The sequence below is a fragment of the Primulina tabacum genome, chromosome 8 (genome assembly GCF_025594145.1).
Source record: "Primulina tabacum isolate GXHZ01 chromosome 8, ASM2559414v2, whole genome shotgun sequence".
NCBI classification, from domain to species: Eukaryota; Viridiplantae; Streptophyta; class Magnoliopsida; order Lamiales; family Gesneriaceae; genus Primulina; species Primulina tabacum.
Window position 1 is genome coordinate 34,742,675 of NC_134557.1, and position 72,089 is coordinate 34,814,763.

Sequence of the window (72,089 nt, forward strand, 5' to 3'; positions counted from 1 at the left end):
GGGTTCGAATGGTCTAAGGAATAGGTAAGTGGCTTGAATGATGGCTTCACGGGGGTCGAATCATGGCTCACGAGGGTATTTTAAGGATGAAAAGTTTAAGTTCCAATTTGGGTAGAAAATATCAAGTTTTGAAGTAATTTGGGATTAAAACGCTTTACGATTTAGTAATTAAGGAAATAAATCGAAAGACTAGAGTCTATGTTAAATAAAAATATTAAAGTCAAATTTAAGCTTATATATTTATTTGGGATAGACTCGAGTCAATAATAGGAATAAAAAGTCAAAATCGAGGATTTTTGGTCCAAGGTAAAACAGTTATTTTACACCGGGTAGTACAAAAAGGGTTGGAAGTGTCCCGAGGAATCATAATATATGCTAAATGATATTTTAAAACATTTATGATGAAAATATTGGATTTTATGATTTATGATAAAGCTGTACAATTTTTACCGTTAAAATGCTATTTTACGAATTTGGAAAGAACACGATATTTTATAATTAAAAAGAGGAAAGAAAATATTTTGAAGGATGTGAATTGATTGTGACAAATATGATATGATATGTTTGGGAATATCGTGAGGGGGAAGACCTCAGAGGGAGTAATTTATGGGAGAAGGCTCCAGAGGGAGCCGAAGATCGTATTTCCATTTTACGGCGGTGCCTAGTGCCTGTCCTCATGCGCAATGGTGAGATAAGACTGATCAGTCGACCACATGATACAGCTAGTTACTTTCAAAGATAAAACTTCACCTAAAACAATATATGATGATGGAAAGCTTTATGATTAAATGATTAATGATTTATTTATGATTACAAACTTATTTTAAATAAAAGTAAGATTTTTAATGCATATGCCTGCATATGTATTATATTAGAACGTGCTGAGTCGTTAGACTCGCTAAGTTTGGATGGTTGCTGGTGAGGATGATATCGACGGAGGCGCTGGCGCTTGAGTGGATCAAGTCGGGCAATACATTCCCGAGGGATATTTATTTTCCACATTAGCTTGATAGTTGAAGTTTTGAATAAAAATTTTGAGAATGATTTATTTAGAGATTTTTATTCTTAATTTGGAAGTTTAGTTTTGATTATGTTAATGGTTGACATATGATTTTTTTGCTAATTGAAGAATTAGTGATTTTTATGCACTTGAGATTTTAAATGTTAAATTAATATTTAGATTTTGGAAATATTGGGTTTTTGATATTGCAAGTTACGAAAAAAAATTAGTAGGATTTTAAAGATAAAAAGTAGCAGACGTTTCACCTACCCATAGAGCAATGGCCAAGTAGAAGTTACCAATAGATCAATTGTGCAAGCACTTACCGTTAGGCTTGGGTCGGCTAAAAGCAAGTGGTTAGATGAACTCCCGAGTGTCTTATGGTCATATCGCACAAATGAGCGAACCGGCATGAGAGAAACTTCCTATAGCATGGTTATGGTTCAAAAGTCGTCCTGCCCACGGAGATCAACCAAGACAATGTTTGGGTAATAAATTATGGATCAAACAATGACGACTTGCGAGTCGTGGATTTGGATTTAACAGAAGAGAAAAAGAGCCGAGCAACAGGTCGTCTCAACGCTTATAAAAAAATAAAGGAACGTGCTTATAAAAAAGGGTCCGAGCTTGTGCATTTGAAGTAGGAGACTTGGTTTTGAAGAAAATTTAGTGGCAAAGATAAAAAAGAATGTTGGATCCTAAAAATGAAGGACCCTTCAAGGTTGCGGAAAAAGATGAAATAGCAACATATTATTTGGAGGATGCGGAAGAAAGAAAGACTAAGCGTATTATTTGGAAGATGCTTGTCATCTCAACAAATATTATTCATAGAAGACTCCGGGTCAGGTCAGTGACATTGACCCTCCTTTTAATAATATTTATGCTTTTCTGAATTAGATTTTGTTTTGAAACTTAACACTATTTGGATTTTTATGAATGAGAATTTTGAATACATCTCCTGAATGTAAAATAAGTGTAAGTCTAACGATGATTATCCATCTCACAAGAATACCTCCAAGCAGAAACTTTTAAAGCCCGACCAGCTCGACGCCTCAAAGCCTGGCACAACCTGACACATTTCGTAAGTCCAACATGGCTTGACCGAGCCAAAAGCCCGACTAGCTCGACACCTCAAAGCCCAGCATAGCCTGGCACATTACGTAATTCCAACATAGCTTGACTGACCAAAAAACCCGACCAGCTCTGCATCTCAAAACCCAGCACAGCTTGACATGCTTCGTAAGTCCAACATAGCTTGGCTGATCAGAAAGTCCGACCAACTCGGCACTTCAAAGTTCAGCATAACAGGGCACAATTCCTAAGTCCAACATATCTTGGCCGACCAAAAAACCGATCAGCTCCGTACCTCAATGCCAAGCGTAGCTTGGCACATTCAGTAAGACAGACATAGCTTGGTCGACCAAAAAGCCCAACCAACTTAGCACCTCAAAGCATAGCACAGCCTGACACATTTAGTAAGTCCAACATAGCTTGGCCGACCAAAAAGTCCAACCTGATTGGCACCTCAAAGCCCGGCAAGACTAACACATTTCGTAAGTCTAACATATCTTCGCCCACCAAAGAGCCTGACCAGTTTGGCCCTTCATGGCCTCACACAGTCTGGCACATTTCTTAAGAACCATGGAGCTGGGCAAATTATATAAATACTACAAAGCTGGGCACGATCTGAACCAACAATTTAAAATATTTATTTGTTCCTCGGGTAAAGATCATGTTATTTGTTCCACGGGCAAAGATCCTGTTCGGGAGTATAATTTTCTGTACTAGGTAAATTTTTAAATTTTACTTATATCCTCCTAGGGCAAAGATCCTGTTCGGGTCGATAATTTTTTTGTACTTGGTAAATTTTTAAATTTTATTTCTCCTCGGGAAATGATCCTGTTCGGGTCGATAATTTTCTGTACTTGGTAAAATTTTTAAATTTTACTTGATTTGTTCCACTGGAAAAGAACCTGTTCGGGTCGATAATATTATGTACTTGGTAAATTTTTTAAATTTTACTTGAATTGTCCTCGGGCAAAGGTTCTGTTCGGTTTGATAAATTTATGTACTTGGTAAAATTTCTGATTGGATAAGTGAAATTATACTTGACCAAATTTCCTTGTACTATGCCTCGAGTAGAGGTCCTGCTCGGTTGAGAGATTCAATACTTAGCCAAAATAATTTCATTAATAAAATCGAGCCCTGCTAGTGACAACTACAAAAACAAAAACAAAAAAAACTTAAGGCTCCTTCGGCACGGACTCCTCAATCTCCTCCTCTTTGGCCTCCTTTTCGCCAGACAGCTCACCATCTCCAGGAAGGTCATCTAGGGCCATCTCCCAGCTCAGAAAGGGCACAGGGTGCTCGTCCTCTGAATAACTATTGGCTCGGAGTTGAGTATGCAGCCCTTGAATCCAAGCTTGAAGAACTACATGGCCTTGTTAGTGTACAGATTCTCGAACTCGGATGACTTCACAAACTCCTCCTTCTTGCTCGCCCAGAGTGCATCAGCTTGTTCCCTCTGGATGCTCAGCCGGTCCTCTAGGGTTTGGATTTCATTGCTCAACTGAGCCCGCCATTCATGGCCCCTCGGCCCTCTCCCGAGCCTCCTCCAGTTTGGCCAAAAAAGTATACTTCTTGGAAGCAGCTTGAGTCTCGGTGGCCCGAAGTTGATTCATTAGCTCGACGTGCTGAGCCCAAACATCATCTATGTCCCATTGATGGGACTAAAATCGTACATGAAATGCAGCAGCTCTATAGAATCGTTCCCGGCGTGGATCAAGCTCTTTACAAGAAAAACAAGGTAAAAAAGGAGAAAAAAAAACAATACAATTATAAGGGGAAGTAGGCTTTGTATGAATTAGGGCTACCTGGAAGAAACTGAGAGCTATCTGCTTGTCCAACTCCTAGTCGAACACATCCCGCACCAATTGTAGGTCGGTGTCCGAAACCAGGTGTCGCATCAGGTTGAGGGCTAGGGGGCCGGAGGAAGCCCCGAGCAAAGAGGCGTAACGCCCATATGAAGAAGGCTGGGCTCAAGATGGAGAATTGGGTGGTGAGTCCCTGACATCAATAACCAGACTCTTCTCGACTGCCCGAGATTTTCTTGAAGACTTCTCGAGCTCTTCAAGCTCATCCATGAAGGGCTTTTCAATTAGGATAGCCTTTGTCTTGGGCTGCTCAATTGACTTATGTTTCTTCCAAACCAGCTCTTCCGGGGACTCGAGAAAAGCTTGGTCGGACTTTTCGGAAATCGGGGTTTTCTTCCTCTTCAAAGGCTTGATAATTTCAACGTTAAACATTATGTCAGCTGCACGAGAAGAGAAAACAGTTAAAAAAATAAATGAATAAATTTCAGCAAACAATTGTATGTATTTTCCTGAGCCGTACCTATATCCTTCTCCAACTCGACCTTTTTTTGGAAAAAGCCGAAGTGACACAAGACATCATCTTGCATCAGACTTAGTGTTCGAAAACATTTAAACTGACATATTGGCCAAAAAATTTTGGAGGTCGGGATCAGGCTCAGAATCGTAGGGATCCCAAAGCCATTATCTCGTCTTCCCAGGTCATGGGGCAAGAGTACATGGTAATCCTCGATGTGGGAAACATAAAAGAATCTGTACGACTAATTTTTGTGAGAAGAGGGGTCGCAGCCATAAATCTGGTTCTTGATTTTCATGTTAATATAAAAGCGGCACATGCCTACCCTTTTTATGTGTACGAATTTGAGCAGAAGAGCCATGGTAATTTTAATATCAAGAAATTTGAGGAGGACACCTATAGATAGAAGGGTGGAACAACAGTTAGGGGCAAGTTGGCTCGGAGAAACGCCATAGCATGTTCACACCCCTTGGATCATTCGAGGCACGGGAAATCTTAGGCCTATGTCTAACTGGTCATTATAAAATATATGATAGCCTGGGGTGGCTTGTGGGCTCGGTCACTTACTTCGAGCATGGCCAAATCGAAACCAACTGGCATGCTAGATTTTTCCCTAAGTCGGTCGGCTAAGATGTGGTTGAGGTGGTAACCTTCTACCTCATACCATTTCAGCCCAGCGTCTCTTAATTAGGCTTCTATGACCTTGAATTTTTTAAGGCGAATCTCGTGCTCACTCGGGTGTTCGGGGCTTGGGGAGGGGGTCAAAATTAGAGGTGTGGGAATCGAAAAAGTTAGCCACCTCATCAATGGCTCGGGGACCCAGAATGGACACTTTATTTTGATAAAATAAATATTAGTAAACTTACTAGGGGAATGTACACAGTCTGATCACAATAAATTTTCTAAGTTGGGAGCAAGGTAGCAATTCGGCAGAGTACCAACAAGAAAATGATGTCGGAAATGAAAAAAATGAACGCTTATTTATAGGCGATGACCATCACCGAACGGTGTAGAATCACATGGGAAACAAATGTGATATCTAGGTAGTCCACGTGTGTATCGAATGGCTATAATTGAAAGTGGCTCAGACATGTTTTATTTTTCTCAGATCATAATCTCAATCGTCCATCACTTTGCGATTTAATAGCTCGGATGGACTCGAACCAACTCAAAAGTGAGAAGCACAATGTTAGACACAATCCACTTTATTCAGGTCGGGTAAGGGGAGCATACACTTGGTTTAAACTTCATACTTATTTTAGACTAAAAAGGGGATGTACTATTGATAGTGTGGCGCCCCAAACCTCGCCACGTAATCATACAACATGTGACGTCATATGCATAAAATTTTTCTTTTCGACGACGTAATAATATAATGCATATACGACAAAATAATGCCATCACCACACTATCTACGTCAGTGTAGCAGAAACAGTTTAATAAATACACACATACAACTCAAATAAGACAATGAACCATATTGTTTCTATTTACTAATAACTACAGGACTGTTTGACTAGACACACCTAGTCCTTCACCACTATCCTGTTTCACGCATAGTCCTGTAACCTGCCCAACAGCAACAGCCCTCAAAGGGTGAGCATATACAACAATCATCATCGTAATACATAACAGTTATATTAACAACATAAAATATAACTGAAATCATAATAGAAATACCCCTTTTGCCGTTTCTGGACAATCGGCCAACAACAACCTCAACAACATCACAATGCAACAACATCGACGATACGTCGCACCCCAACACCGGCGACAGCAATATCGTCGAACGAATAACAACATCAACGATACGTCGCACCCCAACACCGGCGACATCAATATCGTTGAACGAACAACATCAACGTGACAATATCAACGAGACGTCTCCCAACAACGATAGTCAACAATATCAACAATAATAAACAACAACAAATATAATACCAAATCACCCAATTCCGGTGATTTATCATCGTTCACCACAATAGTATTCATCAATACTAAACAATAACAACATATGCTCGTACGTCAACACGTACCTGATAATCGAGTATATATACAATCTGGCTATTTCTTTGATCCTGAGGCTTGTGATGTATCTAAATAATTCAACAATAATTATCAGATCATTGTCACCGTATCAACACAGTTATAACAGCCTCAATATATAACATCAAATAGCCGAACAACAATTAATTCAACAAAATATAAAACTCGATTATAAATTCGTATTGTTCAACAATTTAATAATCTGGTGTATTTAATTCACAATACTACCATCAAATACACCCTAATTAATTAACTTCAAATAATAGGCTATTTTACAACATCCGTCAAATTACGAAAACTTTATATCAACGTGTAGCCTATACTTCGTAGACTCCGAATATATAATCAGAATTAATAACAACTGACAAACAACTCTTCAATCTCAGCCCAACGATTAAAAATCCCTAATTAAAACAAATTAGGAATAATTCAAAACAACAACACAATAATCTTCTCTACTTCGTTAAAATCATACACTACTCAACAATCTTCAATTTCTGTATGATTTCACAATTTATCGGATTTATTCCAGAAATCGACGAATTTCAAATATCACCAAAACTATAAAATTTATACCTCAAATCGAAGACCTCGTGTCAACGATCCCAAAATTGAAGTTGGTTCGTCGATTGGATAAACCGATAAGTCGCACGATTGAAAAGAAAATTCAAAACTGTATTATTTCTTTCCTCTCTTTCTCTGTTCTCGTTGAAACTTTCTGATAATTGCAACTTCTCACGTAAGTGCATCTTTATCCATTTTTTTATTTTATTTTATATTATATTATATTATATTAATTTATTAATATAATATAATATAATATATAATATTTAACATTTTAACACCAGTATATTCCTTTGGACCAGTCAAACGATCAAAATTTTCAAAACTCAAAACATGAAACTTCTATATCTTTGAGTTCTCTACGTTATATCCAAATTTCAAATCATTTGGACTTCATATGGCCAACATATATCATATTTCATTCTTTAAAAATCATTAATTATTTAGTAATCTCATATTACTAAATCAACAACTTGTGATATTACTTCAGGCATTACATTTCTACCCACCTTAAATGAATTTCGACCCCGAAATTAAATAACAACAGTAATAACATGCATAAATAAAAGATACGTCATACCATCAGAATAAGTAGGGGTAGAGCTCTCTCATATGCCGCTCTGTCTCCCAAGTGGCCTTTTCGACACCTCTATGTTCCCACTGAACCTTCACCATCGGTATAAGCTTACTACGAAGCTTCCGTTCAGATCGATCCAAAATACAAACTGGTCTCTCAACATAAGACACGTCAGGATCTAACTGAACCTCAGAAATATCCAACACATGTGAAGGATCCGGCTCATACTTCCGCAACATCGATATATGAAACACATCATGAATACCAGATAAAGATGGAGGTAGAGCCAATCGGTAAGCCAAAGTGCCTATCCGCTGCAATATCTCATACGGGCCAACATGCCTCGGTGCCAACTTTCCTTTCATGCCAAATCGCACTGTGCCACGAAAAGGAGAAACTTTCAAAAATACTTGATCGCCCTGCTGAAACTCTAAAGGTCTTCGTCTTTTATTGGCATAGGCGGCCTGTCTATCTTGAGCTGCTTTCAATCGTTGCTGTATCAACTTTACTTTCTGTTCCATCTCATGAATCATATCAGGACCGGTAACTGCAGCTCGATCAACATCATCCCAATATAACGGAGATCTACAACGTCTCCCGTACAATGCCTCAAATGGAGCCATCTGAATACTACTCTGATAACTATTGTTATACGCAAACTCTACCAATGGAATAGATGACTGCCAAACAGATATAAAATCCATAACATAAGCACGCAACATATCCTCCAGCGTCTGAATAGTACGCTTAGTCTGACCATCTGTCTGGGGATGATAAGACGTACTCAATCTCAACTCTCTCCCCATCGCAGTCTGCAAGCCTTCCCAAAAATGAGAAGTAAATCGAGGATCTCTATCAGAAATAATAGACACTGGAATCTCATGCAACTGTACAATCTCTCGTATATACAACTGTGCCATCGTCAAGTATGTACTACTCATGCTATAGGGTATAAAATGTGCAACTTTCGTCAATCGATCAAAAATCACCGAAATAGCATCAATAGTTCCAGTGCTTCTTGGCAAATGAGTCACAAAATCCATCGATATGTGCTCCCATTTCCAAGTCGGCACTTCTAAACTCCTCAATTCACCTCCCGGCCTTCTCCTCTCAGCTTTGATCTGTTGACAATTCAGACATCGACGTACAAACTCAATCACATCACGTTTCATTCCCTTCCACCAAAACTGAGAGCGTAGATCCTTATACATCTTCTTGCCACCAGGGTGGATAGAATATCGACTACAATGTGCACGCCGCAACAGGCCCTGGCGCAACTCAGATATATCAGGAACTACCCATCTATCATTCATCCTCAAACTGCCATCATCAGCCACTCTAAAACGAGTATCTTGTTTCTGAGAAACTAACTCCCTCCATCGCTGGACTCTCTCGTCTGTCATCTGTGCATCACGAATACAACCATATATATCAGGTTCAGCTAATAAGGTAGATACCTGGATAGAAGTCGTCGAGATATCAAAATCATATCCCAAGGAACAACAAGACATCATCATAGCTGATAAACGACTCACATCCTCTGCAGTACAACTCACTTTACGGCTCAATGCATCAGCTGTAAGATTGGCTCGACCAGGATGATATTCAATCTCACAATCATAATCCTTCAGCAAATCTAACCATCGTCTCTGTCTCATATTCAACTCTGTATGGGTAAACAAAAATCTCAAGCTCTTATGATCAGTATAAATCGTAAACGAGGTACCATATAAATAGTGTCGCCATATCTTCAAGGCAAATATAATGGCTGCCAACTCCAAGTCATGCACAGGGTACCTTGTTTCATGTGGTTTCAGCTGTCTCGAGGTATATGCCACAACATGTCGATCCTGCATCAAAACACATCCCAAACCATGGAATGATGCATCAGTATAAACAACAAACCTCTCATTTTCTGTAGGAATTGATAACACCGGTGCAGTCGTCAGTCGGTGCTTCAACTCCTGAAAACTCCTCTCACATGCTTCAGACCACTGAAATCGCACACCTTTCTGAGTCAACTGTGTCAAAGGCCTAGCAATCTTTGAAAATCTCTCGATAAATCGACGATAATAACCTGCTAAACCCAAGAAACTACGAATCTCAGGTACAGATGTAGGTGCAGACCACTGTAACACGGCTTCGACCTTCGTTGGATCAACAGAAATCCCATCTCTCGATATAACATGACCCAAGAAGACCACTCGATCCAACCAAAACTCACACTTACTGAGTTTGGCATACAACTGTCTATCTCGCAACACCTGTAACACTGAACTCAAGTGCCCTGCATGCTCAGCCTCACTCCTGGAATATATCAATATATCATCAATAAACACAATAACAAATCGATCGAGATAAGGCTGAAATACCCTATTCATCAAACTCATGAACACAGCTGGAGCATTCGTCAACCCAAACGGCATAACTAAAAACTCGTAATGCCCATATCTGGTCCTGAATGCTGTCTTCTGAATATCCTCCTCTCTAACTCGTATATGATGATATCCTGACCTCAAATCAATCTTCGAATATACTGAGGTTCCCTGTAACTGATCAAACAAATCATCAATACGAGGGAGGGGATATTTATTCTTAATCGTTACCTTATCCAGCTGTCGATAGTCGATACAAAGCCGCATAGTTCCATCTTTCTTTCTCACAAATAAGACTGGTGCACCCCAAGGCGATACACTAGGGCGAATGTATCCCTTGTCCAGCAAGTCCTGCAACTGGGCTTTCAACTCTCTCAACTCTGCTGGTGCCATTCTGTAAGGAGTACGAGAAATAGGGGAAGTATCTGGCATCAACTCGATCCCAAACTCCACCTCACGGGCTGGTGGGAAGCCTGAAATCTCATCAGGAAATACATCGGCAAACTTAGCAACTATAGGTATCTCCTCTATTCCCACCTCCTTCTTCTTTTCTGTCACATCTACAGCATAAATAAGATAACCCTCATGCCCATGCTCCAATAACCGAGACATCCGGATGGCAGATACCAACGGAACACGGGGACGAGAACCCTTCCCATAAAATGTCCAACGCTCTTTCTCATCTGTATAAAAATATACCACCCGCTGATAACAATCAACTGTCGCACAATATCTCCTCAGCACATTAATTCCCACAATACAATCAAAATCAGTCATCTCTAGAATAATCATATCAGATCTCAGCTCATAGCCCTCATAAGAAATAATACCATCTGATATCATAGATACAACTGATATATCAACTCCAGAAGGTGTCGAAACAGAAAGAGGCATAGACAATGGAGACGAGCGCATATGATGCTCAACCACAAACCTCTTCGATATAAAAGTATGCGAGGCACCAGTATCAACAAGAATATAAGCAGGATAAGAACATAAATAACACTTACCTGCTATCATCTCCTCTCGTGCCTCCTCTGCCTGCTCTCGTGTCAAAGCATACACCTGTGCCTGAGGCGGACCAGCTCCCTGCATACGTGGCTGTCCTCCAGAAGGTCGTGGTGTAAACTGCTGAGGCTGTCGTCCTCCTCTCTCTGAGGATCTACCTCTAGCACTCCTAGGCTCTCGCTGTCCCTCACGACTAGGACACTGTCTCGCCAGATGACCAACACCGCCACACTCAAAACAGGTGATCTCGGTCTGTGTACACTCTCTGATCAGATGAGGTCCCCCACAACGATAACATCTCACTGCTCTGGACTCTCCTCTCTGCCCCTGAACAGACTGAGAACTGCCCCCACGACTCTCAACACGTCGTGAATCAAATCGACGCTTCCCAGATGATGCTGAAGAAGAAGATGAACCCTTCTGATATTTAAAAGACTGTCCCTGAGGTCCCAATGACTCCCTAGTCGGCTCTGATAATCGTCCCTGAGCCCCATACTCCTGCATAACTAACTCAGCCATCTCAGCCCTCGTCACTGCATCCTCAAATGATACCGGGTTGTTTGATTGCACACGATCAAATAACTCTAACTTCAACCCTTTCAAGAAATGCCTCATCTTAGCATGAACATTCGTAGCAATATGTGGCACATATTTCAACAATGCAGAATATCGAGTCTCATACTCAGCAACAGACATACTACCATGTCTCAAATCCTCAAATTCTTTCTCTTTCTTTTGTCTGGCTGCTATAGAAAAATATTTATAAAGAAAACGAGACCGAAACACATCCCAATCAACAGTACGGCCCTGAGCTCTCAACCCGGCCTCAGTCGTCTGCCACCACAATAGTACATTCCGCAAAAGCTGAAATGTAGCCAATCGTAACCAAGCAGACCTAGCACACGGTGCAGTCACAAATATCTGCTCTATCCTCTCAATCCACTCCTCTGCTCGCTCACCGGTCTCAGAACTATCAAATCTCGGCGGAAGATAACTGCTGAACTGTGCCAAAGTCAACTCACCAGGCAATAAAGGCTGATCTGCTGGTGCCTGTCCCATAGGAGGAGGTGGCAATGGATTTATCTGTCCAAATCCACTGTCAACCTCGTCTGTTTCCTCGTGTGGATGTACCTGTTCTCTAGCTGCCATCACTAGAAATCAAATTGTTAATCATAACATTTAACAATTACAATCCAGTAATCATCATCACACCTTTCGCACGAAAGTACACGCAACTAAAGAACAATCAATCATATCGAGAAATCATCAATAACAAGTCAAATGCACAGACACACACAGTTAATATCGTCACCCAACTCCCTCATCACAAACCCAACTCTTAACCATTCCAGACATCTAACATATGCTCTGATACCACCAAATGTGGCGCCGCAAACCTCGCCACGTAATCATACAACATGTGACGTCATATGCATAAAAATTTTCTTTTCGACGACGTAATAATATAATGCATATACGACAAAATAATGCCATCACCACACTATCTACGTCAGTGTAGCAGAAACAGTTTAATAAATACACACATAAAACTCAAATAAGACAATGAATCATATTGTTTCTATTTACTAATAACTACAGGAATGTTTGACTAGACACACCTAGTCCTTCACCACTATCATGTTTCACGCATAGTCCTGTAACCTGCCCAACAGAAACAGCCCTCAAAGGGTGAGCATATACAACAATCATCATCGTAATACATAACAGTTATATTAACAACATAAAATATAACTGAAATCATAATAGAAATACCCCCTTTGCCGTTTCTGGACAATCGGCCAATAACAACCTCAACAACATCACAATGCAACAACATCGACGATACGTCGCACCCCAACACCGGCGACAGCAATATCGTCGAACGAACAACAACATCGACGATACGTCGCACCCCAACACCGGCGACAGCAATATCGTCGAACGAATAACAACATCAACGATACGTCGCACCCCAACACCGGCGACAGCAATATCGTTGAACGAACAACATCAACGAGACGTCTCCCAACAACGATAGTCAACAATATCAACAATAATAAACAGCAACAAATATAATACCAAATCACCCAATTCCGGTGATTTATCATCGTTCACCACAATAGTATTCATCAATACTAAACAATAACAACATATGCTCGTACGTCAACACGTACCTGATAATCGAGTATATATACAATCTGGCTATTTCTTTGATCCTGAGGCTTGTGATGTATCTAAATAATTCAACGATAATTATCAGATCATTGTCACCGTATCAACACAGTTATAACAGCCTCAATATATAACATCAAATAGCCCAACAACAATTAATTCAACAAAATATAAAACTCGATTATAAATTCGTATTGTTCAACAATTTAATAATCTGGTGTATTTAATTCACAATACTACCATCAAATACACCCTAATTAATTAACTTTAAATAATAGGCTATTTTACAACATCCGTCAAATTACGAAAACTTTATATCAATGTGTAGCCTATACTTCGTAGACTCCGAATATATAATCAGAATTAATAACAACTGACAAACAACTCTTCAATCTCAGCCTAACGATTAAAAATCCCTAATTAAAACAAATTAGGAATAATTCAAAACAACAACACAATAATCTTCTCTACTTCGTTAAAATCATACACTACTCAACAATCTTCAATTTCTGTATGATTTCACAATTTATCGGATTTATTCCAGAAATCGACGAATTTCAAATATCACCAAAACTATAAAATTTATACCTCAAATCGAAGACCTCGTGTCAACGATCCCAAAATTGAAGTTGGTTCGTCGATTGGATAAACCGATAAGTCCCACGATTGAAAAGAAAATTCAAAACTGTATTATTTCTTTCCTCTCTTTCTCTGTTCTCGTTGAAACTTTCTGATAATTGCAACTTCTCACGTAAGTGCATCTTTATCCATTTTTTTATTTTATATTATATTATATTATATTATATTATTTTATAATATTTAACATTTTAACACCAGTATATTCCTTTGGACCAGTCAAACGATCAAATTTTTCAAAACTCAAAACATGAAACTTCTATATCTTTGAGTTCTCTACGTTATATCCAAATTTCAAATCATTTGGACTTCATATGACCAACATATATCATATTTCATTTTTTAAAAATCATTAATTATTTAGTAATCTCATATTACTAAATCAACAACTTGTGATATTACTTCAGGCATTACAGATAGCCTCATGATTCCCATCCGACCCGGACTTTAGATGATCCGACCCAATGGGCATTGTGTTCCATGAGTTAAAACAAATGGTCTATATTAAATCCGTTTGACACTAGGATAGGATCCCAATAACCCATTAAGTGTCAGTCTTGCGACCCACTTCTCAGGTATAGACAAAGCAGAATGTCCCAACCTACTGAGCATGTTTTGGTGGGTCAGCCAAGTTATGTGAGTATCTACTCGAAGGTTAACCTGCTCAGATTACCCATACTCGACCCGACCCGACCACTTTGGATCGAGAGTATTTCCTCGATAAAGGGCGGGTCAAGAAGTTAGTTCGAGATTAGCTGCCAACCGACCCGATCTCAAACAAGAATGATGGTGAATAAAATCCTATCCATTCAAAACTCTGGATTAAATATTCTGTGATAAATAAAGAATCCTGAATAAGATGAGATATACCATTATAATCCATGAATTACCAAAGATATTATAAGATACAAATCAGATATTCAAGGTAACTTGCTATACTAAAATCCTTACCATACACGGTACTGAGAACCAGCTCTATAAATACTAGGTATCCTCGATGGTATGGAGCATTCACGGATTACTTTACACATGCACTAGTATATTTGCACTCTTAAGTTCGCTCTCCAGACAGACATAAGCGAAGGAGAGGATACACCGGAAACACTTCCGCTGCTACTTATGTTTGTTCATCCATGCATGATTTAGGTCAGTTACACTCATCTTGTCTATATCCAGGCCGATGATCTCTTGATCTATACATCTCGGCTTGGATAACAATAAATTGAAAGGAACATAGAAATATTTGACCAACCAAACCGAATCGAGAATTTTCGACTTCATCAGAGTTCATACTTACTCATGGAAGGGAATTTTAGTAATTTAAAATAATATAAAGTTAATACAATCGATTTCTTATTTAATTATATTATATTATGGGTTTTTATACAGTACTGCATCTTAATAAAAGATACTATATTGTGATAACTAGAAGAGAAAATAAATAATTTGTTTGTTAGTTGATGTATCTCTAAATAATTAAATTTGGTCTCAGTCTATTAAATTTGTTGTTTTTTTTAAGTATTATATTCATCGGGCTACCATCGTGAAAATAAAATCGCTGATAAAATATCAGATATTACTAATATGTCATTTCACATTGTTCATGTGTCCGACGTATCATCTTCCCAGAAAAATAGGACAACAAGGCAAAGTAAAACCCAAGTAATCTCAAATCCTTAAATTTCTCAAAGAGAAAATATTTGTGTGGCATAAAACATTGTGAACGCAATAGGAACATGGCAAAAACTTGTGTAAAACGGTCTCACGTGTCGTATTTTATCAGACGGATCTCTTATTTGGGTCATCCATGAAAAAATATTACTTTTTATGCTAAGAGTATTACATTTTATTGTGAATATCGGTAGGGTTGATCAATCTCACATATAAAAATTCATGAGACCGTCTCACAAAAACATACTCTAAGAACAGCTTTGCCCTTATGTGAAGGCAACCAACTTTAATAAATGCTATTTGGATATTTTTGAGACCAAATACTTGTCAATGATAATGATGATAATATACTACAACAAATTATAACAATGAAAGTTAGCAGATTTTTTGCCATCCACCTATGGCACTCAATGGAAATATGAGTTCGATTAGCTTAACTTTTTGGTGTAACGTTATTATCCATAAGACCATGAGTTGTATTGAGGTCAACTGGCTAGACAAAATTTGAAGAAATACGACAATGACAGAAATAGAAGGCTTGACCTGGTTATGATTTCGGTCAACTGAATAGAAAAAATTTGATTTTAGTTAAATGAATTTGATTTATAAATATATATATGTATACTGAGTCTTGATACAAGATTTTTATGGGAATTTCTTTTAAAACGTAATATAAGTCGTATCCTTACACACTGTTGCATTAAATGATTCGATGATGTTTTATGTTCGTCTTTTTTTTTTTACATTCGAGAAAATGTTCACGCAAATGTCGTCGAAACATTTGACGAAGCATTATGTGAGAGAACAGCTGATGTGATATTCTGTATGATTGCGCTCATAGATGGGCAAAGCGGAAAGAATCTAAGGAATATATGGTGAGAAGAGGGTAATGTGCATGCTCCGGTATCAATCACTGAAAATTCAATTAGCCCGCAAACGTAAACAAAACGCGCACAACCACACCATCTAACTTCCGTAGTCAGTATCATTATTATTATTATTATCATTATCATTATTATTATTATTATCATTATTATTATTATTATTATTATTATTATTATATCATAATATGTGAGTGCACATTCTCTACCCATTTGCACATGCAGCTCAAGACTAGTGGAGATTTTTATTTATTAGTTATTTAATGCACTGTGATTACTGTTTCCTCTGAAAATGACATCGGAAGTTAATTTCAAGAGAATGATATTTTGCATAATTTTATGGGTTCTTTTTAAATGTGGCCAACTTTGTGAAAGTTGTATCAAGGATTCAATATTTTTCCCACTAATCTCCTGATTTAATCTCTGTCTGAGCTTATGCATCTACATGAACAAGTGTAATAAATGCAGTGCATACACTAATTTCATATATATCTTCATTTTGAATATGTCCACATGAAGTAGTAAATTGATTGGGCCCTCCCAAATTATTATTGGACAAAGGTCATATAAAATGAAAATTTGCACTGAGCTAGAGCCATCCCTGGTTATTTTTGTGTTTCGGATATAACAAAATCACCTTTAGAGAAACTTCATTTCTAGTCTGTTTTTATTTCTTCTGATTTGAGGGAGTGTTCTTTGAAATATGTGAAGTTGTGTGGTTTTCTTTAGATCGATCGATTATGATGTGGAGAATCCATCTGTCTTTGCTGGTTGCTTTAGTTCAGGTTTTAACAATAGGAGCATTGACAAATCCAGATGATTGTAAGTATAATCTTCGTCTTCAAGAAGGTTCCCTTTTCTTGTTTAGTTCTATTACATTCCATTTTATGATTCTGTTTGGCCTATTGGTTGATATTGGTAGTTTGAGGGAAAAGACAACGTATTTGAACAGTTGATCCAGGAAAGAGTTACTATCGAATTAGTGCAAGTGTTACATGTTCATATTATAGGTTGGATTAAATTGCATACAGCAGAATAGCTATCTGCACAAGATGAGCAATTGTGGCTTCGGCTTTTCAAAGAATGGAGTTCTTTTATTTTGGGATTTTATCTGACATATTGCCTAAGTGTGGAACAAGTAAGGATAAAGGATGCCACTTACTTGAAGTATAAACAATCCTAAGCATATTTATAGGTTCGAAAGAAAACTAAGTAGAAATTTGTTGATATGGTTTACCATGGTAGTCTACTGAAAATTCAACGTGGCTGTTAATTTTTTCTTGCTCCTCGTGTTTCTTATTTCATATGGAGACGAAGTTGAATATAAATTCGATGTTTGATGCAATCGAGTATGGTTAGATTTGAATTTCATGGTCTTGAAAGTGCTACCTGGGTGTTTCATTTAAGAATCAAGGACTTTTTTATCAATCGTTTTGTTTTGTCTAGTCCATTCATATTGGCTTTATTAGTATCAGTTCTTCAAGTTTCACTAACCAAGTACCCTCTCAAGAATAGCTACATAAAAAATGGAGTCCTTTAGTAATCAGTGTTGAGGCCGCTTTTTGGTTTGAATTTTGCAAATATTACTTACAAATCTGTGATGCAGCTGCTGCTCTAAATGCTCTGAGAGATCAATGGACGAATGTACCGCCCAACTGGTCCGGGGCTGATCCTTGTGGAGATGGCTGGGATGGAATTAGCTGCACAGAGGATCGTGTTGTCTCCATGTAAATCAATAATGTTTTGTTATGTATACAGGGAATAAAAGAGACTAGTAACACATTACATGTTTCTTACTTTCACCTGAATATCCAATTACAGCACATTGGCAAGCATCAATTTGAGTGGTGAGCTAACATCAGACATTGTTGGACTATCCGAGTTGCAGATCCTGTAGGTTTCTTTCTTTTTGAACTTCAATTTTACAAATTCGTTTTGATGAAGGTGGTGGACAAAAGAATTCACATCATTTGCTAGTGGTGAAATTCTGAGAGAACATGAACAACAACTGTAGCTATAGATTGCAAGAAGTGTTGTAGTTATCAGTGTTCTTGAATTTGAGATATCTTGCCATGTCATTATATAGATTTGTACGCAGGAATGGATATTGGTAGCTTGATGCCAATTCAATTAAATTTTTAAGCCCATTTGGTTTCAAGGGATTCATAATTGAAACAGTATAATGTTTCTTCTTAATATTCCTATAATTGGATGCAGATGTATGTGTATCTGCATTGCCTGATTGTAAGCTCCTATTTTATAGGGATCTGTCATTCAACAAAGAAATGACTGGACCACTTCCTTCATCGTTAGAGAACTTGAAGAACTTAACGAGCTTGTAAGGAAATCTTTCATGCATTTTAGTCTCCAGCTGATGCACATATTTCTCCCATTTTAAGAAATTTGTTACATGCATTGCAGAATACTAGTTAGCTGCGGATTTTCTGGTCCTATACCACCGTCGATCGGATCTCTTCAAAAGCTGGTTTACCTGTAAGGATTCTGGACTTTTCCGTATACCTGTATAACTGTACTCTTGGTCAAGCAATGTTACATTAAAGTTCAAACAATTTATTTCGCCAATAATTTGTTTCTTTGTTGGATTCGTAATCCATTTTTCTTCTTCATGTCATACGAAGGTCTCTGAATTCGAACAACTTCATTGGTGACATACCACCTTCCATTGGATATTTATCACGTCTACTTTGGCTGGATATAGCTGATAACAAGATTACTGGAACCATCCCGGTCTCTAACGGAACCACACCTGGTCTTGATATGCTCGTGCGCACGAAACACTTGTAAGCATATTCTCTAAACTGATTTTACCAGTTTGACATGGAGTAATGGTATCTTAAGTCAAATTGTTCCATTTTCCGCAGTCATTTTGGGAATAATCAGCTATCTGGTGAAATACCATCCAAGCTATTTAGCTCAAATTTTAGTCTTATACATTTGTAAGTACTTCTAACCTGTTTAATCTCATTACATACATTGAAACTTGTATATTTACTTCTACCAACTTATCTTTCGGCATGATTTTAATCCATTATAGCAGAGTAAATGGTTACCAAAGAAGGATATATCCATTCTATTTAGCATGCTTTGGATTTTGTATGTCATTAGCAGTTATTGACTCTCTGATTTATTTAAATAGACTAGTCTAATGCCGCTCAACCGGAGTTTTTATGTAAAAAATGAAATTTAACCTAACATTTATCCGATTATTGTTCTCTTAATGTTTATTTGAACAGGCTTCTTGAAAACAATCAACTAACTGGAAGCATCCCTCCCACTCTTGGGCTTACATCATCTCTGGAGGTGGTGTAAGTAAAACACTAAACAATCTATTGAAGAAGTGTTTCATGGGTGCCGTTCGAATAAATTATTCTTTGTTTTTAATAGACGGCTCGATAGGAATGGTCTAAGTGGTTCTGTTCCAGAAAACATGAACAACCTCACCAATGTTCAGTCGCTGTAAGCAGCAAAGAAATGAGTGTTTGATGCTTGTTTCTTTTTCCATGAATGGACCATTCGCTATAGCATCAAATATGTAGGTAAATAAACATGTTCTGTTCACATTTCAGGTTTCTGTCAAACAATCAGTTGACTGGACCTTTACCTGATCTCAGTGGCATGGTAGTGCTCCACACCGTGTAAGCCAAACTCCTGTTAAGGAGCTTATAAATCAATCCATCTTGAGTTTGATATGCTACTACAAAGCATGGGCCAAATGTAGAAAGTGGTGTTAAATATACAATGATTAACCATATTATTGCAGGGACTTGAGCAATAATTCTTTTGATGCAACGGACATTCCACCATGGTTTTCTTCTTTACCGTCCTTAACGACACTGTACTACTCACTCTCTATCTCTTCCTGCAGAGAGCTTTTCGTAATGATAGCACGAGCTTGATATAGTAACTGAACTTGTAGGATTATGGATGACACACGAATTCAAGGGCAACTTCCCGTTTCCATGTTTAGCATCTCTCAGTTGCAAACTATGTTAGTGAATTCTGATCATTGTGATGTCTTATTTCATCTGCATGGCTCTAGTTTCTACATTTCCTCGGTATTGATCTTGTGCAATACTTTTTTCCTTCAGCTCGTTGAAGAACAATCGTGTCAACGGTACCTTGAATATTGGCTCCAATTATAGCAGCCAACTACAGATGATTGATTTAAGAAACAACTTTGTTGATTCCTTTACTCAACGACCTGGTTACAATATTCAAATAATGTACACCACATTCAAACAACACACTTTCGTTGTTTACATTCGTTCTATGAAGCAATGGTAATATCAGGAGAACATTCATTCTCCTTTTAACACCGTTTTTTTCCCTTTTGTGTTTTAATTGATATACAGACTTTTGGGTAACCCAGTGTGTGATGAAGGCGGAACCGAGACTTACTGCACCACTACTAGACAGCCGAGCACTTCATACTCAACACCAACAGAAAATTGTGTACCGTCTAGCTGCGCGTTGGCTCAAATTTCAAGCCCAAAATGCAAATGTGCATATCCCTACACAGGGGACCTTGTTTTCAGAGCTCCTTTGTTCTCCAGCTTTGGAAACACATCTCTTTATGAACTTCTCCACCAGAAACTGATGCTTGCATTCGGGACTGGGGGTCTTCCGGTGGATTCAGTTTCTTTAAGTAATCCAACAAAAAATATGGATGACTACCTTATATTGAATCTTCAAGTTTTTCCATCGGACCAAGAATATTTCAATAGAACAGGGATTTCTAGAATTGGATTTGTACTAAGCAATCAAACTTTCAAGCCACCACATGAATTCGGACCATTTTATTTCAATGCCAACAGCTATGAATACTTTGCAGGTTAACTGGTGAACAACATTAAGAATTGTAAAATATGATGAAAGATAAAAATTATGTTTTTATGTGGATTTTCTTTTCATCCTTCAGGCTTGACCAGGGGGTCGCATAATTCATCAAGCAATAAAATTATAATTGCAGCAGCAGCCGGTGGATCAGTCCTCTTTTTGCTGTTACTCCTTGCAGGAATTTATGCTCTCTTTCAGAAGAGAAGGGCTGAAATGGCAGGCAAAAAGAGCGATCCTTTCGGTATGTTTCAAATCATCTTGCCTTAACTTCTGTTAATTTTATATCTCCCAGAAGTGTGACAATCTTTTTCATAAATGCAGCATCCTGGAACCCAAATACAGATAGTGGTGGAGTCCCTCAGGTTAAAGGAGCAAAATGTTTGTCATTTGAAGAACTTAAAAAAGGCACAAATAACTTCTCAGAAACCAATGATATTGGAACTGGTGGATATGGAAAGGTTAATTTTATGACAACATTCCTTCCTCTAATATAATCATTTGGGATTCTTTTTTATTTGAAGTTAGGCACTTTCAAATCTTGTTTTCGGCATTGTTCTAAATTTCCATTCATTTCTCAGGTTTATAGGGGAACTCTATCTCATGGACAATTGGTTGCTATTAAAAGGGCTCGGCAAGGATCAATGCAGGGTGGTTTGGAGTTCAAAACTGAGATCGAGCTTCTCTCGAGGGTACATCACAAGAATGTTGTCTCTCTCGTGGGTTTTTGTTTCGAGCAAGGTGAACAGTTGCTAGTGTATGAATATATTGCAAATGGCACGTTGAAGGACGGTCTCTCAGGTACTTCTAAAGAAAAGTAACATTTGGTGTCACACATCTTTTGAGGATTTTGAGACTCGTGCAATATGTAAAAAATTTCTTGTCATGGAACCATTAAAGGGGCAAAACTCCACACAATTTGGAGTCTCCTAAAATGTAAAATATTTTTCACTTCTAAACTTGAAGTTAGATTAGATTCCAAACTAAATGAGGAAATATTTGAAACACATGGAAAGGGTGTACAAGTTTCCATGGAGCATCTCAAGTGGTGTGTTGATTAATGCAACTCTTTACAGGGAAGAATGGGATCAGATTAGATTGGATGAGGAGACTTCGAATAGCTCTTGGAGCATCACGAGGGTTGCAATATCTGCACGACCTCGCGGATCCACCCATCATACACAGGGATATCAAATCAAACAATATATTACTAGACGAACGAATGAATGCTAAAGTAGCAGATTTTGGTCTCTCTAAGCCTATAGGTGATCCTGAAAAGGGTCATGTTTCCACTCAAGTTAAAGGCACAATGGTTAGTAAACAAATCACTCTCTAGAACTAAAAAATGTCACGTAGATATGAAGGCCAGTCTGTTGGTTCTTGATTTTTTTGTTGTAGACATATCTAAATGCTCAATCAGAAAAGTGACTAAAACAAGGACGGAGAAGAACAAGAATGGAGAAGTCCATTGACCGTTTATATTTTGTTTCTTAAATCAGGGATACTTGGATCCTGAATACTATATGACACAACAATTGACCAAAAATAGCGACGTATATAGCTTTGGGGTATTGCTATTAGAACTTCTAACTGCAAGAACTCCTATTGACAAAGGGAAATACATTGTTCGGGAAGTGAAGCTAAGGATGGACAAAACTAAGGATATGTACAACCTTCAGGGCCTTCTCGACCCAATTATTGCTTTCAGCATGCCACCAAGAAGTCTCGAAAAGTTTGTTGACCTGGCTTTGAGATGTGTTCACGAATCAGGCGAAAGCAGGCCCCCTATGAGTGAAGTGGTTAAAGAGATAGAACATATTATGGAAATGTCAGGTTTGAATCCTAATGTCGAATCCACATCATCATCAACGAGTTATGAAGGGGCGAGCAAAAGTCAAGATAATCTTTATAGCAATGAAAGTATTTTCTCTTACAGTGCTGGTAATCTCCCTTCGAAGTTGGAACCCAAGTAAGGCTTCCATATGCTGTAAAAATGAACCTGTAAATTTTGCATTTGGATGGATTGAACATTTGTTGTTGCAGTTTGTATGAGAGCGGAAATGAATACTTCTGTTTTTTATGTGTAGTGTACATTAAATTTTTGTTGTTATGACCAATTTTCATGGTCATTGAATGGATTGAATCAATAGCGGATTTACTAGATATCCGATGTTTATGATGACTGCCTATGATGCGAACATCGCTGGATGACAGAGTCATTGATAACCCCAAATCTTATAGAGATTTTAGAGATTCTATTTTATAATAGTTGTGCTTATCTAGAATTATTATCCCTAATTTTGTGCTTATCTTAATTAAGTTTATAATGATTGTAGATTTGAATAGAAGAGGAAAAAATGCATAATTTGGGAGATAATATGATTTTGAAAGACTTCAAAAACAACAAAATACCAAGAAGAAGGAAATAAAATATTCTTATATTTTATTCCTTGATAATGTTGAAATTTTGGAAGAAAATCTGTGCAGATATTGAGAGAGGAAGCCTCAAAATTGAAAAATAAAATATTATCTACAATTTTAAACATTCAAAGATTTAAAGGATGAGGCCCATGAAGAATTATGAAAGGTAGCGTACGTGAGCAGAAAAAGGAGGCGCAAAAAGAGAAAAAATCAGCGCGGAAGAGAGAGGCACAACACCAAGGAGGAAGAGAGAGACAAAAGTGTACAGAGACATGAACATTGAGAGAAAAGAAGAGAGAGGTAAAGGAGAGAAGACAGAAAGTGCAGAACAGAAGACTACATAGGAAGACAACACCAGGGAGGAAGAAGAGAAAAGAAACATGGAAGAAGACAGAGGCAAAAACTAGAGGAATTCCTCATGACACGCCACAAATCACTGAGAATTTCTTTCACTCATCCTTAATTTTGTTTTCTTCTATGAACTTAAATATGACTTTGCAATTTTGTTTTGAATTCATGGAGTAATTTTATTTAGACTAAGACCACGATAGGGCCAAACAATATTTTGTTTGATATTTGGTTTATTTTTAATATATTATTTTTCTTGATTTTAATTATTGATTGATGTTAGTTTAATATTTCTTGTTAATAGCCTGATCAACTATTTATATGTCTGTTGATTAATCACGAATCGGAAGATGATTGGTTAAATACAGCAACAAAGACGTCATCAACACATGGTTAAACTGACTAGAAATAGTATTCGGTTTCAGTGTGCGGTTTTAGGTGAAAACTGAAATTCCACGAAGATTTAATGCATTTAGATCTAATTAAATTCAATTTGAAATAATTGGACTGTTAGATTTAAATAGGTTTATTAACTCGAGGAATCGTTTAACAAATAAATTTGAGGATTTCACCGTGATTGTCAAGAATTAAATAATTAATTGAATTTTAACACGTATCAATATAGTAGAGTTTGTTACCGTTATGTGTCTTAGTTATTTATTTGAATTTGAATCCCTCCTTGATATTTGAATCCCTCGTTTTTAATTGCAATTATTTTATTTAAAGTTTAGATTAATAATCCAAGTATCATCTTTTTATTTATTTTGTCTAGCTTAAGTTAAGTGATATAAATTCTAGTAATTAAATATTAGTGTCCGTGTGATCGATATTACAACAGTGCGATGCACTTGTTAAATGATATGGCAGATTTCGACTACCACTGGCATTGTGATCCTTCACTGCATGGTTGGAGTCACCAATATCCTCCAATATTTTGCCCAGATTTTGTAAACCAACCATTTGAGCAACAAGAAGAGCGTAGTGTACATTTAGATCAAATCATGGCCCAGTGGGAGAAGATGGTCAACTCTTTGTGTTTCATCGATGAACAAATTGAGCTTCTACTGCATCCAGTTTCTGAAATCCGCCAAGAGAATGAAGCGATTTTTGCTGATAAATTAATGACCAATCAGGCATGGGTGAATGATGACAACTCAAACAATAAAGGTTTGGAGAGTGATTCAAATAATGTAGAAATTTCATCTGAATCTGATCTTCCACAAGTACTTGAGCTGAAGGAAGAAGAATTCTATGAGCAATCCCTACGCAAAGATGAGGCAGAAGTGAAGTCTGAAGATGTAGAGGAACAGAAGGCGAAGGATTTGAACTCAAATATGGTTTTAACATATATTCCACCAGCAGATTCTTTATTTCTATCGACGCAAACTCAAGAATATTACATCCTCTACGAGCATTATCATGGATTGAATTGTTCTTCCCCTAATAATCAATTTTTGCCGAGTGTTGTTGGAGCGACGAGCTTACAATGTAAATATCATGCCAAGCTTGAGGGTACACATAATCAAGACCCATATGTAATATTGTATGATATTTACTATGGGCGGAAGCCGCTATTTGATGGATGCTTCTCCGTAGTCAAGCTATAGACAATGAATTTAGCGGTTGCTGGGAGGCAACCCAGTGATTTATTTTATTTCCTGTCGTTTCATCTTTTATTTTTATTTTTTTATTTTGTTAGTTTAATCCTCTGTGATTTTGGTGTGTGTAGGGAATATTGGAATGAAGGAATATGATTTAGATTCTGGAAAAGCTAAACTGTTGAAATAAAAGATTTCCAGCACTGAGGAATTCTACCATCCCCATGTAACAGTCCGTGGAATTTAAAGCAACACTGTCAGGGAAGTATTCTCTTGCTATTCTGCATCCAAATTTTATATTCTTTTTGAATGACATGACACTGAGGACATTGTAAATAAAAAGTGTGGGGGGATTTGATTTGTGTTTGTTTCACGTCACCACACTTAGCATGTGCTTCAATGTTTAATCCTCGAGCATGAAATTTTTTTTTTGGTTATTCTTTGAGAAACCGCACTAGTGAATACATGATACACTAATTGACTTTCAATATTTTTGAACACTCAAGAAATTACATCATAACTAGAATTGATTGAGATGAGCTGTAGTTGTAGCCGAAGGATTTGAGCACAAACTAGTTTTGTATCATATTTTGAGACACAATCTATGCACTTTAAGTCATACTTATATGAATTAATTGTGAATTGGCAAGAGGTGGGCTCATAAAAAAAAATCGAAAAAAAAGAGAAAGAAAAAAAACAATCTAGAACTTGTCTGATTATCTTTCGAGGCGAAAATACGGAGGAGAATGACTTAGGGATGATTTAGGCGATCTTTGGATCGTTTGAACCTTTCGAGCCTACCCAATGCATAATTCATATCCCTAGTATTCCATTTTCAGCCCAATAAATCGAATGGAGTGTGTCAAAGACATACAATTATCCCCCATTCGTATTCCTTCAAAATTCCACATCAACTACCCAATTTTAGCTCATACACTATCCTCTACCTTAATTTTGAGAGAAATAAACGCCTTTACCGATGTAAAATTTTCAATAACTCCCATGTGTTAATAATTGATAAGAAAAATTGGAGGAGTTTGAAGAAAAAAATCATGAAGAAAGGGAAGAGGATTGATGAAAAATATATATATATATAATGAGAAAAAAAAGGAAGAAGGAAGGAATGTTGTATGATGTAGTGATTGAAAAAACTAAAAAGGAATGCTATTGAAGATTGAAAAAAAGCAGGAGGAAGAGAAAAAAAATGGGGGAATATGAACGAAAGTACAAGGAAGATGAAAAAATTAGGTGGAGGAATGATGAAATTCAATAAGGCAAGGAAGATAGAAGATGAAAGAATGCGCTGCATGATTAAATTGTTTATTTCTCTCATTTTGAATTTCCCTACCTTTATTGTAGCCGTGAGCCGTGACCTAACATTATAAGCTTGAAAAGACCTATTGACCGAGTCATATTCCTCCAACATTTAGTGGAGAAAGGTATTGATACGAATCCTCGTACGAATGAAAACCAAACACGATTAACTAGAATCGCGCCCTCAATTCAGAAACGAACAAGGATCGATTAGGTTGTCCCGATCTTTTGAAACAAGCAACGATTTGTGATATTCACCTCTAAGCGATTAACACTTAGCAACAAATATCAATGATAATAACAATCGAATTTCATACGAACCTTCAAAGAACTTGTTTTGACAATCCGTGCGAAAACAATCGACAAACGCCACAAAGATGCAATCTTTGATAAGTTTGATTTGGTAATGAACAAAGCTTTATAAGCCTTGAGAATTGAGAGAAAACCTCAAAATATTTCTTATCAATCTGAATTGGTTCGTTTATGGTCTCATACAATCATTATATAATCAATAAAACATGAAAAAGTAGTGTAAAAAGTCATAAAGAAAGTTGTGAACAAATTCTACACGGCAGGGCGCGCGGCTGCGCATGATCATCGCGCGGTGGCGCGCGAGATTCTGTCCAGGCGCGCGGTGGCGCAGGTTTTACGCGCGGTGGCGCGCGCATGGGCGCGCGACTGCGCCCACTTGTGGCGCGGTGGCGCGCCTAGTGCTGCTTAATGCGCGCGGCTGCGCGTCTTTCTTGTGCGGGTGCGTGTAAGTTGCTGTATTCATGGTCTTTTATCACTTGAATGACATTCCAAACACTTCCATTATTGTGTCCATGTTCCCCAAGCTCTTCTAATTTAGACACCCCATTTGTTGAACTTCCTTGGTAGCTCACCATGAATCCTTGAAGTGCTTCTTTAAACTTCTTGCTACGTCCCCTCGTTATAGGTCCTTCGGGCAACTCCACCACTTGCTTGAATATGCTTGATTCATTATCTTTAATCACAATCAAGTTTGAAAGTCCGAGGCAACAACGCATCTTAAACCTCCTTTCAACCATTAGCACGTAACACCCGGTCAGATTCGTATTATATTCCCCTTCTTCAAAAAGATTTGTCCTCAAATCTTGTCTACCTACACAAAAACGAAACAAGTTAGTAATAACAAAATTTATATGACCAACATGCTTACCTTCAGGATCAAGTTTGCAGGTGCTATTGCCCACGTGCTCCTTCAATGCTTTGAGCCCTAACTCCATGGTTGCCTTCACTGTCAATGTAACAACCTCAACATACACCAATTGACGAGTGACATCAAATGATAAGATATCATTAACTATCACAAAGATCAGATTTCTCCCCTTCTTAGACCTAGTTAACACAAAAATAAAATTCATACACGTGTACAATCCATAGCTCACTAGGAATAACAATTATCTTATGCAATGAATATGGAATGAAAAATTTATTCTCTTTACACATACATTCATCATGAATAAAGAAATAATCATGTTCATCCTTGCACCTCTCAAAACCATCATCAAACCAACATAAATCATGCAAATATAACACACTAAATGTATTATCCATGTAATCTTCACAACCATCACCAATCAAATATAAATCACGGAAATAGGACATGTCCCATGTACTATCGATGCAATATCTCATCTCATCACAAAAATCTAAATCTAATGTATATAAACCATTGTAACAAGCAAACCTCATCAACTTAGTAAATAGTGAGACATCAAAATTCATAGTAGGTGCATGCAATTCATCCATGGTCTCAAATTCATAACAATCTAGGAATAAGGATAAATTTACATCCGACCCCTTAACCACCACATTTGCAACACATTCTCCAAGCTTTGGAAAATGATACATCAAAGAATTAAGATAAGGACGAAAGTCATACCTCATGGTTGTTGTGTTGGCAACTAACCTTACCTCATCGCGATGGTACTTGTATTCTCGAGGCTCAGACCCTTGGGTTCTCCCTTTAGTAAGACTCACTTGTCTTCTTGGCATGACAACCCCAAGAACCTGCAAATAAGAAATAGCAATGCTCGAAATTGAACCGGCTATATCATCACCATAACAATAAACCACTTTGTACAAAGGTACATGAAAGGGTTTATGCAAAAATAAACATCTCTCCATCTCACTCTTTTGGGCCATAAAGTTCTTTTTCTTTTTATTTTCTTTGGCCTCTTTTTCTTGTTCTTTTCTCTCTTCTTTCTTTTCTATGGTCATCTCACTCTTTTGTTCTCTCTTTCTTTCGGCCATTTTAATTTCTTTTTCGCTCAACTCAAGGAATTTCAATTGATTCTCAAGAACAACAATTGGATTTAATTGAACAAATGAAGTATTTCGTTGCTCAACGAATTTATGTATAATAACTTTTCCTTGCCTACTCTCCTCTCCCATGGTAGACAAAATAGAAACTTCTTCACCACTCAATGATTCACTGTCCACAAGGTTTTGTTTAACAGTACTCGTATTATCAACTAGTGAAGTACCATCATGTATCAATTCACCTCCTACCACATACTGCTCAACACTCGTGTCAAGAACCAGCGTAGTATTATCATCCTCAATCTCCCCAACCTCAACTTCATATTCAGGTTCAGCAACAACATCAGATTCAGGCTCAACAGATGATTCTACTATGACCACCTTATCACGTGGATATTGACTGATATCATGACCAATTTCTAAACACCAACATATAATATCACAAGTACTAGAATTTGAGTTTTTATTTGTACCTTGATATTCATATTTGCTAGCTTCAATTCTCGACTCATTCTTTGGCCTAGCAATGAGTTTCTCTTCCAAGCTTGTCCTCCACGTGGATATCAACGACTCCCCATGCAAACCACGTTCACCTCTTATGCCAAATCCTTTATCTTCCTCACATCACATATCATCATCCCTATCCAAATGCGACGCTCTATTCTTTCCAAATCTACTAACTCGTCTATCCCCATCAAGATACCCATTTAATGTTTCCTCTTCTTCGCACCTCCTATATTTTTTTCGTAGAGGCTTAAACTCCTTATCCCACATTTTATCCAACCCTCCTAACATTAATTGAAATTTACGATCGTCAATCATTATACCTGCAAGAAAAGGTTAGTATAAAAAAAATAAAAGATAAGTTTCCTCACCACGAATCCTCACTGGTCACTCCAATGAAAATTCACTCGACTCTCCTTTTTTTTTCTCTTTTTTTTTTCCTCACTACAAAATACTCACTGGTCACTCCAAAGAAATAACTGCTCGCACTCAAGTATTTTCACTCGAATTTGATAGTTCTCTCTAAGATGTGCTCAAGCTTTGTACTTGTATATCAAACTAACAAGATTCAACTCGTGGACACTCGCAACGGTCTCACTTGGACTGCGCAAAACAAAGAACACTAGAATAAAGCAGATCTTACAACAATACAAAGGATAACACGTATCTGAAAACAGAAACAAAAGTATAACACAGATCTGAAAACAGAACAAAATTTTAGAAAGATCTGAAAATAAAAACGAAAAGTTAACACAGATCTGAGAACAGAACAAATTTTTTTTAGACAGATCTGAAAATAGCAACGAAAGGATAACACAGATCTGAGAACAAAACGAAATTTTAAACAGATCTGAAAATAGCAACGATAACTTACTTGAATCAAAGAGAACCAAAAGCTCTGATACCAAATGATACGAATCCTCGTACGAATGAGAAGCAAACACAATTAACTAGAATCGCGCCCTCAATTCAATAACGAACAAGGATCGATTAGGTTGTCCCGATCTTTGGAAACAAGCAACGATTTGTGATATTCACCTCTAAGCGATTAACACTTAGCAACAAATATCAACGATAATAACAATCGAATTTCATACGAACTTTCAAAGAACTTGTTTTGACAATCCGTGCGAAAACAATCGACAAACGCCACAAAGATGCAATCTTTGATAAGTTTGATTTGGTAATGAACAAAGCTTTAAAAGCCTTGAGAATTGAGAGAAAACCTCAAAATATTTCTTATCAATCTCAATTGGTTCGTTCATGGTCTCATACAATCATTATATAATCAATAAAACATGAAAAAGTAGTGTAAAAAGTCATAAAGAAAGTTGTGAACAAATTCTACACGACAGGGTGCGCGGCTGCGCATGATCATCGCGCGGTGGCGCGGGTTTTACGCAGCGGTGGCGCGCGCATGGGCGCGCGGCTGCGCCCACTTGTGGCGCGGTGGCGCGCCTAGTGCTGCTTAATGCGCGCGGCTGTGCTTCTTTCTTGCGCGGGTGCGTGTAAGTTGCTGTATTCATGGTCTTTTATCACTTGAATGAAATTCCAAACACTTCCATTATTGTGTCCATGTTCCCCAAGCTCTTCTAATTTAGACACCCCATTTGTTGAACTTCCTTGGTAGCTCACCATGAATCCTTGAAGTGCTTCTTTAAACTTCTTGCTACGTCCCCTCGTTATAGGTCCTTCGGGCAACTCCACCACTTGCTTGAATATGCTTGATTCATTATCTTTAATCACAATCAAGTTTGAAAGTCCGAGGCAACAACGCATCTTATACCTCCTTTCAACTATTAGCACGTAACACCAGGTCAGATTCGTATCAGGTATGAAAGATAAGCTTATGGAGAGTTTCTAAAAATAAAAAAAAATATGAGCACTCCTTGAACTAAAACACCTTTGAGGAATATGAGTTTTGACTTCCACACTACACACGTCTAATTATCTTGATCTTTTCTAGTGAATGCTTGAGTTTTGAAGTTGCAACGAAAGTGAATTTTATGATCTTCGAGGTGTGATCTTTTGATTGAGTGTGACGGAATTTGGTAGGTTGAAAAGTGTTGATTGTGACATTTTTGTGGTGAATCATTGAATATTCCTCTGTTACGTTTTTATTCGTTGATTTGTTCGAGGACAAACAAATGTTAAGTGTGGGGGGATTGATAAGCCCAAATCTTATAGATATTTTAGGGATTCTATTTTATAATATTTGTGCTTATCTAGAATTATTATCCCTAATTTTGTGCTTATCTTAATTAAGTTTATAATGATTGTAGATTTGAATAGAAGAGGAAAAAATGCATAATTTGGGAAATAATATGATCTTGAAAGACTTCAAAAGCAACAAAATACCAAGAGGAAGGAAATAAAATATTCTTATATTTTATTCCTTGATAATGTTGAAATTTTGGAAGAAAATCTGTGCAGATATTGATAGAGGAAGCCTCAAAATTGAAAAATAAAATATTATCTACAATTTTAAACATGAGAAGAGCTTCAAAGATTTAAAGGATGAGGCCCATGAATAATTATGAAAGGTAGCGTACGTGAGCAGAAAAAGGAGGCGCAAAAAGAGAAAAAATCAGCGCGGAAGAGAGAGGCACAACACCAAGGAGGAAGAGAGAGACAAAAGTGTACAGAGACCTGAACAGTGAGAGAAAAGAAGAGAGATGTAGAGGAAAGAAGACAAAAGTGCAGAACAGAAGACTACACGGAAGACAACACCAGGGAGGAAGAAGAGAAAAGAAACATGGAAGAAGACAAAGGCAAAAACTGGAGGAATTCCTCATCACACGCCACAAATCACTGAGAATTCCCTTCACTCATCCTTAATTTTGTTTTCTACTATGAACTTAAATATGACTTTGCAATTTTGTTTTGAATTCATGGAGTAATTTTATTTAGACTAAGATCAAGATAGGGCCAAGCAATATTTTGTTTGATATTTGGTTTATTTTCAATATATTATTTTTCTTGATTTTAATTATTGATTGATGTTAGTTTAATATTTCTTGTTAATAGCCTGATCAACTATTTATATGTCTGTTGATTAATCACGAATCGGAAGATGATTGGTTAAATACAGCAACAAAGACGTCATCAACACATGGTTAAACTGACTAGAAATATTATTCAGTTTCAGTGTGCGGTTTTAGGTGAAAACTGAAATTCCACGAAGATTTAATGCATTTAGATCTAATTAAATTCAATTTGAAATAATTGGACTGTTAGATTTAAATAGGTTTATTAACTCGAGGAATCGTTTAACAAATAAATTTGGAGATTTCACCGTGATTGTCAAGAATTAAATAATTAATTGAATTTTAACACGTGTCAATATAGTAGAGTTTGTTACCGTTGTGTGTCTTAGTTATTTATTTGAATTTGAATCCCTCCTTGATATTTGAATCACTCGTTTTTAATTGCAATTATTTTATTTAAAGTTTAGATTAATAATCCAAGTATCATCTTTTTATTTATTTTGTCTAGCTTAAGTTAAGTGATATAAATTCTAATAATTAAATATTAGTCTCTGTGAGATCGATACTTGGACTCATCATCCATTTATTATAACTTTACCTAGTCCGCTTGCTAGATTTATTCCCAACCGAAATCGTCGGTCAAGTTTTTGGCGCCGTTGCCGGGGACTAATTTATTTAATATAAGAATAAATTACTTATTTGAGACTAGACATTTTTTTCGAAAAAAGAATCATTCTTTTTTTTCTTCTATTTTATTTGATTTATTTTTATTTTATTGCTAGGTACTTCGAGATGGATCATCGGCGAGTATTCACAAATTTTGCCCAACAATATTCGGAACCATTCTATGCTGCTTGTGGGAGATTCAATGACCTGGCAAACAACTTTTGGTTTCATGATTTGTCAAACTACACTCTTATTCAGATTTTCTATTTTTGTTTGGATGAGGCAACAAGAAGTTGGGTAAATTATGGAGCTTTGGCAACTAGTAGTCACTTATTTAATAGAAATTACAACAGTGCGATGCACTTGTTAAATGATATGGCAGATTTCGACTATCACTGGCATTGTGATCCTTCACTGCATGGTTGGAGTCACCAATATCCTCCACAATTTTGCCCAGATTTTGTAAACCAACCATTTGAGCCACAAGAAGAGCGTAGTGTACATTTAGATCAAATCATGGCCTAGTGGGAGAAGATGGTCAACTCTTTGTGTTTCATCGATGAACAAATTGAGCTTCTACTGCATCCAGTTTCTGAAATCCACCAAGAGAATGAAGCGATTTTTGTTGATAAATTAATGACTAAGTCAGGCATGGGTGAATGATGACAACTCAAACAATAAAGGTTTGGAGAGTGATTCAAATCATGTAGAAATTTCATCTGAATCTGATCTTCCACAAGTACTTGAGCTGAAGGAAGAAGAATTCTATGAGCAATCCCTACGCAAAGATGAGGCAGAAGTGAAGTTGGAAGATGTAGAGGAACAGAATGCGAAGGATTTGAACTCAAATATGGTTTTAACATATATTCCACCAGCAGATTCTTTATTTCTATCGACGCAAACTCAAGAATATTACATCCTCTACGAGCTTTATCATGGATTGGATTGTTCTTCCCCTAATAATCAATTTTTGCCGAGTGTTGTTGGAGCTACGAGCTTACAATGTCAATATCATGCCAAGCTTGAGGGCACACATAATCAAGACCCATATGTAATATTGTATGATATTTACTATGGGCGGAAGCCGCTATTTGATGGATGCTTCTCCGTAGTCAAGCTATAGACAATGAATTTAGCGCTTGCTGGGAGGCAACCCAGTGATTTATTTTATTTCCTGTCGTTTCATCTTTTATTTTTATTTTTTTATTTTGTTAGTTTAATCCTCTGTGATTTTGGTGTGTGTAGGGAATATTAGAATGAAGGAATATGATTTAGATTCTGGAAAAGCTAAACTGTTGAAATAAAAGATTTCCAGCACTGAGGAATTTTACCATCCTCATGTAACAGTCCGTGGAATTTAAAGCAACACTGTCAGGGAAGTGTTCTCTTGCCATTCTGCATCCAAATTTTATATTCTTTTTGAATGACATGACACTGAGGACAGTGTAAATAAAAAGTGTAGGGGAGATTTGATTTGTGTTTGTTTCACGTCACCACACTTAGCATGTGCTTCAATGTTTAATCCTCGAGCATGATTTTTTTTTTTTTTTTGGTTATTCTTTGAGAAACCGCACTAGTGATTACATGATACACTAATTGACTTTCAATATTTTTGAACACTCAAGAAATTACACCATAACTAGAATTGATTGAGATGAGCTGTAGTTGTAGCCGAAGGATTTGAGCACAAACTAGTTTTGTATCATATTTTGAGACACAATCTATGCACTTTAAGTCATACTTATATGAATTAATTGTGAATTGGCAAGAGGTGTGCTCATAAAAAAAAAATCGAAAAAAAAGAGAAAGAAAAAAAACAATCTAGAACTTGTCTGATTATCTTTCGAGGTGAAAATACGGAGGAGAATGACTTAGGGATGATTTAGGCGATCTTTGGGCCGTTTGAACCTTTCGAGCCTACCCAATGCATCATTTATATCCTTAGTATTCCCTTTTGAGCCTAATAAATCGAATGAGTGTGTCAAAGACATACAATTAACCCACATTCGTATTCCTTCAAATTCCACATCAACTACCCAATTTTAGCTCATACACTATCCTCTACCTTAATTTTGAGAGAAATAAACCCCTTTAGCGCTTTAAAATTTTTAATAACTCCCATGTGTTAATAATTGATAAGAAAAATTGGAGGAGTTTGAAGAAAAAAATCATGAAGAAAGGGAAGAGGATTGATGAAAAATATATATATATATATATAATGAAAAAAAAAAGGAAGAATGAAGGAATGTTGTATAATGTAGTGATTGAAAAAACTAAAAAGGAATGCTGTTGAAGATTGAAAAAAGCAGGAGGAAGAGAAAAAAAATATGGGGGAATATGAACGAAAATACAAGGAAGATGAAAAAATTAGGTGGAGAAATGATGAAATTCAATAAGGCAAGGAAGATAGGAGATGAAAGAATGCGCTGCATGATTAAATTGTTTATTTCTCTCATTTTGAATCTCCCTATCTTTATTGTAGCCGTGAGCCGTGACCTAACATTATAAGCTTGAAAAGACACCTATTGACCGAGTCATATTCCTCCAACTTTTAGTGGAGAAAGATATGAAAGATAAGCTTATGGAGAGTTTCTAAAAAAAAATAAATAAATATGAGTACTCCTTGAACAAAACACCTTTGAGGAATATGAGTTTTGACTTCCACACTACTCACGTCTCATTATCTTGATCATTTCTAGTGAATGCTTGAGTTTTGAAGTTGCAACGAAAGTGAATTTTATGATCTTCAAAGTGTGATCTTTTGATTGAGTATGACGGAATTTGGTAGGTTGAAAAGTGTTGATTGTGTCATTTTTGTGGTGAATCATTGAATATTCCTCGGTTATGTTTTTATTCTTTGATTTGTTCGAGGACAGACAAAGGTTAAATGTGGGGGGATTGATAAGCCCAAATCTTATAGAGATTTTAGGGATTCTATTTTATAATATTTGTGCTTATCTAGAATTATTACCCTTAATTTTGTGCTTATCTTAATTAAGTTTATAATGATTGTAGATTTGAATAGAAGAGGAAAAAAATGCATAATTTAGGAGATAATATGATTTTGAAAGACTTCAAAAGCAACAAAATACCAAGAGGAAGGAAATAAAATATTCTTATATTTTATTCCTTGATAATGTTGAAATTTTGGAAGAAAATCTGTGTTGATATTGAGATATGAAGCCTCAAAATTGAAAAATAAAATATTATCTACAATTTTAAACATGAGAAGAGCTTCAAAGATTTAAAGGATGAGGCCCATGAAGAATTATAAAAGGTGGCGTACGTGAGAAGAAAAAGGAGGCGCAAAAAGAGAAAAAATCAGCGCGAAAGAGAGAGGCACAACACCAAGGAGGAAGAGAGAGACAAAAGTGTACAGAAACCTGAACAGTGAGAGAAAAGAAGAGAGATGTAGAGGAGAGAAGACAAAAGTGCAGAATAGAAGACTACACGGAAGACAACACCATGGAGGAAGAAGAGAAAAGAAACATGGAAGAAGACATAGGCAAAAACTGGAGGAATTCCTCATCACACTGCCACAAATCACTGAGAATTCCTTTCACTCATCCTTAATTTTGTTTTCTACTATGAACTTAAATATGACTTTGCAATTTTGTTTTGAATTCATGGAGTAATTTTATTTAGACTAAGATCAAGATAGGGCCAAACAATATTTTGTTTGATATTTGGTTTATTTTCAATATATTATTTTTCTTGATTTTAATTATTGATTGATGTTAGTTTAATATTTCTTGTTAATAGCCTGATCAACTATTTATATGTCTGTTGATTAATCACGAATCGGAAGATGATTGGTTAAATACAGCAACAAAGACGTCATCAACACATGGTTAAACTGACTAGAAATAGTATTCGGTTTCAGTGTGCGGTTTTAGGTGAAAACTGAAATTCCACGAAGATTTAATGCATTTAGATCTAATTAAATTCAATTTGAAATAATTAGATTGTTAGATTTAAATAGGTTTATTAACTCGAGGAATCGTTTAACAAATAAATTTGGGGATTTCACCGTGGTCAAGAATTAAATAATTAATTGAATTTTAACACGTGTCAATATAGTAGAGTTTGGTACCGTTGTGGGATCGATACTTGGACTCATCATCCATTTATTATAACTTGACCTAGTCCGCTTGCTAGATTTATTCCCAACTGAAATCTTCGGTCAGTCATACGTATTGATTACACTCGTACTCCACTCGTCCAGCCCTCTTCACGAACTTGAACAATCGATGCCACAGATAGCCAACTCTTGCAATGCATATAGTAATCAACCATTGCTTTGCCCTCTCTTCGAGGACATCCGATAATATGGAAACAATATAAAGAAAATACTGGATCAAGTGTCAGGATAGCTATCGTAAATTCAAAAATCGATTACTTTTCGAGCCTCTTAGCTTTACACGTGAAAGAAAAACATAGTGTTTTGTCAATCGTAGTTAGTAGTTAGTCAATAAAGGGAAACACATTACTGCTAGTAATTAGATGAATATTACTTTAGTCGGTTACTGTTTCTGTTTCAGTTTCAGTTTCAGTTTCAGTTTCTTCCACAAAGTGTATATAATATCTTGTACATGAAGTAGAGACTAGAACGAACATTTTTCTGATTCAATGAGATTTTCTCAGCTCGTTCACTTCTTTACGTGGTACCAGATCCTAGGTTTTGTCCCTAAGGTTGTTCACAGGAAATTGTAGCGATTTTCTTTCATCGATTTGATGGCAACTAATACCAGCTTCAATGATCACCTGTACATCCATCTTTCTGATACTCATGGAATAAATCTTGTCAATGATCATTTGGTGGAATAATCTAGGCTTCAACAGTCTGAGTAGATCTCAATGAGCAATTTGCAAAATCAATGGATCAAGAATTTTCTCTTTGAACAGAGAGATATGACATCTAAGTCAAGATAACAACATTGTCTCGACTTGTCTTCAAGCGAATGTGAGACTGCGAAGAAATATTTGGAGCACGATTAGCATCAAAAGTGTTAGAGTAGGTGCCCGTCGTGCCAAATGTTGGCCGAGGGTTCATGTTTAAACTCTATGTATGAACAGTCTTTATTTTAATAATATTTGAAATTATTATTTTGGCACTTCTTTATATGTATACCCATGCTAGTTGCATAGATAAAGCCCTTGAATATACAAATAGTAGAAAGAATATGAGATGCTCATATGATGAGTATCATGAAACTCATATTTGTAATACTGTATATTCTAAACGGTTCCTAGTCGATTCAGCCGCCATTAAGAAGGATATAGGCCGCTCGAGTTCGAGACTAGTATCTGCGATGTGAGTACCATGTTTCATTGGTAGGGGACATTGTGATGTCCGAGCATGCAGATAGGTGCTCCTGGTAGAGTGCACTGAACAACCCTCCATAAAGGACTTTCCAAGTGGTTCTCACTTATCGAGTGGAAAAGTCCTAGTTTATGGTTGTACACCATTAGTCCTTATGACCCGGGACAACATTGACTCTATGTGCTAGAATTACACTTTGACTTGTTTACCGACTCTCATGGGGTCATCAGGTGGCAAGGTTGGGTGTTCTGTCGAAACATATAGGAGTCGATGCATTGTAGTCCGGGATTCACCACTTACCTTCGGGATTCACCACTGTACGCTAACCATAATTGAATGGTTCTTGTAGGCACTATCATTTGATACCTAGGGAATCATGTAAGCGATGCTGCTAGGCGTTTAACATGATTGGTTGGGTACTATCAGACTTGAGTTCTGACGTTCTTGTTATCAAGGAGTTGATAAGTAAGAATGAGGCAATTGGGGTATGCTCATATAAGGACATGTTTAGTCCGAATCACATGGAGATGTGAACCCACGGCTAGTTGTATCAATGAACCATTGAGGGCCACACAAGTGCTAACTTTCTAGATCCCGTTGAGAAGTTAAAATAGTTCCATGTGTTGAACGGCTTATAAATGAGTTTATAAGCGTAAGGAAAAATAGAAATATGACTTCTATGAGAGAAATGTAACTTTTAATTTATGAATATGTTCCTAAATTAAAAGTAGGCCAAGTGAATAATGTATTTGAAAATTGTGATTTTCATAAACATTATTATGGACTAAATTAAATTAATTCAAGTGTTGAATTAATTAAACACTAGTGGGCCTAATAGAGTCCAAATAATTAAATTAATTCAAGTGTTGAATTAATTAAATAATATTGGGCCTTGTAGAGCCCAATTGGAAATAATTATTTAACTAGTGGACTTGAGTAAAATCAAGTAAAGTTTAATTGGGCTCAAATATGTTTGAGACAATTAAATTAAAAAGTCCATGGGCCCTTTGTAAATGTTACAAGCCCACTAGATTTTGCATGCTTGGGAGGTGAAGAGTTGTGGATTATTTTTTGATTAAAAAAATTGCATGGCATGCAAAAAGGTGTTTCTACTTTTCCCACAACCTAGACAACTCAATCTTCTCTCCCATACAACTCACTTGGCCGAAATTTGCATCAATTTTTCTCTCCATTTTTCTTCATTTTTGTAGAGGAATTCTTTCAGTTCTCAAAAGAAAAATCCTCATATTTTTCTAGTGCAAAATATGAGGGGATCTACCTGGTTGGTGGTGGGCTTTATTTTAGAGCAATGAATGCTCTTTGGAAGCTTGTAGAAGTTCTTGCCATACAAGAGCTAAGGTGTTTACACCTTAGTTGGAGCCATCATCAACCTCAAGAGGTTGATAGGTATGATTTCTTTACACCCTATGAATGTCATAGTTGTGTTTTTGTATATGCTACAACACTAGTACATAGGTGGCCGAAATTTTCTTGTTAAAAATTAATTTTTGAACTTCCGTTGCGCTTTCGGGCACCTAAAATCGATCCCTTTCAAAAAGTTATTCCAATTCCTTATGGGATTGAATGATAGCTACATGAATGTGAGCAGTTAGATTTTGATAATGAGCAAGTTGCCTACGATTGGACAGACATTTTCATTACTTTCTCAGGAAGAATCTCACGGGACATTATCATTCGTTGAGACTCTGGTGGTAGCATTTACACTAATCAGCCCAAGGGTGGTAATCCCATAAAAGAGAAATTGAGTTGTGAATACTGCAACTGGAATGTTCATATGAAGGAATACTGTTACAAGCTTGTTGGTTATGCCATGGATAATTCGAACAACAATAAAGCATCAGGAAGTGCCAATCTGAATCAAGGGAATATTGTTGAGATGAATAAGTCTGATGCCATTGGTGGTGCTCCACTCTTCACTCATACCCAATATGCTGAGATTCTAAAGGTCTTGGGAAAGAACACTATGAAGACTGGAAGCGCACCAATGATTAACATGGCAGGTACTACTTTTCAATCTATTAGCTCAGAATCAGGAGCTAATGAACATATTATTTGTGATGATTCTTTGTTGCAAGGTTCTAAATCCATAGTAGATCCCACTAACATAGTAAGATTGTCAAATGATAGTACAACCAACAATGACCAAGTAGGAAAAACCTCATTATCTTAGTCCATTGAGCTTAAAAATGTGTTATATATTCCCCATTTTCAGTTCAACATCTTGTCAATATCTAAATTCACAATGATGAGGATTGGTAAGGAGACGCATGGGCTCTATTACTTCAACCCAAAGGCAATTCAAAAGTCAAACACCAGTAATATATTTCCCTTGTTATCTAACATGTTTCAGTAAAACATTTTGCATTCTTTTTCTATTAATACTCCTTGTAAATATGCGGATATTGAAACTTGGCAAAAGAGACAAGGAAATATGTCCATATCAAAATGCATTTATTACCTTTTATTTCCAAACATGATTTACTATCTCACTGGCTCATATGCCCTGTTTCTAATTAGTATTTCTATGTGCTAGTTAATCTAAGTCCTCCTCCATATTCCAACTAGTACACATAGACATTGGGGGACCATTCCACGTCCCCACTTACAATAGTACAAGGTATTTTCTCACCATTGTTGATACTTTCTCACGAGAAACATGGGTTTACCTCATGCTTTCTAAAATAGATGTACCTAGTTTGATTAAATTGGTTTTTTTTTTCATGGCAAACAACCAATTCTCAAAGAAAATTCGGGTTGTTAAGACAAACAATGCCACTGATTTTTTCAAAATTGAGCGTCAATTGTTTTTTCAGACTTGGGTGTGATACATAAAAGTTTATGCCCTTAATGCCTCAAAAAAAATGGTGTAGTAGAAAGTAAGTATCGACACATCCTTGATATAGCACAAACACTTTGATTTCAATAATCCATACCATTGAAATAATGGGGAGATTGTGTCTTAACAGATGTTTATTTGATTAACAAAGCCCCCACACCACTCCTCTAGAACTTGACACCTCTTGAGCTCTTGTTTCACAAACCTCCTTATCTGGCAAATCTCAAGATGTTTGGTTGTCTATCTTGTGCTTCAGCTCTGCCAATATGCCATAAGTTTTCCTCCAGGGCATTTTCTTGTGTCTTTTTAGGATATTCTAAAGTCCAAAAAAGATACAAGCTTCTGAATCTTCATTCAAAAAAGAAACTAGTATCAAGGAATGTTTTATTTCATGAATCCATTTTTCCTTTTGCTGCCAGTGGTCAAACCCTTCCCTTTTTCTTCAACCATATGCTTTATTTAATCCTTCCCTTGCTATTTATGAGCCAGTTATGATTCCTCATATTGATCCACCATATCCTAGTCCTACAATTCCATCCATAACAAGCATTCCTTAATGCATATCCTCCCGAACCATTGTCCGCAAATGGGTTTAAAAAGTTAAACTCAAACCTGATGGGAATGTAGACAGAGTTAAGGCACGCCTTCTGGCAAAGGGATATACGCAACAGCCTGGTGTAGATTTTCATGATACTTTATCCCCCACCTCTACAATTGTGACAATTCAATTTCTCCTAAATGTGGACGCGGTTTATAGCTTGCCACTTTTTCAAATGGATGTCACAAATGATTTTCTCCAAAGAGAGTTAGATAAAGACATTGTTATGTGCTTTCCGCAGGGATACAAGTTTCAGGGGCAGAATAAGGTGTGTCACTTAAAGAATCTTTATATGGCTTCAAGCGGGGCTCTCGAAAATGGAACACTAAACTCTCGAGTATCATGCTTGAAGGTGGTTTTTTTCAATCTCAAAATGATCAATTTTTTTTATCTTGAAACATTATGGTATAAAAATCACATTGCTTGTGAGGTTTTCTTGATTGTTGGCCTCTTGCGTGACATGGGAGTTAATCTTCATGGGCCAACCACTTTATTTCATGACAATATGGCTGCCAATACAATGTACCATGAGCATACAAAGCAAATCAAGATTGATTGTCATCTAGTTCGTGAGAAGATTAAATAAGGACTTATTTAAACTCAGTATGATTCTACCCATCAACAGCTAGGGGAAACATTCACAAAAATCTTGGTTAAAGTACAACATGACTAATTGCTTGAAATTCTTGGCATTTGTGACTTACTCCAACCTTGAAGGTGGAGTTGTAGTGGTTCAAGCTTGTAATTTATCAAAAATCTATGATTTGGTATTATGTTAGCGATGATTGTTGCATGCTGCTGGATTGCTGATCACCAGCTGCCAAGGGAGACAAAATTCTGCAATATTTTAGAGTAAAAGTGTTGTCAAAATATCGAATCGAAGTTTTGTCCAAACATTATTCGAAATCGAGCAAAGTTCTAAACCACTTTTGAATCAATCATTTCACACTTTTTTCTTATTCAAGAACAACCAAATAAGTGTGCTTTTTGTTTTAACTCCAGATATATGTTTTAAAATCGACCAACATATATGTGTTTAAAATATGATTTATAAAATCTGTATTTCCGAATCACTGGAACTTTGTGAGCTAATGATAGGGATATATATTCTGAACATACCTAATTCCTGGCCTCAACCCTTAGAGACGAGAACATATATGGGACTGATATCATTTAGCCATGAAATTTATAATTTGTTTAGTGCATAATTCTGATATATGTTTTCCAAAATATATCTGTCATTATTGTTTTTATTTTAAAAAATGATTTTAAAGGATGTGAGGAATTTCCCTGCTTACTGAGTGACGACCATACACCCCCCTCTCAGATAAGAATGAAGATAAGTTAGAGGATGAAAGACAAACCCAGTTCCGAGGATGGTGAAGAAAGAAAAGACCGATGTCAATGTTTAAGTTTCATTTTTGTTATCAATTTGTTTGCTTTCGCATCATGATTAATGTTTTAAATTTTGGTGCTATAAAATATTTTGTGATTATTTCGGAGTTGTAAAGATAATGTTTCCTATTTATGAATAAATAGTTTGGTTTGGAAATTATGTACTTCTGAGACTTGTTTTACAATTATGTGATTGTGAGAAAACGCTGGTGCCAAACGTCCCGGTCTCAGGGAGTGACTTATTTTTCGGTAATGAGAGTAACCTCAATCCGAGTTATACTTGCGATTGCCGCCTTGAGGAATCTTGAAGTATACATAACGGATGTAAAAACTGTCTTTATAAATAGAGATTTTGAAGAGAAGATTTACGTGGAACAACATGAGGGATTTTTTCACCTAGGCAATGAAACAAGTTTTATAAATTGGTGAAGTCTCTGTATGGCTTGAAGCAAACACCAAAGCAACGACACAAAAAATTTGATAAAGCCATTATAGAAAATGTATTTAAAGTCAGTGAATACAACAAATGTGTATACATAAAGGACACTGAAAATGACAGTCATTTTATGTCTTTACGTAGATAATATGCTTATCATCAAAAGTAATTATAAGATGATTAAATCCAATAAGAAGGTTTTGAATTCAAGATTCGACATGACAGATATGGATCTAAACGATGTAATCCTTGGAGTTAAAATCCATTTAACATCAGAAGAGCTAGTTCAAAGTCAATCCCATTATTTTGAAAAAATTATTTAAAATTTCAATAAGGATGATTCTGCGTTGGCTAAAAATCAGATAGATACGAGTCAACATATATCAAAGAATCGAGGTGAGAGTATCTTCCAATTAGAATACTCTTGAGTGATTGGAAGTCTGATGTATCTAACGAGGTGTACAATAACAGATATAACCCATGCAGTAAGCAAATTAAGCTGATCCTCAAGTAATCCAGGAGCTAAACAATGGAAAAAAAATTATCATATTGCCAAGGAATTTAAGGTACATTTGTGACCATGGATTGTGTTATAATAGATCTCTCATTGTTATTGAAGGATAGAGTGACGAAAATTGAATATATGATATGAAAGACTCAAAATCTACAAGTAGATTTTTGTTTACTTTATGAGGTCTAACAATTGCGTGGAAATATTCTAAATAAACTGTAATAGCGAGATCCGTGATAGAATATGAGTTTATAGCCCTTGAAAAATGTGCTAAAGAGGCTGAATGATTGTATATATTCTTAGAAGATGTTCCACGATGGGTGAGACCCGTGCCGGCTATATGCATACATTGCGATAGCCAATATGCGATCGGAATGCCACAGAACAATATGTATAATAGTAATTCTACACACGTATGTCGTAGACACAATACCATTAGACAATTATTATCAACTGAAGTTATGTCTATTGACTACATATAGTCAAGTGATAATATAGTGGATATGATAACCAAATGGTTAAATAGTAGCAGATAAATCATTAAGGAGAATTGGATTGAAGCCTATAGAATAAATTGACGTGAAGGAAAACCTAACCTACGTTGACTGGAGATCCCAAGAACTGGGTTCAATTGGCCAACCTAATTGCACTGATTTAGTAGATTAATGTGTGAATTATCTCTAGTCTATTCTAATTATAAAATAGTGAATGTTAAGGATAACCATATGACATTAAAGCAATATAAAATCACCTATGTGAGAGAGAAATTGTAAGGTCTAGAAATTCGAATGACATAACCATACTGCATGCAAATTTAGGGTTTTATTAAAATGCTTATTTAATTATTTTTAAATGCATGTTTATGACATGCATATATGCTTTTATTTCATGAATTACTAGATTGCATTTAATTGAGCTTTTAGCAGTATTTCACGCTCGAACGATTAACGGAAACCAGTGACATTTTGAGGCAAATGTTTTATTAAATAATTATTTTCAATAATGTAATTGATATGAACATTTCGAAAATGGGCCTTTTGCAGTATTTTACATGTTGAACCGTATTTTTTACCGGAAGACGATTTTTAGCAAAATGGAGAACTTTTTGAGGATTCGGGTAATATTTTTAAAAATGTGCCAAGACAAAATATTTTACGTGCATGTTATTGGGCCTAATGAGATTGATATGGTTAGTTTTTATGTCAAGCCCATTATACCTCACCTTGCTAAACCTAGGCCCATTATCCTATTACTTGAAAATCATTTTATTTCACTCCCTAAACCCTACCCTCACCTCCCCTCTCTCAGCCGCCCCCTGCCCCTTCTCTCCAACCTAGCATCAACTTTGCTTCATTTCTTGCAAGGAAATTCGGTAGAAACGTTGCCCCGTCTCTCCGGTGTTCGTCTCTCGCTCCGTTGGTCATCGTTTTGCGTACGTTCTTCATTAAGGCACATTCTATATCCTTTTTTTCTTATGAATCGCTCCATGTATGCATGTTGAATGTCTGAATGATGCGTCTAGATGTTAAGATCAGATCGGAAGTTGGTTGGGTTATGGTGCGATCGGGTTCCTCGATCTAGGTCTTGTGACGGCTAGGTTGTGCGAAGGGTTGAGGGCAACGTGCATGGGGCTAAGGACCACGGCTAGGTTCATCCAAAAGGGTGCAAAGGTGGGCTAGAAAGGGTTGTTTTGAGCCTAGTCCGGGCTGGTTGAGTACGGTGTAGAGTTTGGCTTTCGAAGTTGTTTGGGTTTCTGGTCGCAGGGAGTAGCGTCGCGGCGCTGCTCACCAAGCGCCACAGCGCTTTAGCTTTAGCTCTTGTAGCACCGCATCGCTGGTGCTTAGCGCCTGGAGCTCACCATGCGTCGCAGCACTGCACAGCCAGTGCCTAGGCGCTAGTCCTGTACTTGAGGGTTGGAGATTTTAGTGGACATGGTCCATCTTGGGTATTAATATGTCAATGTGTCCAAGGTTATTGATGGTTTGACTGGGTCATACGGAGTTTGGTTAGGAACGTTGAATTATGGTTTAGGTTTGGTTAAGTTCGGGCTAAAACGGGGACTCCGGTCTAAGTTTTAAGAGAATTATTGAAGTTAAGATTTGAGCTTGAATTGACGTCTAAAAAATGAGTAAAAATATGTTTTTAAGGCATTTGGTAAGTTTGAATAGGAAATGGTATTTTTGCACCGAGTTAGGTTATCAGTCCTGGCAGTGCCCCGACAATCGATATTGCATATGAAAAATGTATATGTTTATATTGAGCATGGATTTTTATGTTAATGTTAGAAACACATTGCATGCTTGGTTTTAAGAAAATGTATGTATATGCATGAGTTTTGCAAGTGATGAATATGATTACATGTTTTTGAAGGAAGTGAGTTGGTTGTGACTAATACGAACACGAACACGAACATGTAAGGCCAAGGCTCAGTTGACAGGTAAAATTGTCGCTGATGTCCCCGCCGCCAGGCATCGCGGTTATACGTGGATGGATCCATCGACTTAGAGCCGATACAAAAGTTACAATTAATGATCTGAATTCAATAAGAAAAATGAACATGTATATGATGATATAATGGGACATGATTTGAATATGTTATGTTATATTTAAGTTTGCGCTTTTGAAAATCATGAAACTTATTTAAATTACAGTTTTTTTCATTGTTGCGCGATATGTTCATGTACTTGTTGTTATAGTTCAGATGTGTTGAGTCTTTAGACTCAGTAGGTATGATTGATACAGATGATAATGAGGACGTGAAGACTGGAGGTGCTGAAGACTGAGTAGGCAGAGCTGGGGGTGCACATGATAACCCGAGGACCTTGCATTCTTCCGCATATTATGTTTAGGAGTAAGGGGTTTTAAACAGCAGTTTCACATGTTTATGATATTCTTTTATGCACTGGTGATTGTCAGAATTTCAGATATTCGTTGGTGTTCTTTTTGTTAAGCAGTAAATCCTCGATGATGTCTCATTCTAAGATTTTGTGTAACTGCAGTTATTTTTAGTTAGCGATTGAATGAATTTTAAAACGCATGATTAACTTATTTAAATGTTTATGAGTGTGTGTATTTTCGGTCATAGCTTTAAAAAAAATATTTCACTAGCACTTTAAGTAGTAGACGTTTCAGTTTGTATCAGAGCAATGGTTCTTGTAGAGGATTTGTGCCACCGCCAGCTTCAGAAGCTCAGTCGTCAAGCCTCAAGTCTGTAAGTTTACATGTTTTAAATGTTTTGATAGTTTTAAGATATCACCTGCATGTCTACATGACTTATGTTTTACAGTACATATTTAGATGTTTATATGTTTTGAGGTTAAATGATTTAAAAGCTAGATTGAATTGCATGTTGGTTACGTTGAAAATTTAGGCTGTATTTAGATATTATGCCTCCCACAAGAGCTCCCAATATAGACAAACAGGATGGAAATCCTGGAGGTGATAGAGCTTTTCCACCACCACCACCAGGAGATCCTGCTACTCTTTTGGAGGAAATTGCACGTTTGATGGAGCAGACTCAGGAAGCTCCTAGACCCCAGGTGGACATATATGAGCAGTTCAGAAGGCTCAACCTGAAGATTTTGGTGGCACCACCGATCCATTTGTGGCAAAGGGGTGGATTCGATCACTCGAGCTCCACTTCCAGTACTTGGACATGAGGGATGCTGACAGGGTCAGATGTGCCACCTATATGTTGCGGGATGATGCATCTTTGTGATGGGAAGGAGCCGCCCACGGGGTTATCCTAGCTATACTTACGTGGGATCAGTTTAAAGACCTCTTCTACGATAAGTACTTTCCTGCAAACTGTCAGGGGGCGTCTGACCTGAGAGTTCATGAGTCTCCGACAGGGAGACTCTTCTGTTGCGGAGTTCATCTGAAAGTTTGACAGGAGCTGTCACTTTGTGCCCATTATAGCTAGGGATGCTGCGGAGAAGTTGAGGCACTTCATGAATGGCCTCAGACCGACCATTCACCGAGATGTCATGCTGATGTGGCCGGCGAGTTATGATGCTACTACTGCTTGTGCATTTCAGGCAGAGCAGGCTTTGAGAGATATCGATATGAGATGCAGAGGAAGAGGCATCAGGCTCAGCAGAGCTCACATCCCAACAAGAGACAGTTCACAGGGCCTCCAAGACATCAGGGATAGCAGAAGCCCCAGGGACAGTTTAAGAAGTCGGAGCAGCAGAAGCCCCTTCAGAATCAAGGTGCCCCGAGACTGGAGGAGAGGCAGCCTTGCAATCAGTTCAACCGTTTCCATTACGGTAAATGCATGTGGGGGACGTTTAAGTGCTTTATCTGCAAATAAGAGGGCCACAAAGATGAAGACTGCTCAAGGAACAACATGCCTACTACTGGTAAGGCCTATGTCATGCACGCAGAGGAAGGCAGAAGCAAAGCCCGACTCGACTTTGATCACCGGTAACCTATTTGCTTAGCATTTCTTTTAAAATTGTCTTGATTGCATGAAATGTAAAGTTGGTTAGTAGAACTACATTTGAAACCAATAAATTAGAATAAAATAAGTTGCATGCTCTAATTAGATAGATTTAAGGGTTGAGTTGAGCTAATTTGAGAATTGTTGTTGGTTAAAATGTGTGTTATTGTGTTTAAAATGTGTGTTAAAATTGGAAGTATCTCACAATCAGCATATTATTTAATGTCTCATATGCAAATACTACAAACACATTGTTTTACGTCTTTGTGTGAAGATTCACTCAACTAATATTTGAAGTTCAACTCTCTTATATATGTGTGAGTGATTGCGTGTGAGGAATTTTTCCTTTACAGTGTACATCTCAAATGTATCCTCACACAAGAGCTTGTGCTCTCAACTAGCTGAATTATTCATGGTAACTGCCCATACTTTGAATCCTCTTCAAAAGCTTATATTTTATCTTCAAGATCTTGTATTTATAGGCTCCAACAATGATATATACCTTAGATACAAGAATATGACTGTTTGGAATGTTTCTTTACTGTTTCTGAAATTGCAACGGTCAAATTCGCCTTACTGGACATTTTCCCGAGCTTAAACTGGTCAACTCTAGTCAATCAGCTGGCCATTCAGTTCAACTGGTCAGCAGCTGGTTCAATTCAGTTCAGTTGGTCAGCTGCTGGTTCGGTTCAGTTCAGTTCAGTTCAGTTGGTTCAGTTCAGTTTCACCTGGTTAGCTGCTGGTTCGGTTCAATTCAGTTGATCAGTAGCTGGTTCAGTTCAGTTTCAGCTGTTCTGGTTCAGTTCGACTGGTTTGGTATAGTTCAGCTAGTTCAGATTCAGATGGTGTGCTGAAATCAGCCTAGCTGACTTCAGTTTGTTCAAAACCAGTAGTTTCATTGTCATTTATCAGCATCTTAAGCTTTGAGTCAGATTTTGGCTTTTGAATATGATTTGTGTATAATCATCTTATCTTTATAACACATACTGAATCGCTTCATTTCAATAACCAAGCGGAGCGATATGATCGAATTACGGAAAATGCTCATACCCAACGGATTGTTGTTTTCGTGTAATCAGTTCGGTAATTCAAGGATCCGTTAGACCTTGATAACATCTAATTCTGCCCAACTGATGTGAAATACGACTTGTTCCAAATTGTGTTTTCTGATCAGTCCTATTGACGGATGTCATTTTGATCATCCAGTTGAGAGATATCACAAAAACACTGAAGCTCCCAAAAAATTCAGTTTGTGCAAAATTCAGTTTCAGTTTGCTTCTTGTTTTAATAACTTAACACTTGAGTAAATATGTTAAAAAATAATAACAAGTTTTGTTAACATCAAAATCAAGATTGCGAACATGAAATGTTCCAACAGAATTTATGGTATATTTTGTCGCATGAAGGATATTTATTTCAGGTGTAGCCGTCTATGCACTACAAGATTTAGGAAATACACATTCATTTATATCCGAGACTTTTGTCACCCGACTAGGAATTGTACCAGAGGCCATGGATTTGGGCTTCAAAGTTTTGATTCTTTCCAGGGATAAGATTTTTACTTCGAGAATAGTGAAGAATTCGGAGCTTCGATCGCAGAAGAATGTTGTTCAAACATATCTGATCGTGCTACCTATGCCTAAATTTGACATTATTCCGGGCATGGACTAGCTTTCGTCAAATGGTGCTTCGATAGATTTTCGACAGAGGTCAGTATCTGTTCGACCGTCCAGCGGGAAATCTTTTATTTTTGAGGTAGGAAGGAACAAGCAGATGCCGCACATCATTTCTTATATCTGTACGAGGAAACCGATGAAGAGAGGCTGCCAAGCTTTTCTTGCGAGCATCGTATCAGTATCTAAGCTAATCAATCTGAGACTGGACGATTTCGAGATCGCCAGAGATTTTCTTAGCATCTTTCCTGAGGATGTTTCTGGCATCCCACCAGACAGAGTGGTGGACTTTTCCGTTGAGCTGATGTCGGGTACAGTGCCGATTTCTAAGGCACCATATCGTCTAGCACAAACAGAGATGAAAGAATAGAAAGATCAGATTCAGAATTTGCTTGACAAGAGTTTTATTCGCCCGAGTTTTTCCCCATGGGACGCACCAGTACTGTTTGTGAAGAAGAAAGATGGCAGCATGCGACTCTGCATCGATTATAGAGAACTGAACAGAGTCACAGTGAAGAGCAAATATCCTCTGCCCAGGATCGAAGACCTATTTGATCAGCTTCAGGGAGCTTCAGTGTTTGTGAAGATAGATCTTCGATCAGGATATCACCAGCAGAAGGTGAGAGAGTCTGATGTGCAAAAACGGCTTTCAAGGCGCGTTATGGGCACTATGAGTTTATGGTGATGCCCTTCAGACTAACTAACGTGCCAGTTATCTTCATGGATCTCATGAATCACATATTTCAGCCATATTTGGATAAGTTCTTCATAGTCTTCATAGGCAATATTCTGATCTATTCGAAGAGCAGAGAGGAGCATGGTCAGCACTTGAGGACCGAGCTACAGACTTTGAAGTACAGACAATTGTATGCCAAGTTCAGCAAGTGTGAGTTCTGGCTAGACAGAGTGGCATCCGTGGGCCACATTATTTCCAGAGATGGAGTCGAGGTGGATCGCAGCAAGGTTGAGGCAGTTAGAGATTGGCCAATGCCTAAGAGTGTGACCGAGATCCGTAGTTTCTTAGGATTTTTTGGGTACTACAGGAAGTTTATTCAGGGATTTTCTTTTATTGTGGTACCCATGACCACCTTGACGAAGAAGAATTCCAAATTCGTTTGGGGATCAGAGTGCCAGGAAAGTTTCGAAAAGCCGAAGCAAGCATTGACTTCAGCACCAGTTCTAGTTGTGCCATCAGGGCAAGGGGAGTATGTGCTATATACATATGCTTCGAAGCTAGGTTTGGGTGCAGTTCTGATGCAGCATGACAGAGTTATAGCCTATGCGTCCAAACAGTTGAAGGTTCATGAGAAGAATTATCCGACTCATGACCTCGAGCTAGCCGCAGTAGTATTCACCTTGAAAATTTGGAGACACTATCTGTATGGGGAGAAGTGCAAAATTTTCACAGATCACAAGATTTTGAAGTACTTTTTTACACAGAAAGAGCTGAATATGAAACAGAGGAGGTGGTTAGAGCTGGTGAAGGACTACGACTGCGACATTAGCTACCATCTGGGTAAGGCTAATGTAGTAGCCGACGCACTGAGTAGAAAGCTGCAGTGATTGCTCAATTGTCATTTTAGAGACCCTTGCATGCAGAGATTCAGATATTTGAGATTGTAGTTTATGCTAGAGGCGATGGTCCTAATCTTTATACCCTGACAGTGCAATCGACTCTGAGAGACCGGATTCGAGCAGGGCAGTCATCTGATGAGCAGTTACAGAAGTGGAGACAGAGGGATGAGTCCAAGGGTCTGAGATTGTATACTATTGAGGATGGCATAGTCCGATATCGCGACCGACTGTAGGTTCGTAGCGGCGATTCGCTGAGAGTAGACGTTATGAAGGAAGCCCACAGCACCCCGTACTCTATTCACCCAGGGAGTACAAAGATATATAAGGACCTGCAAACCTTGTATTGGTGGCCGGGCATGAAGGGAGATATTTTGCGCTTTGTGTCTGAGTGCTTGACAGGTAAGGAGGTTAAGTGATGGGATCGGTTCTAGGCATCTCTGAGGGTGCTTCAAACACAATATTCTCAATCAGCTGCAATAGCTCGTGTTCTAAGAATGTAAACTGCCGATGAATTAAATCGAGTTTGGTTTTTAAACAAGCGGAAAATACTCGAAGTAATCCTTCATTAAGAAAGCTTATTAGTTTGAAGCTTTTAGCTTGTGTAAAATGATTAACTAAAATTAGGGGGAGCAGTTCTTGCTTGTATCAGTTCAGTTATGGTGAGAACCGAACTGATATTTGCTCGAACTGATCAAATCAGTTTAAAACAATAGTTAAACAGTTAAATATACAAGATATGTTTATGGATGTTTGGAGACTTCAACTGCTCCTACGTCACTCTTTCTACCACCACGGGTAGGATCTACTAGAAGACTTTGATTTATGCAACACCTTGTACAAACCCACTCAACTTAGGACTTACGCTACTGCCTAACTGAACTGGCTAGACTGAAGGCGCACCTTTCCGGCCAACACTTGTTTAACGTCTATGTCTCAAAAACTACATACACAAGTTTTACGTCTTTGTACAAGACTCACTCAGCTTTTCAATAGACTCAATTCTTTGTGTATATGTGAGTAATTGTGCGTGCATGTTGTGAGAACTGATATATGAATGCAACACAAAAGTGTTCTCACACACTGAGGGAATATGTGCTTCTAATCTAAACTGATAACACGTTGAAGTGTTCCCTCAAATCTGGGATGATTGCTTCTTGTAAGCTAATATGTACACTTGTTTTTTTCCACACCCTTTCTTCACACACTCTTCTTTCTTTCCACAGTTTTGTTGATGGTCTTGATCTTGTATTTATAGAGGCAATGTGACCGCACATCAAGACTCATCAAATATGTTCGTTGCAGTTTGAATTCGTTCCTCAAAATGTGTGTCTTGGACTTTCTGACAACCATTCTGTAATGTATTGAATTTAAGGTCTGCTGCAACGTTCATTATTGTCCTTTGATCGGACAATTGTTTTTATACCATTGTGCACAACTGGAATCCACTTAGATAAACTTGTCGTGTTCTGCAAACTGGTCGGATCCTAAATGATGCTCTAAGCTGGTTAGTTGAAGTGGTCTTGAACTTGGTGTGGTGAAATCAGTTGGCTCGTCAACTAAACTTATTTCACTGATTCAGTTGAACTGGTCAGTTGGACTCTTCATTAGCTGGCCAGGATTCTGAAGGTCTTCTGCTGAACCACCTTTCAACTGAATTGGTCTTTGATATTTCAATTGGACTGGTTCAGTTTTGGTAATCAGTTGGTACTTTCAGTTTGCGTCTCGATAGCTTCAGTTTTGGCTCAGTAACTGATCAGTTCGAAGCCTGATCAGTTTCAGCTTTCTACGCACTTAGGTAAATTCATTAGAAATAAAATAACAAGTTTTGTTTACTTCAAAATCAAGATTGTAAACATGAAATGTTCTAACATTAAGGCAGAGCATCAGAGACCTGAAGGAAACCTGAGACCGCTTCCTATTCTCGAGTGGAAATGGGAGAACATCGCTATGGATTTTTTGATAGGGCTACCGAAGAAAGTTGGAGGATATAATGTCATTTGGATGATAGCCGACAGCTCACTAAATCAGCACATTTTCTACCTATCAAGAAGACTTTCACCATGACTCAGTACGCAGAGCTGTACATCAAAAGATAGTCAGATTTCATGGGATTCCAGTGTCCATTGTGTCTAACAGGGACCCGAGGTTTACATCTGCATTCTAGAAGAGTCTGCATCAGGAATTGGGTACCAATTTGCTTTAAGTACGGTTTTTCGTCCTCAAACCGACAGTCAGTCTGATAGAGTGATTCAGATGTTAGAGGATCTACTTAGGGCTTGCATGTTCGACTTCCAGGGCAGCTGGAAGCCGAAGATACGTCTCGTGAAGTTCAAATACAACAATTATCGCTTATCTATTGGTATGGCTCCATACGAGGCACTTTACAGGAGAAAGTTAGATCACCAGTCTATTGGGATGAAAACTGCTCAGAATTTACAGAAGAATTATGCAGATAAGCGGCACAGATATATAGATTTTGCAGTGGGTGACCATGTCTTTGTGAAAGTTGCACCTATAAAGGGAGTAATGAGATTTGGCAAGAAATACAAACTCAGTCCTAGATTCATAAGACCATTCGAGATCCTCGAGAGGGTTGGGACAATAGCATACAGAGTTGCGTTGCCGTCGAATCTAGAGGAAGTTAATAACGTGTTCCACGTCTCGATGCTGCGGAAGTACATGTCGAATCCTTTGCATGTTCTGAACTATAAGCCTCTGCAGCTGATGTTGAACCTATTTTTCGAGGAAAGACCTACCCAGATTTTGGACAGACAGGAGAGGAGACTCCGGAACAAGTGATCCAAATTGTCAAAGTCAAGTGGCTTGAATCATTCCGAAGAGGATGCTACTTGGGAGACCGAGACTGAGATGAGGAGTCACTACCTAGAGCAATTCCGTACATTTTAAATTTCGAGGACGAAATTCAATTTAAGGAGAGCAGGAATTGTAAGGTCTAAAAATTTGAACGACGTACCCTGACTGCATGCAAATCTAGGGTTTATTAAAATTCTTATTTAATTATTTTTAAATGAAATTTTATGACATGAATATGTGCTTTTATTTCATGAATTACTAGATTGCATTTAATTGGGCTTTTAGCAGTATTTCGCGCTCGAACGAGGAACGGAGAACGGGGACAGTTTTAGGCAAATGTTATTATTAAATAATTATTTTTAATGAAACGACCTCGACATTTTTTTTAAATCATAAACTCGAAAATACTAAATAAAATAGACTTAACATTTTCATTAAAATAAATCCCTAAATCGTCAATTAACCAAAAATCATACCTCGACCTTTTAAAAATATCATCTAACATAAAATAAAGCAGTAAAATATCTCTATTAAATTTCTTAACATAAATCTTTCAAATCTTTTATCTCTCAAGCTAGTGCGGAACTAAAAGGCCCTCGAGAGTGTACTGCAGCACTAGATCCACTCAAGTGTCAGCGCCTCCTCAAATCATCAAATCCTGCATCATACAAACCTAGTGAGTCTAAAAACTAAGCATGTTCTAAACATGAATAACAAATAATGTATATATATTCACATGCATTTAAAAATCATATTTTTATTTAAAATAACTTTTAAACATAAATAAACCATTTAAAATATCTTTAAGCATAAATAAATTGTATATCGTAAAATCGTAAAGCTTTCAATCCTTTAGCTTTTTAGGTGAAGTTTGATTCTCGATAGTGACTAGCATTTATCCTTTGGTTGTCTGATCAGCCTTCAGCTCCACATGGTCTATAGGGGTGGGCACTAGGCTCCACCGTGGAAATACAATCGTCGGGCTCCCTCGGGGGCCTTCTCCCACAGACGGGCTCCCTCTGGGGCCTTGTCCCAAAAATGGGCTCCCTCTGGACCTTCTCCCGTAAATGAACTCCCTTTGGGAATTTTTCCACACGACATCCCCACAAAATCATATATCATTTGTCACAGTCAATTCACATTCCTCAAAATATTTTTCATTTTCTTTTAAAAGCATAACATATCATAACTTTCCAAAATAAAATTTTAAACAGTAAAAACTACACAGCTTTACAATAAATCATAAAATATCATATTTTCATTTTAAACATCATGAAATATCATTTAACATGAGTTATGACCCTTCGGACGCTACCAAGCTTTTACATATTACCCAAGTGTAAAATGATCGTTTTGCCCCTAGACGTAAAAATTCTCGATTTTATCTTTTTCTCACTTTTAATGACATGGGCTTATCCTTAATAATTATTTAAGCTTAAATCTAATTTTACATAATTTTAATCATCTTAATTCGAGGCTTTTCGATTAATTCTTTAATTATCTATTCGTGAGGCGTTTAATTCCCAAATAAATTCAAAACATAATATTTTCTTCCCAAACTTTAAACATAGACTTTTTATTACCTAAACTACTCTTGTGAGCCATGAACCACCCCCTGGACCCATGGTTCCAATTTTTTATTCTTAAATTCTCGAAATTGACCCTTACATGAACAACCCGTGCCATCTCCCAATTTAATCGAGCCATGCCCAAACCACCTCGAGCCAAACCCTAGCCATCCCATCTAGGCACCTACTTGACCAGCCCTGACCCTTAGAGCTTGACCCTAGCTCACGCACGAGACCTGCAACCAGGACCCCAGAAATCTGCGCGTGAGCTTTCCCTCGGTCAAGACTCCAAGTTAGCTTAGGACTCTTCTAGCCCCTTAACCAGCGATCACCTCGGACCCTCACCGACCCTGGACAATCCCTAGACCCAACCAAACCCAGCCTAGACCCCTGAACCCACGCAGCAAGCCACCTGCCTAAGCACAGCAGCCACACGTCCCACAAAGGTGCAAACGAGTCTCCTTCTCGCGTGGGACTCCTTGCCCGAGCCACCACCAATGTCCAAGCCTTACTGACCCTCATTGGACCACCCGGAGCCATCACCAAGACCATCTAGCCAAGCCTTCTCCCAAGCCTCCCGCTGAAACCTCTCGGCCGCCCCTGAATTTGCATGGGAAGAGACTTTTCACGCAAGGACTCTTATCCAGCCACTTAATGCGAGTCCTAGCCCTGCTAGGACCCTTCCTAGGACCTAACCACATCCCCAATGAACCCTCCTCAAGACCTGGTCGAGCCCCAACATCCCATGCACCCTAGCCGAGCCCCTTGAATCTTGTACAAACCATACAAAACCCACGGTTCCTCTCTTGTTCCCTTCGGTTTTCTAGCTTATATTTCCTTTAAATTTTGTTCATGTTTCATTCAAAAATCAACCTTAGTTGGCAGCGTGTCCGTTGGGTTCATAACGTTTTCAAAACGAGCGTAAACTCGTCATATTCTTGAAAATAAATGTTCTACCGTAAAATATACAAACACCTATTTTTTTCATTCATAAACAATTATATTATGCATATTATGATTTATATGATATCTAAAAGAGTTTAGAAAACGTTCCTTTGCGATTATAACGCTCGAATATTCAATCGTCAGCGAGGGTGCGAAGTTGGACGACTGGACGACGAAGAACCCAAGCTTTTCTTCACAACCTTGATTTCGAAATTTCTAGTGTGTGTGATGTGTATTTTTGGCTGATGGAGGTGAATTATGGTGTTATGAAAGCCTAGGAGTCCTATTTATAATTTAATTAACATGATGGGCTTTGATCTTGGGTCTTCAATTATAGGATCAATTGGGCCTACTTAAAGCAATTAAATTGGGCCCAATAACTCTAATTTAATTAAAACATAAAAGTTTAAAAAAATTACTTTTCATAAATAATGCATTTGATATTTTAAAAGTTCATTGTTGCCCAAAACCGGCCCGGGTAAAATCGAGCTAGACTCGTAAAATAATTCGAACTCCCACATTTTTAGAAAACTTAAATCATTTTTAATCATATTAGTAAGCCTTGAAAATATTTAGTGAAAAAAATTTATTCTAGTCTTGGTCGTCCCCGATCTCCTTTCCCCTACCTGTTATCGAATATTGGGGCAAAATCTTTTAATTTCATGAAATCATGTCATATAATCATTTAATCATATACAATTATATTTTTAATCATTTAATAAATATCATGCAAGCATTTATAATTAATTAAATAAAATAATTAAGCAATTAAAATAATTTGCATGCATGTGATTTACGTATGTTGGTTTTTCAGACGTTACATTTAATTATTTAATATATGATGTAATTGATATGAAAATTTCGAAAATGGGCCCTTTGCAGTATTTTACACGTTGAACCGTATTTTTAACCGGTAGACGATTTTTAGTAAAATGGAGGACTTTTGAGGGTCCGGGTAATATTTTTGAAAACGTGCCAAGAGGAAATATTTTACGTGCTTGTTATTGGGCCTAATGGGCTTGTATTGGTTAGTTTTTGAGTCAAGCCCATTACACCTCACCATGCTAAACCAAGGCTCATTATCATATTACTTGTAAATCATTTTATTTCACTCCCTAAACCCTGCCCTCACCTCCCCTCTCTCGGCCGCCCCCCTTTCTCTCCAACCTAACAGCAACTTTGCTTCATTTCTTGCAAGGAAATTTCGTAGAAACGTCGCCCCGTCTCTCTGGTGTTCATCCCTCGCTCCGTTGGTCATCTTTTTGCTTACGTTTCTTCATTAAGGCACACCCTATATCCTTTTTTTCTCATCAATCCCACCACGGTATGTATTTTGAATGTTTTTGCATGATATTTCATAGATCTTTCATTATCCACCGAGTTTACATGGCTTTCATATGAAAATCATGAGATTTATTCACTTGCTCCTCATGTTTTTGGCTATGGTTGAAGGGGTTTCCAGGATCTAGTTGTAGGGGTCTCAAACAAGTCTGAATGATGGCGTCTAGATGTTAAGATCAGATCGAGAGTTGGTTGGGTAATGGTGCGATCGGGTTTCTCGATCTAGGCCTTGTGACATCTAGATTGTGCGAAGGGTTGAGAGCAAAGTGCATGGGGCTAAGGACCACGGCTAGGTCCTTCCAGGAGGTTCCAAAGGTGGGTTAGGAAGGGTTGGTTCGAGCCTGGTCCTGGCTAGTTGAGCGTGGCGTAGAGTTTCGCTTCGAAGTTGTTTGGAGTTTCTGGTGGTAGGGAGTAGCGCCCTGGCGCTGCTCACCCAGTGCCGCAACGCTTAAGCTTCGGGTATTGTAGCGTTGCATTACTGGTGCTTGGCGCCTAGGCGCTCACCAAGCACCACAGCGCTACACAGTCAGCACCTAGGCGCTAGTCCTGTACTTGAGAGTTGGAGATTTTAGTAGACATGGTCCGTCTTGGGTATTAATATGTCAATGTGTCCAAGGTTATTGATGGTTTAATTGGGTCATACAGGGTTTGGTTAGGAGCCATTGAATTATGGTTTAAGTTCGGGCTAAAACGGGGACTCCGATCTAAGTTTTAAGTGAATTATAGAATTTAAGATTTGAGATCGAGTTTAAGTCTAAAAAATGATTCAAATATGTTTTTAAGACGTTTGGTAAGTTTAAATGGGAAATGGTCATTTTGCACCAAGTTATGTTTTCAATCGTGGCAGTGCCCTGACAACCGATATCGCATATGAAAAATGTATATGTTGATATTGAACATGGATTTTTATGCAAATGTTAGAAACACGTTGGATGCTTGGTATTAAGAAAAGAAATGTATATGCATGGGTTTTACAAGTGATGAATATGATGACATGTTTTTTAAGGAAATGAGTTGGTTGTGACTAATACAAACACGAACACAAACATGTAAGGCCAATGCTCAGTGGACAGGTAAAACTATCGTTGATGTCCCCGCCGCCAAGTACCGCGGTTATACATAGATAGATCCATCGACTTAGAGCTGATACGAAAGTCACAACTAATAATCTGAATTCAATAAGAAAAATGAACACGTATATGATTATATGATGGGACACGATTTGAATATGTTATGTTATATTTAAGTTTGCGCTTTTGAAGATCATGAAACTTATTTTAATTACAGTTCTTTTCACTGTTGCATGATATATATATGTACTTGTTATTACAGTTCAGGTGTGTTGAGTCTTTAGATTCACTAGGTGTGATTGATGCAGATGATCATGAGGATGTGGAGGACTGGAGGCGCTGAAGACTGAGTAGGCGGAGCTGGGGGTGCACATGATAACCCGAGGACCTTGCATTCTTCCGCATATTATGTTTAGGAGTCTGGGGTTTTAAACAGTAGTTTTACATGTTTATGATATTCATTTATATATGCACCGGTGATTGTCAGAATATTAGATATTTGTGGTGTTCTTTTTGTCAAGCAGTAACTCCTCGATGATGTCCTATTTTAAGATTTTGTGTAACTGTAGTTATTTTAGTCAGCAATTGGATGAATTTTAAAACGCATGATTAACTTATTTAAATGTTTATGAGTGTGTTTCAGAAGTGGGGACGCTTGAAAAGAATTGTTAGGCTCAATTCTATATCCTCTCATAGAACCAAGCATGAGTTCATCGCAAAAAAACAAAATCAATCATGAGAATTGAATTATATCATTAAGAATCATGTTGATAGGCTCATAATAGTTGGAATTTTTTGTTGTCATATCTCTCATTGTTACCACTTTCAACGTGCATAATTGACATATTTTTATGTGATTTTATTGTAGGACAAAGTTTTCTGTTAATGCGATAAATCTGGGCTAAAAAGGATGATTTTATATCACAATTAAAGTTGTCGATATGATCTTAGTGGAAGACTTGAACAGAAAAATTCAGAAGTGATTTTTGGATAAGGCGTGATCACGCCTTGTGACAGCTCCTCTGCTGCTTAGTAAGAATTGAGAATTTTCTTATCATGGAATAAATATAAGATATAGTTTTTTATGGATAAAACACTATATTTTTTGAGGATATTTTTTAATTAACTTTTAATTTTAGTGATTAGGTTATTATTTTAGATTATTAGGCTTTTTATATGTGTGGACCCAAAATTTCTTTTTTGCCTACACAAAACCAAACGTGAGAAGTGAAGGGAGGCGGCACAAGAAGATTGAAAAAAAAAAAAATAAAAGATAACTCACAACCTTCCACCAATAATTCACGTAGAGAGAAGGGAAAAAAGTGGCTCAAGGATTTTCTCTCCAACTCTCTCCACACCTTTAGGCTAAGTTTTATATTTGATTCAAGGGATATTTTTGCTATTTCGATTTATCGCTGTGAGGTTTTTTCCACTTTTATTTATTATTCGTGTTTTGTTCAAGTATTTGTTGATTTATGATTTATATATATGAAAGTTGAATCTTCGTTGATCTGACAATTTAATTCGATATATAATTTTCTATTGCTATCCATCTAATTCAGTGATCCGTAATTGTCATGAACGATTGGTACATGAGTAGCAATAGATTAGGTGTTTTGTGCTATCATAGCATATTTAATATAAATAAATCAACAAAACTTGATCTATCAATTGCAGCTATCTCGGTTGTTAGATTTTAGGATTAACTGTTTTCACAAAACGAAAATGCTATTTTTAATTAATATGGAATGCTATCGTGCCCAGTTAATTATTGATAAGTTTTGACTGGATGCTGGGTTCGGTCAATTAAATTAGGAAAACGCAAGGATTTTAGCAGCTATCCCTATAATTCTAAGGTTAATGACTTGTAACTGCATGAATAAATAATATGTTAGTCGATGAACAGTGATACAATTGAATAGTAGAAATCCCTTGAATCGAGTTTGTAATATTAATTTACATTTCATTAGTTATTCATCTTGATTAGTTATTTCTTCTTGCATATTAAGTTTAGTTTAGTATTTTATTAAATTCATATCAAACAAATCCCTCTTTTATTTGCATTTTACTCGAAAGAAATCATCCCCCGTTCCCTGTGGATTAGACCCTACTCACCATTACACTCATTTTACTTAGAGATTAGAAATTTAATTTTGGTGGCTCAACGACAGCACACCAAATTTTGGCGCCGTTGCCAGGGAACGATGCAAGGTTAGTTTTTTTTTCGAGTTTTTTTATTATTATTTTTTATGTCTCATTCTTCTTGTACAGGTGATTCATCAAGAAAAGAAGAATTTGAGAATTTTTTGTTGTGAAACACTTTGAGTTGTTTTATCGACAAGTATTCACAAATTTACCCAACAAACCGAAGAGCCATTCTACGCAGCATGGGAGAGATTCAATAATTTGGCAACAACATTCAGGAATCATGATTTTTCTAACTATGTTCTTATTCGAATTTTTCTTAAAGGTTTGGATGCAGCTACACGAAGATGGGTATTTAATGGAGCACTAACAACTGGTAGTCCACTACTTAGTCGACATGAAGACAGTGTGATATATTTGCTAAATGATATGGCTGACTTTGACTACCATCAGTATTGGGATCCTTCGCTGCAGAGTTGGAGCCACCAATACACTCCAGAAATTAGCCAATCTGATTTTACAGACCAACATTTCGAGCATAAAAATGATAAGGGATGTAGTCTTGAAATAATCATAAGTCGACTGAATGATATGATAAACAAGCATGTGATATTGAATGAGGAAACTGTTGAGCCTCAGTTTGAAGAAGTTTTGGAAGAAATATCAAATGAAGATGAGCCACCAATGAAGTTGATAGATGAGCAAGCTCCTGAGACTATCGATATGAGCTCGTCGATAATATTATCATACATACATCTAGGAGATCCTTGTCTTTCTCCATTGCCGATTTCAACAGATTTTGTTCTTCAAGAGCCAACGATGATACTCTCATCTCATGCCTATTATTTAAAGTCATGTTTTGTTGAGGAGACGAGCTTACATCGTATACATCAAGTCAAACTTGAGGGAACATGGAACCAAGACCCATTTATGATGTCATATGACACGTACTTTGGGCGTCAACTGCTCTTTGAATGAGTGCTTTTGAGGGTCAAGCTGAGAACTAAAAATCAAGCGCTTTTGGGAGGCAACCCAAATTTTTGTTCTTATTATTTTTAATTTCTTTTATTTTTATTTTTTTCAATTAGTACAATTTTTGTTACCTTTGTGCAGAAGATGTCTTCTAAAAAGGCGTGATCACGCTTCATAAGAATATCACTTCTGCACCAAAAAAAAAATTTGCCCTAAACACAGTAGATGTTTTCTAACAAGGCGTGATCACGCCTTATGAGAAAACGTCTTCTGATTTTGCAAAAAATAAAATTGAATTTACGTTTGTTTTATCTAACCTTATTTGTTCTCACCCCTTTCACATCTTCCTCGGTAGCTTCCATCATCGATCCATCATTTCCCCCGACACAACAATAGAAAGCTTTGCTCTATGATGCCCAACAATTTTCAGAAGAGTTTTCTAATTCTTTTGTGTTTTTATTGTTTCATTTAATTTTTGTGTCATTGAGGACATTGCCACATATAGGTGTGGGAGGGGGTATATAGATTTATTTCTAGTTTTAATTTCTATTTTTTCTATTTATTTGCATATTTATTCGAAGAAAATTTATGAAAAAAAAAACAAACTAAAAGAGGAAAGGAGAGTACGACAAAGTGAAGTTGTTTGATCCATAAATTATTTAGTGTTTATTCGTTATCTCTCTCATTTGAATCTTGAATGCCTCTGATGCGAGTCTATGAAAAAACCTGATGCTTCCTTTGTATGCAACTGATTTTGCATTCTTACTGCTACATTTATGGGTAGTTGCTCTGGATGATGTGTTTAAATGATAAGTGTATTGGGTCTAGCACACATACCGTTTTCCTTGGTGAGCTTTGAGCCTATGAGCAAACATTATATCATGCTCCATTTTATTTGATTGTGTGTTGGTTATGCATTGTTGATTTTTCTAGAACTTGCATTGCTATACATGTCTTTGTTGACATCTTGTGATGGATTAGGCGCACAAACATAAGTAAAGGGCATTAGGTTCAAACCGTTTTCTTTCGCATCATCAGTGCCGTTCTTTTGAGCCTACCCTGATTCATTTACCCCTAGTGAGCCAAGTTCGAGCCTGAGCCTATTCGTTGGAAAATAACCACATTACAAGCCATGATAAATCTTTTTTGTTGGTTATTCCTCTATTTGAACCTTGAATTGGAGAATCATACAAACTTTTCGTATTTAGCATCGCTTTGAGCCAATAAAGTACAAATTGTTAAGATCGAGTGATTCATGCTCGGAGTCGTTGTCTCAAAAACTTCTTAAAAAATGAAAATATATATATATATAAGAAAAAAAAAGAGAAAAGAAAAGGAGTGAGAAGGAAAATAAGAGCAACGAAGAAAAAAAAATATACTCATGGAGGTTATAATGAAATTGAAGATGTTAATGTTAGCTGGATGCAATTGTCTTCGTGGAAAGTGTGTATGTATTCTTCAGTTCCATAAACCGTTGTACTTCTTTCCTACCTTACCTTTAGCCACAGTACAACCCATTTATAGCCCTTGTTTGTGCGTTTCAATCCATTTACTTGGTGGAGGATGTGATATATTCGCAAGTTTATGGTAAAAAATTTCAGTGTTTTGACATGAGAGCTTCTTGATACATACCTAGACACTTACGAGTGAAATGAGCGAATCCTGTGAGGAGTGTTTGGACCCTATGTATTTTTTTATTTCTACACATTCGGATGGAAGCAATTGCTCATGATGTTGGTAGTCAGATGTCCAACAATTAAATTTCTTTGGTGCATGAAAAAAATATTTTACGGACAACTAAATGAAGCAGAAAGAGGATAATGAGTTGAGATAATGAATTAAACTATTTTATGCTTGAGGACAAGCATGGTTTAGGTGTGGGAGATTTGATAGGCTCATAATAGTTGGCATTTTTTATTGTCATATCTCTCATTGTTACCACTTTCAACGTGCTTAATTGACACATTTTTGTGTGATTTTATTGTAGGACAAAGTTTTCTGTTAATGCGATAAATCTGGGCTAAAAAGGGTGATTTTATATCACAATTAAAGTTGTCGATATGATCTTAGTGGAAGACTTGAACAGAAAAATTCAGAATTAGAGATAAGGAGTGATCACGCCTTGTGACAGCTCATCTGCTGCTTAGTGAGAATTGAGGAATTTCTTATCATGAAATAAATATAAGATAGAGTTTTTTATGGAAAAAACTCTATATTCTTTGAGGATATTTTTTAATTATCAATTAATTTTAGTGATTAGGTTATTATTTTAGATTATTGGGCTTTTTATATGTGTGGACCCAAAATTTCCTTTTCGCCTACACAAAACCAAACGTGAGAGAAGTGAAGGGAGGCGGCACAAGAAGATTGGAAAAAAAAAAGATAACTCACAACCTTTCACCAACAATTCACGTAGAGAGAAGGAAAAAAAGTGGCTCAAGGATTTTCTCTCCAACTCTCTCCACACTTTTAGGCTAAGTTTTATTTTTGATTCAAGGGATATTTTTACTATTTCGATTTATCGCTGTGAGGTTTTTTGCACTTTAATTTATTATTCGTGTTTTGTTCAAGTATTTGTTGATTTATGATTTATTTATATGAAAGTTGTATCTCCGTTGATCTGACAATTTAATTCGATATATAATTTTCTATTGCTATTCATGAATTCAGTGATCCGTAATTGTCATGAACGATTGGTACATGAGTAGCAATATATTAGGTGTGTTATGCTATCATAGCATATTTAATCTAAATAAATCAACAAAACTCGATCTATCAATTGCAGCTATCTCGGTTGTTAGATTTTAGGATTAACTGTTTTCACAAAACGAAAATGCTATTTTTAATTAATATGGAACGCTATCGTGCCTAGTTAATTATTGATAAGTTTTGACTGAATGCTGGGTTCGGTCAATTAAATTAGAAAAACGCAAGGATTTTAGCGGCTATCCCTATAATTCTAAGGTTAATGACTTGTAACTGCATGAATAAATAATATGTTAGTCGATGAACAATGATACAATTGAATAGTAGAAATCCCTTGAATCGAGCTTGGTAATATTAATTTACATTTTATTCATCTTGATTAGTTGTTTCTTCTTGCATGTTAAATTTAGTTTAGTATTTTATTAAATTCATATCAAACAAATCCCTCCTTTATTTGCATTTTACTAGAAAAAAATCATCCCCCGTTCCCTGTGGATTCGATCCTACTCACCATTACACTCATTTTACTTAGAGAGTAGGAATTTATTTTTGGTGGCTCAACGACAGCACACCACATATGTTAAGTATATCTTAACTTACACAACCGACAAAATAGTTCAAAAACTATGTGTCTACTTGTCAATCAATAAGATAAATATATTTCACAAGGGAAAGTTCAAAAGGTAACATCTACTTATATTTTATGCAAGATTCAACTTATTGAACTTTATCACAAAGCTTTTCGTATGAGTGTCAACTTCCATTCATGTGAGAATTGTTGGATTTGAGAATAATCATGTATATAGTTAGGGGTGAGCAAGATTTTGGTTAAACCGAATTAACCGACCGAACCGAGCCAATTCGAAAATTCGGTTCGGTTATTTCGGAAATTCGGTTTTCAAAATAAAAAAATCTGTTATATCGGTTAATTCGGTTCGGTTACAGTTTTCAAAATTTTGAAATCGGTTAACCGAATTAACCGATTTAATAAATACTATTATTTAATAAATTTTTATTATTTATCAATTTATATATATTTTATAATTTTTAATTTTAAAATTTAATTTGTTATTCCCGTTTCACGATATTAAACTTAATTTGATTGAAGAAGATCAGATTCCCCTAATTCAAATCTTGCTTCATCCGCCGCCCAGCCTAACTTTATCTGCCGCCCACCCTTAATTTGTTATTCTCCAGTCTTACTTCATCCGCCGCTCACCCATCTCTCAGCGCCGGTCACTCTCTATTCTTCACTAGTAAGTTTTTGAATATTGGAAAGAGTTACACTCTTGAGTCTTGATGGAATGTGTGAATAAGATTGATGCACTATGTTGACTATTCTAGTTTTCATGTATCGTTTATGGACAAAATACGCAGCGAAGTATGGGTGATTGAGGGGGAAAAATCATGTTCAATATAGGCAGCGAAATATGGGTGATTGAGGGGCATAAATTTCATGTATCGTTCATGGGTAAAATCATGTTTTCCATTGGGTGATTGAGGGGGCAAAATCATGTTTATGTAATCATAATGAAATTTATGTGTAATATGTTCTATTGGCCGTAACTGCAGGAAGTATGGGTGATTGAGGAGGCAAAATCATGTTTATGTAATTATAATGTAATTTATTCTCATACTCTCATACATCTTCTCCAAAGGAATTTAAGTGTAATCTATTATATTGGCCCTAACTGCAGGAACATTGTTTTACTGTTTTAATATTGATGAAAATTATATTTTCTTACTTGTAGATGTCGCAAGAAAATATATCAAATATGGATGTTGGTGGTAGTTGTTCCATGCCAATGCTACCACCTTCAACTGGGATGGAAACATGTGCAGATTCTAAATAAAAAATGACGAAGCGAAAGCCAATGAAATCAAGAAGTGAGGTACGGGATCATTTCAAAAAATTTGAAAATGACAAGAAAAAAAAAGGCCAAATGCAATTACTGTGATAAGGAACTTTTTTGTGATCCATATAAGAATGAAAATGCGAGTTTGAGGGCTCATACGAACTCATGTAAAAGTCACCCTCATGCGGTTGAAACAACTCAAGAACAATTAAGTTTACAGTCGGGTGAAAAAAAGGTGAGGTGTCTTTAACAACTTGGAAATTTGATCAAGAAGCTTGTAGAAAAGATTTAGCTAGAATGATTGTTGTTGATGAGCTCCTTTTCAAATTTGTAGAAGAAGAAGGGTTTAAAGTATTTATGGCAACGGTGTGTCCAAGGTTTATAATTCCTTCAAGATGGACGGTTGCACGTGATTGTGCTGGTTTATATACAGTTGAAAAAGAAAGTTTGAAAATTTTGTTGAATAAAGCATCACAAAGAGTTTGTTTGACAACAAATATGTAACGCCCCGAAAATTTTAAGGTTCACGTAAACCACATGCGCGCAAGTTATTAAATTCTTTGTATTTTAATTAATTGTTTTAATTGCATTAATTAATTATGTTGTGCATATTTGCATGTTTAAAATATATTTTTCTACATTGTTGCATTAAAACTGTATTTTTAAGGATTTTTCAAGTTGCGATCGAAGAACGGAGACCGAAGGCTGAAAAAACGTAAAATGTTTTTATTAAATAATTATTTTCAATTGTTTAAAATATGGTTGATGGCCTTTCATATTTTGAAAATAAGGAGTTTTGAGGTGATTTTATACGCCGGGACGTAAATTTTATCGGTGTTGGTTTTTCAACAAAAATACGAACTTTTTGACAACCCGGCTATTTAATTTACAAATTATCTTTACAAAAATCATTTTAATAATTTAATAAAATCCTAATCTAGCTTTAATGGGCCTAACTTATGTTTAATAGGCTTAAGGCCTTATTAGTAGATTTTTATGTATTTAAAATATATAATCACCACCCCAAACCCTCAAAACAAATCGGCCACTCAATTTTGTTCCTCCAAAACACTCCAAACTCACGGCACACACTTAAAGTTTTGGAAGAAAAATCGTGGTAAGCCAAGGAGAAATTCAAGCCAAGGTTCTTGTCCGTTCTTCGCAAATCGTCAACTGTTTTTCGTGCGTTAATTACTCAAAGGCACGCCTATTCTTCTTTCAAACCATCAGCACATCATATTATATTTTATTTTTATGCATAAAATGTTGCAAAACAAGTGACACTTTTTGAATAATTTTCGTTTTGCATGTGTCTTGCAATTTCAACTAGAAACTTTGATCTGAATTGTATTGTTTACGTGCATAAAGGGGCTGCCATGATTAGGTAGTGTTATGGTATTGGTGTACACGAATTTAAAGAGTCGTAGAACCACACAAACACACGGCCACAAGATTTGAACACAATCGAGAAGCACTTTGCTGTCATGGGAGACAAGGGTTCGGTTGTTGGGGTCCTACGGCTGGGCTTGGTAATGGCTCACGTCCAGGACTAGCCAAGGTCGTAGAGGGGTCAAGGGAAGAGTCCTAGCCATGCTAGGACTCGAACTAGATAGGCTGGGAAGAGTCCTTGTTGACAAGTACTCTCACCCGAGAATGGGAAAACAGCGCGCGCAGGTGCAGCGCTTGTCCAGGGCTTATGGGCTTGGTCTGGGGACTGCGGGCTGGGCCAGGGGGTGATCTTAGGGTCCTAGGTAAGTTCTTGATACGTTGGTTCAGTGGTTGGAGTCGTGGGTAGGGGCCCTAGAAGCATAAATCGTGAGAGGAACATGAGTTGCGCAGCTGCTGGGTTCCTGAACCAGGTGGCTCGCGCACCGGTTATATGGTCTGGGTTGGTCTAGGCTTGGTCCAGGGATGGTCAGGGTTAGGTGGGTTCGGTGGTTAACGGTTGGGAGGAGTCCTAGACTTGATAGGAGCTTCTTTGTTCAAGGACACTACACACACACACATGCAAAAACATGGGTCGACTTCCATCAAGATTTTGAGCAAGTTAGGGTCATTTTTTGGGGCTAGGCTTGCACAGTAGTGTCTCTAGATGGGTTGGCTAGGTTTTGGCTCAAGGTGGCTCGGGCGTGGCTCGAGTAAATTAGGAGATGGCTCGATGTGTTCGATAAGGTGTCAAAAAACGAAAATTAAAAGGCTAAAAATGAATCCATGGGTCCATGGGGGTGGCTCATGACTTGGAAGGGTAGAATAAATCTTAAAAATGCTATGTTTAAAATTTGGGATCAAAATAACGAGTTTTGGATATATTCAGGATTTAATCACCGCACGAAACGCTTATTAACGAGTTAATTGAAACGCCTAGTTCAAGCATTATAAATTATGAAAAATTATATTTAAGCTTAAATAATTATTAGAAGTCTATGTTTTTAATTTGGAAATTTTATATTAAGTTTTGGTTTAATTCGGGAAAAAAACGCATTACTACGTTAAATTTAAAGATTAATTTAAAAGTCATCGAATTAAGATAAATAAAAATATGAGAAAATTCATGTAAGCTTAAATAATTATTTGGGACATGTTAGAATCAATGAAATTAAGAAAATGTCAAAAACGGGAAATTTTACGTCTAGAGGTAAAACGGTCTCTTTGCACCCTAGAAAATTAGTGAACGTCATGGCAGTGCCCTGAATGCTATTTTATGTGCTAATATGATTATTTCCTATAATTATGGATGTTTATGGGATTTTATATGTTAAAATGATATTTTAAATGTTTAGGTGATTTTATATGTTTATGATTTAATATGTCAAAATGTTATTGTAAATGTTTTGAGCTTAAAATGTCATTTTAAATGTTTATGAAATGTTCATGATTAAATTATGATTTTTAAATGTCTATGGGATTTTTATGATTTAAGGTTGACACTTAAAAGACATGTTGGATACTTGGTTTCAAAAATAAAAATATATGTTATGCACGATTTTATAAAGTGATGGGAATGAAAAATGTTGAAGGAAGTGAAGTGATTGTGACTAATTCGTTAATGATGGCGATGTCGTGAGAGTGATGGTCCTAGTGGGAGCCCGACGATCGTGTTTCCATTATTGCGAATATGAGGTTATGAGGATATGAGGTTTGAGGTAAGAATGAGAATATCGTGAGGGAGAGAAGGCCCCAGAGGGAGCCCATTTATGGGAGAAGGCCCCAGAGGGAGCCCCGACGATCGTATTTCTATTCGATCATAATAGGCCAGGGCCCAGTTGATCGGTGAGAGTGTTGCTGGTGTCCCCCGCCGCCCAGTACTGTGGTTATATGTAGATGGATCCATCGACTTTTGAGGTTTGAGGAAAGTCACAATTAACGATCTGAATTCAACAAAGGAAAAAGAAAAAGGAAAAGGAAAAATGTTTATGATCATGTTAAAAAGGTTTTATGTCATGTCATGTTGAGGAAAAAGGAAAAAGTTTAGGTTTATGTTATACATGTCATGAAAATGTTCATGCTTAAGGTTGATGCATCATTATGAAAATGTTTCTATTTAAAGTTCATGTATCATAAAAGATTTACGAAAATGTTCATGTTTAAAGTTTATGCATTTTCATGAAAACGATATTTTAAGTACAAATATTTTTCACTGTTATATGTTGACTGTATTACGTATTACTTGCTATAAAGATGATGATGTGTTGAGTCTTTAGACTCACTAGGTGTGATGGATGCAGGTGAGTTTGAGGGAGGACTTGACGGGTGATTTGACTGGACTGAAGGCGCACACAACCCGAGAACCAGCGCTTCTACTTTTTCCGCATTATGATTTATGACTCATGATTTATGTTAAAGATTTTTAAGACTATTTATTTATGCTTTTGAGAGATTTTTGAGAGGTTTAGTATGGGCTTTACTTTTCAAACTTATTGTTTTTTAGGTTTGGTAAACCAGTTGACAATTTCATTTTTATGACTAGTTCACTTGATTTTTAAAACGCTAGTTGGATGATGTTTTATTTTAAAAGGTAAAATATTTTATAAAAAAATTTTCATGAGGTTTATGTGTATGGCCGAAAATTGAGTGTTAAAAAAAATATTTCTAGTACTTTTTAAGCAATAAAAAGGGCAGACGTTTCAAAATACATGGACATCGATTCAAAAAATCAACTACATGTGTCTAACAGCCCACTTTATTGATAATAATTGGCAATTACACAAAAGAATTATCAATTTTGTCCAATTACAAGTCATAAAGGTGAGGCGATTAGCTTAGCAATTGAAAATTGCTTAAGGGATTGGGGAATTGATCGAGTTTTCACTATTACAGTTGACAATGCAAGTTCAAATGATGTTGCTATCAATTTTAGAAGAATTGGGATTCTACTATTTTGAAGGGAGCTCATATTCACATGAGTTGTGTAGCTCATATAATTAATTTAATTGTTGTTGATGGTTTAAAAGATATAAATGAATCTGTGACAAGGGTTAGAGATGCGGTGAAATATGTTAAGCAATCTCCTGCTAGATTAAGCAAGTTCAAGGAATGTGCAAAGCTTGAAAAAAATTGAAAGCAAGAGT

General features: G+C 36.9%; 2 protein-coding genes across 2 annotated transcripts; both read left to right on the forward strand.

Annotated features, from left to right (window-relative positions):
- The first annotated feature begins 16,691 nt into the window (after nt 1–16,691).
- Nucleotides 16,692–23,334, forward strand: LOC142553950 (leucine-rich repeat receptor protein kinase HPCA1-like). The gene is made up of 19 exons (XM_075664518.1): nt 16,692–17,139; nt 17,924–18,044; nt 18,139–18,210; nt 18,581–18,655; nt 18,739–18,810; nt 18,957–19,118; nt 19,200–19,274; nt 19,572–19,643; nt 19,723–19,794; nt 19,905–19,973; nt 20,099–20,173; nt 20,255–20,326; nt 20,427–20,561; nt 20,691–21,169; nt 21,257–21,415; nt 21,496–21,632; nt 21,753–21,972; nt 22,248–22,483; nt 22,671–23,334. The coding sequence occupies exons 1-19, from the start codon at nt 17,058–17,060 to the stop codon at nt 23,142–23,144; spliced, it is 2,859 nt and encodes a 952-aa protein (XP_075520633.1). The 5' UTR covers nt 16,692–17,057; the 3' UTR covers nt 23,145–23,334.
- A 27,334-nt stretch (nt 23,335–50,668) lies between these two features.
- Nucleotides 50,669–54,903, forward strand: LOC142554696 (uncharacterized). Its single transcript, XM_075665365.1, has 5 exons — nt 50,669–50,840; nt 50,970–51,148; nt 51,277–51,766; nt 52,129–52,313; nt 54,241–54,903. The coding sequence occupies exons 1-5, from the start codon at nt 50,669–50,671 to the stop codon at nt 54,901–54,903; spliced, it is 1,689 nt and encodes a 562-aa protein (XP_075521480.1).
- The last annotated feature ends 17,186 nt before the right edge of the window (nt 54,904–72,089 follow it).

Coding starts and splice junctions, on each gene's coding strand:
- LOC142553950 (XM_075664518.1), top strand. CDS start 17,058: ATGATGTGGAGAATCCATCTGTCTTTGCTGGTTGCTTTAGTTCAGGTT. Junction 18,211..18,580: donor CTATCCGAGTTGCAGATCCT/GTAGGTTTCTTT, acceptor CCTATTTTATAG/GGATCTGTCATTCAACAAAG. Junction 20,327..20,426: donor ATCTCTCAGTTGCAAACTAT/GTTAGTGAATTC, acceptor TTTTTCCTTCAG/CTCGTTGAAGAACAATCGTG.
- LOC142554696 (XM_075665365.1), top strand. CDS start 50,669: ATGAAGAGAGGCTGCCAAGCTTTTCTTGCGAGCATCGTATCAGTATCT. Junction 50,841..50,969: donor TTCCGTTGAGCTGATGTCGG/GTACAGTGCCGA, acceptor GGGACGCACCAG/TACTGTTTGTGAAGAAGAAA. Junction 52,314..54,240: donor ATACTATTGAGGATGGCATA/GTCCGATATCGC, acceptor TGTGTCTAACAG/GGACCCGAGGTTTACATCTG.